General features: G+C 40.7%; 3 protein-coding genes across 3 annotated transcripts in view; 2 read left to right on the plus strand and 1 right to left on the minus strand.

Annotated features, from left to right (window-relative positions):
- The first annotated feature begins 1534 nt into the window (after positions 1–1534).
- LOC119740603 (hyalin-like) lies at positions 1535–43052 on the plus strand. The gene is made up of 27 exons (XM_038215961.1): positions 1535–1604; positions 10181–10423; positions 11936–12163; positions 12380–12619; positions 13887–14129; positions 15550–15792; positions 16769–17005; positions 17497–17736; positions 18864–19112; positions 19763–20011; positions 20959–21216; positions 22689–22940; positions 24993–25241; positions 26126–26380; positions 27781–28038; positions 29727–29951; positions 31739–31993; positions 32993–33115; positions 34748–34873; positions 35856–35891; positions 36784–36902; positions 37623–37690; positions 38731–38900; positions 39147–39330; positions 40636–40824; positions 42098–42147; positions 42871–43052. Exons 1-26 carry the CDS (start codon positions 1535–1537, stop codon positions 42135–42137), a joined length of 5049 nt encoding a protein of 1682 aa, XP_038071889.1. The 3' UTR covers positions 42138–42147; positions 42871–43052.
- Positions 43053–49040: 5988 nt separating this feature from the next.
- LOC119741053 lies at positions 49041–53109 on the minus strand. Its single transcript, XM_038216668.1, has one exon. The coding sequence runs from the start codon at positions 51699–51701 to the stop codon at positions 50727–50729; it is 975 nt and encodes a 324-aa protein (XP_038072596.1). The 5' UTR covers positions 51702–53109; the 3' UTR covers positions 49041–50726.
- A 16786-nt stretch (positions 53110–69895) lies between these two features.
- Positions 69896–72089, plus strand: part of LOC119741054 (phosphomethylethanolamine N-methyltransferase-like) — a 13715-nt gene continuing 11521 nt past the window's right edge. The window contains exon 1 of the mRNA XM_038216669.1: positions 69896–70056. Coding sequence (XP_038072597.1) covers positions 70018–70056 — 39 coding nt within the window. The 5' untranslated portion in view covers positions 69896–70017. The remainder of the gene's footprint in view (positions 70057–72089) is intronic.

Below are 72089 nucleotides of genomic sequence, written 5' to 3' on the forward strand. Positions count from 1 at the left end.
CCCGAAGAAAATGTTCTTTTTTTTTTGGATACGCCCTTGCATGGAATAATATCTTGAGTGAAATAAGATGGGTGGTTCTTAAAAGAAAAAAAAACCGTATAGAGAAGAATGTTCTCAACATTTGGGATGGTATATTTATGTCCATCTTAAGACGGAGCTAGTTTTTTTTCCGAAACCTCAAAAACACGTCTTACCACTGTTTTGTTTTGTTTTTCAGAACCACACTTCTTCACCAAAAAAATGTTGATATGTGAACCCGCAATTTAACATTTTAAATGTTGTACCATTCCACAATGCTAAATTTCAAATCAGATTTTGTCTATTCTCTAGTTTTGTTGATTTTATTACTAATAAGTCGGGATCAAATCTAGCACCACCCAAAAAAAACCAGTAGAAACCAGTGAAGACCGTTACTGCCCTAACTGATAAAAATACGATCCGATTGCACATCAGTTTTTCCAATGGTAAAGATTACTCATTATTGACCCTCCTACCCGTTGCGTACATATTAGAAATATCAATCAACTTTGTTAATGAGTAAAGAAAAATACCGGTAGGGGTGACTGGCCCGTCGTGGCAGATTCCGTTGAATTCTCCGCCTCATATAAAAACAGAAGATTACCGTTTGTTGAAAAAGTGTAGAATCATAATGAACCGAAAGCGCAGTAGCAGAATTTTCTAAATGAACTTCATTAGTTTTGTACACAAGCCGCAACAGCAACACCGGTGCTCTTTTAATATTCCAGTCTGTCATAAATATGTTATCATTATATATTGCTTTTTTTAATTAGAATTAGAAAACCACAAGAGTCTGTCAAATATTATGCCATAATCATGGCACAGGGCATGTGCGAAATATTCATTTCTCAATTTTGGTCTAGGAAAATTGCTAATGTCTTTTATTTTTTAGTCCGTAAAAATTCTGTAGAAAATCAACAACAAAAAGCAAGCAGGAGTTTAAACTCTCATCTTCTTACAAGTAGTTGATATAATTATCATCTATACAACATTTCAAATAAATTTCTCTTTGAATTATCCAGATATCGGGTTTTCTGCACAACCTGTTTTGCATACACCGTTCCGGTGCAGTTTTTATTCTAGTGCCTTCGTACGTGTAAATGATTAACTTCGTGTTATAATGTTATGGGTGAGTGTGCTGCAGCGCTGCGTACAAGGTTCGATCGTTTGGGTACACAGATGGTCAAGCTTGAAAATTAACTTCGAAAGTTAAACAATAAAATGTAATGTGTGGTTACCTCAGCAACACCCACATCAGAGTATTTCATGCTTTTGCGTAGGCCTTATCTAGCTATTTTTGTTTAGGGTGTGGTGTACATACCAACCGACCCGTTTTTTCCAAGTCCCGTTCTGTCTGCATATTATTTTCATCGAATCCGTTCAAAAGCGTGCATTTTTGCCGCGAACACATTTGCAAATTTGGCACTGTGGAAGAAAGACGGTGAGAGACGCGCTGCTGGGAATATTCAGGTTCGATAGTGAGCTGAGGACTGCAGGCGTAAAAACGAGAACCATGATGGGGCTCAAACGAGGACTGTGCGCCATGATGCTATTGGCGCTATGTATAATGTCTGTTCAAGGGACAGGTAAGATATAATTCAACTGTAAACCGTGTCTACCCCCTAAGTAACACTATTAGGAAAAATCTGCTCCTGCAGAAGACTAGTTCATCCATTTTCACCTCTTCCCCTTTCTTCCCCGCCTGGCTTCTCGCTTGATTTCGCACACCAAATCTCTGGTTTGTTTTGGGGAAAAAAGCCTAAGAAAACCCATTAGCAGGGGCGTAATCCCGGGGGATGGGGGTATATATATCCCCCCCCCCCCCAATGTTGACCGGGGGGGGGAGGGCTATTGAATCATCCCCCACTTTTTCGCGATGAGAAAAAAAATGCGGATTTTGAGGTATAACAACCAAAGTGTATTCAATAGCACTGAAAAGTGGAGAAACAAAGTATATACCAGCTTTTAAAATGCGCCGTTTTGATGTATTAAAGTGCGAGTATACTCATTGATATACATCTATATTCTGAACTAGTGCCTCCTAGTGTAATGTGCCCCCCCCCCCCCACCCGTTTTTCGAATTTCCACGGCCGGGCACTTTTTGGGATTTGGTCATCCCCCATCCCCACCCCACACGCCGGCACAGATTTACGCCTCTGCTAATAAGAAAGCTCAACGGTGTCAATCCGTGAAACTCTATTTCTGAAAAAAAAAAGTTTCCCAAAAATATTAAAGGTACAGTATTATCATTTGTCATTTATGATTTTTTGTTTTCGTTTGAAGCAACAAAAGTGCTCAAAATCTAAAGAAGGTGCATGCTTAACAACTAACCTAATGAAGTTTTAGCTTACTGAATGCTGTACATTCCGAGAAAATCTGACAAAAAGTTGCCGAGTCATGTTTTGAATTGCGTCCCAAATCAGCGTCCAGCTCAGGCGATTGCGGCTATATACGATGTGTCACGCATTAAACCGACGAATTATAGCAATCGCGCGCGTGTGCGTCGTGTCAACGCTTTTTCACGTACCCATTCACGGCTACGCCGATTAAAAACGAACTACTGACAGAAATTTCCAAAGATGCGTCTAGAGACGCATCTTTGGAAATTACCTCCTTTTTATTGTTTCCTTCAAAATGACAGCATGCTAGAAAGAATAATTTCACAGGGAGTTTATTGTCATTACTATCTTAAAACCAAGTAAGCTGTTTAACAATGATTTCGTCAGTTACTTTTTGGATAGCTGCAAATTGTATACTCTACCTTTAAAATTAGTAAATCAGCGCGGCTATCTCCACTCTTTTAGAGTTAAAACATGTGTTTGTTTTCACGAACTCAGTTTGTATGTTTTATAACTGAATTTTCTCTGTCCCTATCTATACCTTGTGCGTTATGGAGAGTTGGAGACGTAATTTTTCCCGCGTTTTTTTTCATTCGGTGGCTTTTTAAAAGTACATTTAAATGTTTGAAGTGATCGAAATATTTTTTTCGAGGTAGGCCTAAAGTTCGAAACTTAGCACGAGAGCATTTGCAAATTTGACGGCGTTTGTCGCGGACCAAAAGGAGATTCATGGCGAATTTAGAAATAACGTCTGTCACGGTCGTAATTATATGTGCGTATCCAGTGACACGATCGATTGCCGGTGAACTTGCTTGTCGTTTGTTTTTTTCAAGGTGTCTTACACAAAGGCAGCAAAGTATACATAGTGAATAAAAAGAAAGGAAACCCAAATCACATTCTCTCTTTTTTTTTTTTTAAACAAGTTAGTTCTGCACGTAGCGCGTTTAAGATCTAGGATGTGAAAGTCTAATTAATAAGCTTTCTTTTAGTTAACCCTAAAAGGGCCGGGGCAGAATCCCGCCCCTCTCGACTTTTTTCCGCGATAGCCTTTAAACAATTTTTTTTGCGACCCGAGCTGTTATGACTTATTAGCCTCGAGCCTTGCGCATCTTTTGACACCAAAAACATAAAAATCAGACCACGGGTTGTCGCGCCGTGAAAACTGAATTTTCCCATTATACGTCGTGTACACAGACCAGAATTACATTCGTACATTAATTAATTAGCCATAATTCCAAAACCCTTTGACCTATATTCATGAAATTTCTTGGGTAGGCCTATGTTCATGATGAGTTGCTCTATACATGTACCGAGTTTCAAAATTTTTCGTCACTCGATGGCCGAGATCTTACGGGGGGGGGGGGGGGTGGGGGGGGGGGGCGGAATCCCCCCCCCCCCCGGCTGAGAGATGGTCAAAATAACCCGGCCCTTTTAGGGTTAAAGAATCATTCAAATCACTCACGTACTTTTGCAGAAATTGCAGTTATGGAATTATAAACACAAACACAATATTAATTTAAATTTTAACCTTGTCCACGGATCACAATAAAGGTACAATGTAAGTGATATTTCAGCAAGACAAAAACTATTTACACATCAAAATACACATCATAGCACTCTCACAACCATCTGGCACTTGATATCACAACATAATATTTAAACCATGCTTCTTCCAGTGTTGAAATAATAACATGCTTTACAATGTCAAGAGTTTAAAGTCTTACCCTGCCTTCTACTTGGCTACCCCAGAGACGTGTGGGATTATTCTGATAAAATGTTCAGGATACGACATGGATTCATTTTGACTGAAATATCAAGTACCTTCAGTAACATGTGACCCGTTGACAAGGTTAAAAAAAACCCCGGTATTTAGGCCTATGCTTGTGATTGGAAAAGGGCATGATCTATGAGCGATTTAAATGATTCTTGCACTAGAAAAGCTTGTTAATTGGGCTTTTATCCTAGATACAGAAAACGCTACATGCAAATCTTAAAAAAAAAAAAATAATAATAATAATAGGGGGCACCATTTTGGTTTCCTTCTTCTTTTACTCACCCTGCACGCGTGCGATATCTTCTGCTGTACTCGTTTATAGCACTTGGCACGGTATGTGTGTATTAGGCGAAGTAAAAAAAAAAACATGTTTAGCGTCCCCGCCCGCTTCCTTTTTAGAGGCCGCCCCCTTTTTTTTTTTTTTTTTTTTTTTTAAAGACAAAAATTGATAAATTTTAATGATCTCTAAAGAAAGAAATCGTATTTGTAGACTTTTATACCGTGTATAAAGCTGTGGAAATAGTCAATGAGTCCAAGTGAATTTTTTATTTAGGATATCTAAAAATTGAAAACTGAATATAATTTGTCTTTTACCTCGTCAAACCAAAGTTTGATTAGTGTCGGACAAGCCATGATGTGAACGGTCCCACGCTGTGCCGTACAGCGTTGCGCTTGATCTCATGGCCTGATGAACAGGGGTAATAATTGTGAAGCGCTTTGAGACCTTTGGTATAAAGCGCTATATAAGCGCTATATTATTATACTATTATCCACCTTTGCCATGCATAATTTATGTACAATTTAAAATAGCTTTGAAACCGGCTCTCACTCAGTGCCAAAGCCATTGTATGAATTCGGTACCTTTTAAAATTTTATTTTAAATCCTCTCCGACAAAACACAGCACCGATCAGGCCCTCCATCAGTTGCAGTGCCAAATTAAAATCTCCCCATTAAAGGCTAATTTTTGTCATGCAGTGCTGGATATGCACCTTGTGTCGATGTCCCATCATTGACTGAATCTTCCATTTTTTTGTTGCCATTTTCGTGAGTCACGGTTTCGGTTTTTATATTTCGGCCAGTGCGAATTTCTATTCGTGAGCAAAACCGGATATCAACTAGTATATAGGGAACACAGAAATGGTTGGGTCAAAAAAACAATAAGTCAATAAGTCTGCGGTTTCTGGTATGGAGCTTGCCCAAAAGTGGTGCGGCGACGCGGCTTTTTTTTTTTTTACCCGATTTTTTTTGCTTCAAATGTCGGCTGATGACTGCAAATGGTGGCCGACTAAACTTTAGCGCAAATATATGGGAGTCCAGAGAGGCCACATAAAGCTTATTCTCGATCGTCACCCCAGCCATCTAAAAACACGTTAAAATCGTGCAGCAGCAGGATTCCAGTCAAATCAGTAAGTTGGCGGTTTTGAGACATCATCTTTCATTGGAAAAAAAAACTTTTTCATTTTGCCGACGCGCATGGCCACGGCGACGCGCGCGCATACCAGAAACCGGAGACTTTTTTTTTGGCCTTATAATGCGTGCGGGAATCGTGGCCGGGAACTATGTATATTTCACTATAGTCGAGATGTAATTATACACATCTCAACATAATGTGCATTTACAGTGACATTTTTGATCTTCGGTTCAAGGTTTTGATGTGACACATCAACGAGGTACAAGGGCGGACATAGCTTTCAGGAAACGGGTGGGGTTGACCCGGATGATGGGGGGGGGGGGGGGGGGTTGAGTAAAGGCGCCGCACACCGTGACCCTGCTGGTGGCATTTTAAAATTTACATTTCCTTTTTCGGTATTCTAAGGTAACTTGAGAATAAATTTAGAAACTTAGCATTCCAATGTATCGGGTTGGAGTCCTAACTGGCAAGGGTGGGGGGGGGGGGGGGGGGGGGGGGGGTTGCAACACCCTCTCTCCGATATTCGCCACTGTTCCGAGGGTGGTTTACTGAACAGAACGTCATCGATTTTCCCAGTTTGTGGAAGGGTTTTCTTATTATATAGATAGGTGAAGACATGTTAAGGTCAGTGAATCGAATTCAATCAATTTTGTTCAATTTGGGATCGCCAGTTATTATAATTCAGATGATTATAATTCTTAAGTGGAATTATGTTCTTCTAAAGTGTGTAGTTGAAAAGCGTTTTCTTATTTTGACAACCAAGCCTTTAAGTTGCTACCCACCCCGGTGCAGTTTTGGAGTTCCGCGCGAAAGAAAACAATCAATTTTTTTTTTTTAAATCACTGACATCCAAAAATTAGACATCGAACAAAAAAAAAGCCTCCACGTTTATATTCTTTGAATGTTGAATTTGCAAATTTCTTGAGTAAAGCAGAGGGCGGGAAATGGCATCACGAAGTAAGCTGCATTTTCCTATTACCCACTCCGTGAGTGATAATAAGTGGAAATTTAAGTGTCGACGCACATAAGCCCAGGCTAGTCCAATTAAGTCAGTTTACATACATGTACGAAATCCGGATAGCGTTTGTTAAGGAAGAAACTTCTTTGGATAAACTTCATTAAATGTCAACAATTTGTATAATTGGACTCAAAAAGCCTAGCCTTGTTGAAGAAAAATAAAACGGTTTTTCCAAAAGTGACTTAATTTGGCTGAATTCGGACCTTCGGAGAGAAAAAAATGAGACTAGCTTTTATACCCCCCCCCCCATTAAATATACGCTGGGATATGTCTATGCTTAAGTTTGTTTCAAGTAATAATAACGTGGGATCTGTCTAGTGGCTCATGATGTAATTCAATGAACATGTTAAAAAAAAAATCATCGGAAATGTAATTTGGACGATATTGTATGCAACTTAGCAAGAGTCAAGTTAGGCCTACTCAAGTTGCATTAGGCTCGTGTGAAATTCTGACAATATCCTCGTCAATTTCTTAAACTGCATAAATGTGAACCAACTTACAAACTTTTACTGCTCGTAATATGAAATTAGTGTAAAAGTTTATGGAATTCGCTAACGTAATGTTTCCGACGGTAGTCGTCTGCTGTTTTGCGCATGAAGCGTTACAGACGAATCGAGAAAGTGTGCCCTCCATTGTTCTAGCGGCGCTACGAAGGCAGCGCAGGGAGCCGGAGCTAGCTGAGAGCGCTATTAATTTTTGCTTCCATAATTCCACTCAGTGATGTTCCAATGTGACAGAAGGTGATTGTGTGTTTTGTCTTGAAGTTGTTTTGCAACTAGTTTTAGGTCAATACGTATATTGGAGGCGCGCTATATTTTGGTGTAACTGCTGTGCTGCACTCCAGTAGTGTTATGTCACTTCTAGCCCCATAAATGTGGCCTATTTACTGGACTGCCTCCGTAAACATAGGCCACACATCCACATGTACAAAAATCGTGTCGACGGAGCCAAATTTTGATTTTCACATTTAGGCTTAGTTTGTAGTTTTTTTTTGCTTTAGAAGCATACTCACCCTCTTTATAGGCTAATCAGAAAGTGCTGCCTTTTTCAGATGTATATTTTTCGTGAAATTTCCAGATTCATTTTTACACGTTTGCGTATCAAAATTTCAACATGAAATTTCACAAAAATTAGACATCTGAAAAAGGCAGCACTTTCTGATTAGCCTGTAAAGAGGGTGAGTATGCTTCTAAAGCAAAAAACCCCTACAAACTAAGCCTAAATGTGAAAATCAAAATTTGGCTCCGTCGACACGATTTTTGTACATGTGGATGTGTGGCCTATGTTTACGGAGGCAGTCCAGTAAATAGGCCACATTTATGGGGCTATGTCACTTCATGACTTGTGTTCCTTCCGTCCTCCGCGTGAGCGTCAACTCAGACATAGTTCTGGGACTGACACGGCGGGGCTCTGGAGTTCCCTGAAACGTGCAAAACTAAATCAGGCCCACTTTACCATGTTTACTCACAGTTTAGCCAGCAAATTTCTCCAAAAATTCCACTGCCTGGGGCAAACAAAATGTTCTCAGTATTTCACCAACCAAGTTTGCAGACTCAATTCAATTATTAATAAAGGAGACTTTTCTTCATTAAGGGAAGTCAAGTGATTCCAAAATGGGGCTGAAGACTAGACTGGTACATCATACATGTCCAACTATGGTCCAACTATTTGGATAGACTGACCTCTTCATAAATGTGTACTAAATTGAGACTATTTCCGCGCTTCATGCCACATGTTTCTTAAATTCTTATTAATTGATGCAGTTTTGGGACTCTCATACACAGTATTGAGAGTCCCAAATTTTCGGACTAGTTCTGGGAGTAGTTAAATTTCCGATCGTGTTTAATGTTTGAACGATGCGATTTCTTCTACATGCCCAGCGTACATTCGATGGTCCCCGTATCCCGTGTGCGATTCCGTTACCGAGCGCGCGCGATGCATCGATTATGATAATGAGTACACTGGATCACGTTTGTAAACACATGTGCATTTCAAACGATAATAGGGAGTCGGGAACTAGCGCAGCTTTTATGGCGGGTACCAGTTCAAGCTGGTTCCCGATTCCCTTTTACAGTTCGAAATGCACATGTATGTGTTTACAAACGTGATCATTATCATAATCGATGCATCACGCGCGCTCGGTAACGGAATCGCACACGGGATACGGGGACCATCGAATGTACGCTGGGCATGTAGAAGAAATCGCGTCGTTCAAACATTAAACACGATCGGAAATTTAACGTGTTCAAGATCGCGAGGGGAGCTCTCCGAAATGAACGGAAAATTTCACTTTTTTCCGGATCGTAAGTAAACTTCAGTACAACCATCTTAATTATCGATGTCTACTTGTACCTCAGGTGGCATATCTAGTAATTTGGAGGCCGTTTTGAAGGTGAAATCTGATGTTTTTTGTTGGAAAATGTTGGTTTTTGGGACTGTGTTGTCTAGGTCGCGGTATTAGCTTGGACCTTACTATCGCCAGACCATGTCCAAATGTTAAAAAAGGCGATAAGTTGGGTCCAAGTTACTCGGACTATTCTGGGAGTATGTTCCTTCCTCCATGTATGACCATTCTACTTCCATGATCATACATAGCCTAGTACTAGTACTACTGGCCGAGTAACTTGGACCTAGCCCCATAAATGTGGCCAATTTACTGGGCTACCCCCGTAAATATAAAGGCCACACATGATGTACAGGTACAAAAACATGTAGAACTTTGTCAATTTTGATTTCCGCATTTAGTTTGTAGTTTATTTTTGCTTTAGAAGCATTCTCACCCTCTTTATAGGCTAATCAGAAAGTGCTGCCTTTTTCAGATGTCTATTTTTCGTGAAATTTCATGTTGAATTTTGATACGCAAACGTGTGCAAACAAATCTGGAAATTTCACGAAAAATATACATTTTCTAGCTTTCTACTAGTGCAGATGTCTTACCACTCGACCACCGAGCTTCAAGATCGGTTGGCTGGTTCCAATAGCAGTGGGTTCCGCATTTAACTATTCATAAGATGGTGTTGGGGTGATGTTAATCAAATTAGGTTTTGCCCTTCAGGCAAAAACCATGTTTCACTGTTTTATCATGGAGCAGTAACAGGCAAAAAGCATCTTTTACTGTTTTATCAAGTCTGCTGCTAGGCCTGCTTTAGTCTGTGGACTGTTAGGCGAAGTAAAAAAAAAAACATGTTTCTCGTCCCCGCCCGCTTCCTTTTTGGAGGCCGCCTGGATTTTTTTATTTTTTTTATTTTTGAAAATGTAGTAAAAAATGTCACAGAAAAAGTCTACAAATTCATCGGAAAATAAATACCAATACCAATACAACCCTAAATGACACTGTAAATATGTTCAGTTCTCTTGTCCAACTTGTCTTTCATTTTTAAAAGTGTCTTTGAACAGTGGAACACCAACGTTTGGAGGAAATTTTAAAATGGTGGTCATCTTGAAAAAAATTAAAATAAAAAGCCCCGCTTCCTCCCCTTTAAAAAAAACCCGGACGAGAAACATGTTTTTTTTTATTCGGCCTTAGGTTTGCAAATTGGCTTGTCGGATCACCGAACTGCATATTATTTTGTTGTTGATCAGGTTCAAATTTTCTCGGCATTCTCTTTTCACACTTCAGCACCAACTTTTGTCAATGACCCCTGTGCTGATGAGATCATTACACAACCGGACGAGGGGATGAACGATGCTACGGTGTACTGGGCTATCCCACTTGCTAAAGTAGGTGACACACCGGCAGCAGTGACATGTGACAGAATGCCTGGAGAGAAATATGCCGGAGGAAACAACGATGTCACTTGCACAGCAAAAGATGTAGATACTCCAGCTGATATGACAACATGTACATTTCAAGTTCGTGTGTGTAAGTATCATGTGGTTCGAAGAAAAGGGTAACCACAAAGCAAGAATCCCTTTTCATTCTGCAGCTATCCTTTGAAAGTTTTTCATTATTTTGATTGAGTAACAACATATGCTAGGTTCACACATTCCCAAATTATTGCCACGAATGCCCCGATCTATCCCGAAAACAAATTCTTGATGGCATCGTGAGAAACTAGCCCCGATTTTGGTATTTGTAAGAATAACTTAAGAATGAAACAAAAAATAATCAAGAACTAGAAGTGGAAGCTGAGCCAAACGAACGTGATATAGGGCAGAATAAAACTGAATTGTAGTGATTTTGTCGAGAATAATGTACGAATAACTCAAGCTTAATACTCTTATAATATTGGTACATTTCTTGAAACTTTCGTAAAGATTCAGCATGATTCTGGACTGTTAACACCAAGAATAACTTGTAAGAATGCTGTAAGAATATCCAGAATAAGTTGTGAATTCAACAAGAATAAAACAAGAATTGACATTGGTTCCCGATTCACTCGGACAATTTTGAACATGTCCAAAATTGTCGGGGCCTTTCCCGATCTTTAATGAGTTCCACAGACCTAAACAGAATCATCCCGAGGCAGCCAAGAACCGTTCCCCGATTTACTCAAAAATGGTTATTCACGGCAATTCGGCTGAAAGATATGGAATGTGTAAACCTAGCATCATCTGGAATGTGTAAACCAATTCCGAGAGCTCCCTCGCGATTGTGAACACGTTAAATTTCCGTTGCGTGTTTGAATTGCGATGTGGTCTTCATGCCCAGCGTTCACTCAATGGTCCCCGTATCCCGCGTGCGATTCTGTTACCGAGCGTGCGCGATGCAACCGAGCTAGCGCGATGCATCGATTATGATAATGAGTGGACTGGATCACGTTTGTAAACACAAGTGCAATTGGAACGATAATAGGGAGTCGAGAACTAGGGCAGATTTTATGGACGGAAACCAGTTAAAGCTAGTTCCCGACTCCCTATTATCGTTCGAAATGCACTCATGTTTACAAACGTGCTCCAGACTATCATTATCATAATCGATGCATCGCGCACGCTCGGTAACGGAATCGCACGCGGGATACGGGGACCATCGAATGAACGCTGGGCATGAAGACCACATCGCAATTCAAACGTGCATTGGATTTTTAACGTATTCACGATCGCGAGGGGAGCTCTCGGAATTGAACGGGAAATTTCACTTTTCATCCGGATCGTAAGTAAACTTCAGTACAACTATCTTAATTATCGATGTCTACTTGTACCTCAGGTGGCGTATCTAGTCATTTGGAGGCCGTTTTGAGGGTGAAATTTAATGTTTTTGTTGGGCAATGTTGGGTTTTTGGGTCAATGACAGAACTGTGTTGCTCGGCATATAATGATTAGCTTGGACCCCACTATCGCCAGACCGTGTCTGAATGTTAAAAAGGCGATAAGTTGGGTCCAAGTTAATCGTACTAGATCTAACTGGTGTCTGTAATCTTCCACACACAAACAGTCCCAACATTCGAGAGGGCCTGCCCTGCGGATTTCCCGTCCGCAACTGGTGATGGGGTGACATTTGACGAGCCTTTAACAAACGTCGACACAGATGGCACCACAAAGCCTACAGTTACTTGTGATAACCCAGTTACGTTCCCTGCTGGTCCAACAACCGTTACATGTGAAGCTACAGGTACTGAGTCACGGAAGGTTTCATGTTCCTTTGAAGTGACAATTGGAACACGTAAGTTAAAATATTATGTCTTTCATGAAATCCCTTTCGTGCAACTTTTCTCATTTGAAATGAAAATTGAAAAAGTAATGCTGGTTATATGTTACTTCTAGTGCTGATGAAGAGAAAAATAAAGCCATGTTGATCTTAAAAATCCACAACCATGGATCTGCCAGTGTTTCATATAATCAGATGTTTGATTTAGTGCATTCGTTTCTTTTTCTTCAGTGCCAACCTTTACTGATCAGGGTTCATGTGCTGATTCAAAAATCGACACTGCACCAGACGCCGGTGAAAACACCGCAACTGTGACCTGGACTGAGCCCACTGCCTCAGCAGGAGCATCTATTACTTGTGACCACTCTACTCCTGCTGTTTTTAAAGGTGGGGATACCACTGTGACATGTGAAGCTGCGGACAACACTGAATCAAGACTCTTTATCAGCTGTAGCTTTGATGTCAAAGTGTGTAAGTGTCTCATTCTAATACTGAATCTTGATAATCAACAGACACTTTCTCTTTCCAGTTGTGTGCTTTCTTTTTCTTTGTTTTTCTTTTAGCCTTTACATTAAGTGACTTTTTGTCTTGTTGCAGTGCAGTGACGTAAATCTGTGCCGGGGGGGGGGGGGGGGGATGACCAAAAATGCCCAGCTGTGGAAATTCGAAAAGGGGGGGGGGGGGAAGGACTGGAGTCACTGGACACCACATTACACTAGAGGGCGCTCTTCAAGATATAGATGTGTATCAATATGTATACTCGCGCTTACATCGAAACGGCGCATTTTTAAAGCTTCTGTACTTATGTTTCTCCACTTCTCAATGCTATTAAATACATTTCAGTTGTTGGGAAGTTCGAAAAATACCTCGAAATCCGCACTTTTTTTTTTCTCATCACGAAAAAGTGGGGGGGGGGGGATTCAATAGCCCATCCCCCCCTGGTTAAAAAGTAGGGTTGGGGATTTGTAAGCCCCCCCCCCTCCGATTTACCCCCGGTTGCAGTGGCATAACTACCAAGGAGAGGGGTTCTTCCCCCCCCCCCCCCACCCCCAGGGTGTACCTCCACCCATATAAAATTTTGAATTGAACACAAATTATACTACACTGTTGAAATGACTCCTTTTATGTCCCTTGAAAAATTGATACACCTCCAGATTCCCCCTTCAGAACACAGAGATGCTTTGCGTATCTCTGTGTTACGAAGGGATAATTTAAAAAAAAATCTTCTGATTGATGTTTCAAGCATTGCAAGTGTCATAATATAATCTAGTGATGATTTCAGAAATTTTGCCAGTATACTTTCAAATTTTATTTTGCAACAACTGTTTTATATAGTCAATATGTTTTATTTCATGTGAACACTTTCATGACTCTGTGTAAAAATTGCGCGCTCTAAGTTGACTGTACAAAATGAAGTCCACTTCGCTGTGCTATGTACAAAAATGTTACTAATTTAAAACTCATAATTTTCAGGCTGTGATGCTCTAATAGAAACTGTGCACTTTTTACCAATTTGGACTACTTCTGGTTGTTAACCTTTTTCTTTTCAAAAGTTCCATCAGGGGGTGGATTCTGTATATAGCCCAAAGCAATGCTTTTCTACAGAAATCTTGTACCTTTTTTTTTATCTGTTTCTTTATTATTAAATCATTATGGCTGCCACAACCACTATGATTACTTATAAACAAACAAATGAGAGCAGATTGATTAATTCCATCTTGGGATGTCATCTCCACAGATCCAACATTTGAGACTGGTTGCCCAGATAATATGGTGGTTGCAAATGGTGCTTCCCCCACTTTCACAACGCCTGCAGTAAACGCTGATTCAACTGGAGCTGCAGTAACAGCTTCCTGTAGTCCTCCTTCTGGGGGTCCCGGTTTCACTGATGACCTAGCAAACGATGTAACTTGTACTGCTCAGGATGGTACTTTGACTTCACAAAAAGCCACTTGTACCTTCAAAGTAACACTTGGAACTAGTGAGTTGAGTTGATGAGTTCAATATATGGAAAGTAACATGATTACAATCCATAATTTGGTACCCTGAAGTACCTGACCACTGATGTCAGGAACCGGTTCCAGATTATGGTATCGGGTACCCGTAACCAGCTTAACAACTTACTTACGTTCTAAGACAACGAAAAAGAAAGGTTTTAAGCGATTAAGCCCTTCATATCAGACAACTTCCGGGATTTGAATTTTTTTTGGGGGGGGGTATCCGCAACTCCTGTGTTTTGCTTCAAAGGGGTTCCCTATTCCTGTTAAATCCTGAAAATGCACACCACTATTCCAAAGTGTAGTGGTCTAGATTTCTTGGTTCTTGGTTCTTGGTTGGTTTTTCTCCTAAATACTCCACGTGGGAGTTTATACAGGAGACCAGAAACACTGGGGCAAACTCCTTCTCTTAACGATAAGTGTCACTGGGTTCTTTTACGTGCATTGGATTACACACGGGACCTACGGCTTTACATCCCATCCGAAGGACGAAGCAATAATGGTTTAAGTGCCTTGCTTAAGGGTACAAGTGTCCACCCTGTGGGCTCGAACCCACGCCACTGTTGCCTCTTAAACTCCAGAGCATGAGTCCAGTGCTCTTAACCGCTAGGCCATGACACTCCATAGATTTAGTGTGGGCATGTAGCTAAATTTTTTGGGGGGAGAGGGATGCATGAGGCTGACAATTTTTCAGTGCCCCAGAAATTAATCGCAGTGGGTATAATTTAAGCATAAACGATACTGGCTAAAGATATGTGTGATTACCCGACACATATTTGAAAATACTGAGTCATTTACGTGTAAACCCAACAAGTGATGAGGTGGAATTTTTATGCTGTTAACTTCAACCTCGATCGATCAGTCTCACTTGTTAGCCCTAGTGGGTGGTAACTTACTTTGAGTGATGTACTAGGTGATTATATTTTTTTCGATGAGTATGATGTGTTAATGTCAGTTGTGAATATCAGAAATATTTTTTTATATTTGGATCGAAAAGATTTTTTTTTTTTGGACTGAAAAAGATTTATGAATGGGAATAAATATGTGTTCGGTCGGTATTAAACACTCTGTTTAAGACCGGTTTGAGTCTGGATGGGCGATTCACCCATCCGGACTCACACCGGTCTTAAACAGAGTGTTATAATACCTCCCAAACACACACAATTTATTCCCTTAATTAAGGGTCTGTATAACCTAGTCACCGCATTCAAAATCAAACAGTCACATGTAGTTTTGAAACTGAACAGCAACCTGTTCAACAGCTCATTATAACATCCAAGAATTTTGACATGCAAATGATCCAGTGCCTGAGGGCAGATAGTTGGAGCGTACTGCTTGACATCATGGGGACGAGGTTGTTATCCTGATGTACTAATCATTGTGTTCTTGTGTTGTTTCCTGCAGCGCCAGTATTTACTGCCGAAGGGTCATGTGCTGCTCCTGGTACAATTGACGTTTTACCAGACACTGGTAAAATGACAGCAACAGGTATTACGTGGGTAACACCAACTGCAGGTGTGGATGTGAATTGTATCCCTGATCCCGACACCGCAACGTTCGTGGGTGGTGAGACTGACGTAACTTGCACAATAGCGGATGCTTCAACACCAACACTCATCAATACGTGTACATTCAAAGTCCGCGTCTGTAAGTATTGTGGGTTTTCAAACCTCTACATGACATTTAGGCTGACCCGCGCTATCTTACAAAATAATGATTTTGTTGAAATTCTTTCACAGTCTGTAACTTGAAAAGGTGCATGATTGATGCCGATTTATCTGCGCAAACATTTGAGAAAACCTTGATGAATTTGTCAGTGATGAACTCAAACACTAATTTCTAATTTTTTCCCTCACGTAAAATTGTTTTCGTGATTTTATCAAATTTCTCTGTTTGGCTAAGAAAGTTTCAAGTTTACTGACCCAAGCCGAATAATGGTGACCAGGTCCCTATTAAAACTGGTTTTAAACAACACGTTTGTAAATGCTCTGTCAAACGAGTGTCACCTTATTAGGAACTTCTAGGGAGACAAATAACGCAATTTTCAGGGGCTGATGTAGCTTTCGGGAAAAATTTGAGGTTGATATGAAGGGGGAGGGGGGTTTGAATAAAGGTAGGCCTTGCTAGGTGGTCCGGGGACATCCCCCCCCCTCGGAAAATCTGTCAATCTACGATGCTTTCTCTTGGATTCAAAGACAGTTTAAGAATAAAGTTGGGAGCTTGAGCCTACCCTTTATTATTTTTTGTCCCATGTTACGGTAGTAACACAGGGGAAGGGGGGGGGGAGGTATTTGCAACCCCTATCACCTCCCCCCCCCTCTCGATCTAGATTCACCACTGATTTTCAAGTTATGTAACTTTTCACTTCAAAACATACATTTTTGGCAAAGCGTGTTTGGTTTTCCTCAAGTAAATGCCCTCATTCCCAGAATATCGTTCCTCTTGAAAGGCATTTTTGCACTCGTAACGGAGTGTATGGCTTTGATATGAAATTTGATATTAAATTAGTAGTGATCAGGAATTCAAAGATGGAATATATTGGTGTCGGTGAGCAAACTTCTTACTGTTTGCAACTACAAGACAGTAATTAAGAAGGAAGTCTTTCTCATTATTATTTTTGCAGTTCCACAATTTGCAGAGAACTCTTGTGGAGAGGATGTTATACGATCACCGGACCCCAATGATTATAAAGCAACATATGCTTGGATTAATTCTGCTATCAAGATGGATGGTGCCGCTGCTACAGTGGCTTGCCAGCAAGCATCTGGATCTAAGTTCGGCGGAGGAGAAAATGATGTGACATGCACAGCCACGCAAGCTGCTAATGAAGTATCTACCTGTAAATTCAAGGTTACAGTATGTGAGTGAAACTTGAGCCATTTAAAAAAAATGTATTTACTAAATACATACTAAATCAATAACTTTAAAACCCATACATCGATATCTTGTTAACAGCGACTGAAAAATATTTAATGGATAAATGACTTTACACATTTTTTTACATGAATTGGTGTCCAAAATAATTCAGGCATATCTTTTTGTGCGCCATGGGTGCACAGCCTAAAATATATATATTTTTTCAGCATGACTGTATTTGGAATTAAGTGGCTCACACTATTATATGTAGTCCCCGGCCGTTTCTCAAACCCTGGTTTTGGGGACAACATTTGGCAACACCTCCCCCATGTAAAATTTCTCACTATGCTACTGCATGAAATTGCATATCTACATACCAATGGATGATGCAGACTACCAAACGTGCAACCTCGGGGACTATTTCGCATCGTTTTTTTTTTTTTCCCCCTCGGGTTTTATTAAATCCAAATGTAAATTATGCCGTGTTCTTTCCAGGGCCAAAGTTAGATGGAGCAGTAGCGGATATGACACAAGCGCCCGATGCAGGATCAAATAAAGTGGCAAGTGTGACCTGGACCCCACCCAGTGTAACTGACCCCGGTGGAGCTACTGTTACAGTCACATGTACACCTGAGCTTGGTACATCATTTGTCGGAGGTTCCACTCCTGTTGAGTGTTACGGTGAAGATCCAACTTCAAAACTCAGAGCCGTCAATCAGTTCAGTGTCAACATTTGTAAGTTGCATATTTCTCATCCTCTTGCCAGTATATTTGATTTATTTTTCATTAAGATTGCAAGTAGTAGTGTTGAAAGTTGTGAGAAGGTTCCCCTATGCAGATCATACTCCGAATGTGCTCCCTGTACTTAGACAATACCAGGCTGTGTCACATGTTGTCCACTGGAATGATCGTTTAAGATTGCTTGTTTACAAGCCTTGTTGCAGTTTTAGTCGACGTCTCTATCAAAATTTGTCTTACCGTCTATCAAATCATACTTTCAAGTCGTACAACCCGGGCACACGTTAACGGAGTCAAAACAACAGCCATTTTGTTGACTTCAAGGGTCTAGCTGAGTGGAATAATTGTGTTTCTTTTTAATGAAATTTCTGAAAGCGTTACTTCATTCTTTGTGTCATCCTGCTATGTACATGTATGTCATCATGCTGTGAAGGATGTTTTTGTGGTTATTTTTTTTATATTTAGCCTCCTTGTTCACTTGGTACATGGTTGCTAGTCAATGAGGGAAGTAAACATTTAAAAAAGCAAGGCTACAAAGCGTTGCATTTTAGTAAGTTGCAGGGGAAGTTTGCAACTGTTACCGAAAGCAAATACCAATTCAATATCAACATTCATTAGTGTATAGTGTGTACAGAATGGGAGAAAGAACACAACCTTGTGGGGCCCCAGTACTTATATAACGGATAGTTGAGAAAGTGGAATTAAACCTAACTTGCTGTCCTCTATTTGTTAGGAAATTATTGATCCAGAGTGTAATATTGGAGTTGACATTGAGATCCAACAGTTTCTGAACCATCAAGCACGGCTGAATTGTGTTGAAGGCACTCGCAAAGTCTACAAAAAGAACTTCAGCAAAAGCCCCTGCCTTCTCCAGGTGTTCACAGATACCATGAACCAATTTAAGAATTGCGTCCTCTGTATTCCTTTGTGGTCCATAAGCAAACTGATAATCATCCAGGGAACCTTCAGAAATAAAGTTGTCAGACAAAGAGGAACACAAGAGCTCAATCACATGCTTATCAAAATGGAAACAATGGAAGGGCTGGGCATGTGGGGCATTTTTGTATGGAAGAGGATGTGGATATGTTGGACTTTTGTTTTCATCTTCTTTTATTTTTTCCCAGGGCCAAACATGCCTGACAGTCAGTTAGTGCTGGATATCAAACGAGCGCCTGATCTGGGGAAAAACGTAGCAACAAATGTTGTGTGGGATACACCAACTGCAACGGATTCTGACGGAGATCCACTTACAGCCACTTGCACCAAAGCGTCAGGATCGGACTTTAGCGGCGGTGCACATGATGTTGAGTGTGTGGCTACTGATCCCCTTGGAGCAACCTTCAAAGCCACAAGTCAATTCAAGGTTGAAGTTTGTAAGTTGAAATTTTTTCTTGTTCTGTACTCAGCACTTTTTTAAGAATCTAATCGACAACCTCACTGAAATTCCGTTTGATATGAACTCAATTATATGAAGCCACACATTGTGTGTCACTAACTGTATAATTGAAATTTCCCATTGAAAATAGTCCACCTCTCTTTCTTTAGCAAAATCAGACGTTTGAGATTGTGGAAGCAGAGTCAGCGTTTGCTACAGTGAGTGAGCTAAAAGTTTGTAAAAAATGCGATGTTACAAGGCATTACGTTTTAGTAGTTTGCAAAGGAAATGTTAACTGTTGCTTTTAAATTACACAAAGCAAATAGCGGCTTTGGTTGTCAAGAAATAGCCTGGTCATTTTTTTTAGTGTATTTTGCAGATGATTTTAATGCCATGTCACTATTAACCCAACACTTGACTGCTGTAAAATTAGAACGGTTTCCTGTAAACTTATTATTCAGTTTAAATTAAATAAACCAGACGGACCTTTCCCTGCTTTTCTAAACTGTGTGAAACTTTTATCTGGGTATTCCCCATTGTATCATACCTTGTCTTACCAACTTAAATCTGGGGCATTTGTTTGTGGAAGAGGTTGTAGATGTCTTCAGTGATAGACGTTTATTTTCATCTTTTCTTTTTTTTACCCAGGGCCAAACATGCCTGACAGTGAGTTAGTGCAGGATATCAATCGAGCGCCTGATCAGGGGAAAAACGTAGCGACAAATGTTGAGTGGGTTGCACCGGCTGTAACCGGTTCTAACGGAGATCCAGTTCCAGTCACTTGCACCCCAGCGTCAGGATTGGAGTTTATCGGCGGTGCACATGATGTCTCGTGTGTGGCTACTGATCCCCTTGGAGCACCCTACAAAGCCACAAATCAATTCAAGGTTAAAGTTTGTAAGTTGAAATTTTTGGTTGTTCTGTTTGCGGCACCTTCTAAGAATCTAATTGATAATCTCACTGTATGATGGAGCCACACATAATTGTATAATTGAAGTTTCCAATTGAAAATAGTCTACCTCTTGTTTAAAAGCAACATGCATTGATTTTCATGTGGAGATAAAGTTGTCAGACCAAGAGGAAAACAATAGCTCAGGTACATGTCTATCAAAATAGAAACAGTGCTGTGTCCACTGTCCACTTGTGCAAACAGTGAATTTTGTCCATCTTTATTCTTTACAATGGAGAATCAAACCAGCGAGTGAATATTGTTTGTTTTTAGCTAGTAGTAAAGGAGTATTTACATATTTCGCAGCTGTTCACTTCTTCACAAGCCAACAGAAATTCATCGGGTGCCCGGCAGAAGGGCATATGAGCATTCTGACGCAAAAATTATTTGCAAGAAAACTGCATTGAAAGGTTCCATTGTTCTCCCGGGCGCATTATGAATCCAAAGTTCCTCCGCGCGTATTATAGATCGTACGAATTTGAAATTTGTCACACGTACCAATCATAAGTTTTGCTTGGAAACCTGTATTAATTTCTGACGAAAACGTTGTTAATTTCATTAAAATCGAGGTGGTTTTCAGCATAGGCCCTTTTGCTGGGAAGATTTTTGTGATTGCATGTTCCCGCATAAGGGCATACATGCATATGCCCTTCTGCTGGGCACAGGACGAATTATGTACAGTTGCTGCCCCGACCTTTTTATCCGCGCTTTTCATCAAATTGTGCACTTGTCTTTTTTGGGGGGCTGAAAAATTGAATCAGTGTGCAAGGAATGGGTTTTCAGATTGTAAGAGTGACCGTGTTTGTATTTTACAGTGTTCCCTGTCAATGAACACACATATGCATACTTTAGTCTCTCATCAGTGGTCCAATTTTATTTCTTATTACCCTCAAAGTTCCAACATTTGCGACGGTTTGTGTTGACTTCCCACCTGTGGCTCCGGAAACTGGGACAACAACTGTAGTTGAATATGTCAAACCCATTGGAGCACCTGATTCAACGACCACTAATGCAGTTGTCACCTGTGTCCCCGAAACGGGTACCGCCTTTTTAAATGACAAGGAAACTGTTGTCACATGCTTCGCAGTCGATTCCGATACTGAAAAGTTTCCAACCAAGGCTACTTGCAGCTTGAAAGTGACGGTCGGTACAGGTGAGTTTTTTTTTTTTCACTATCAACCATGGAGGCATTTTTGTAGAGGTCATTGACATAACTACTGTCCAATTTGAAAGATTGTTCAAAGGGTCACGTTTTCTGGAGGGAGGCATTCTATCAGTGGGTCTTCAGAAAACAAGTGCCTTTCGAAAATCTTAGTAGGGGCATGGGGGGGGGGGGGCATAGGGGAGGGGGGGGCATAGGGGAGGGGGGGGGGGGGCAGTGGGGACGTTCCCCCTATGCCCCATATTACGTATTTGCCAGTGATAGAGATGTAGCGCACGTGTGCCCTAGGTTCGGACAGGTAGTGTATAATTCAATGCACAGTGAGTAAACTGATTGCCCACTCACGAGTGTTTTGAGAAGAGAAAACCACTCAAAATGCAAGATTGCCTCTTCCCAAACATGTAGACTCTCTCTCTTTCTCCGTTAGTAAACCCCCAATTATCCAGTTTGACTGGAAAATAATGAAACCTGTCACTTCGGTGTCATGTCACATGTCCATGTCACGTGACATCACCCCGATTTTTTTTTAAGCCCGCATAAAAACATTTTTATCTCAGCAAACTGATTTATGGGTAGCAAAATCTGGTTGGAATGTAGCAATTTGTAGTCGGCAGATTCATACAAATAGAGTACCGAAGTGTGATATCATTTAGAACCGGGAAGTGTAGTGCAAACGAATGGAGTACACGCACGTGTTGGTTCACAGGCTGAATCGCGCGCTAATGTCTTTTACACACATAATTGTGTGCGTTATGTATTCACTTCGGTACTTCATTTGGAGCAGCAATAGTAGCACAATTTCGTTGTGCAGCTACAAGCAGAGATTTCGTTCCAATTTTTTTCGTAGAGACTGAGTAGTATAGGCACAGGAATGAGCACACAATTGTTTTAATAGGACGCAAAATGTTGGATTTTTTTACTTACCTGGTCATGTCATTACATTCACGGTTGACTGAGCAGTGAGCAACTTTATGAAAGGGTCCATTGAGAGACTTGCGCCATTTGTCATGGTGAAATCTCTTGTTTGCCCCACCTGCCTTGATTGGCAACCATATAGCCTTTCACTCTGTGACAATTGACACATTTTGAAAAGAGGCGCAATTCTCTAAATAGACCCTTTCATAAAATTGGTCACTGCTCAGTCAACCGTGAATGTAATGACATGACCAGGGTGTCATTTTAAAGAGGAGATTCAACCCTAACAGAGGATATCTCCCTTTGATTCACATGTGCCCAACTTCTGTCCCAATTGGCAATAATATCTCGGTTTCCGGGTTTTTTTTTTTATCCACCCTGTATTTTGTTTGCATTTTTTTTATACACACTGTATATACGTACATACAGCCACAGAGTTAGACATTAATTTCATCTTGTTTCCTGCGTTAGCTAGCCTTTGTCCCATGGAAGATCACTAGTTTAACCCTCCAGCCATGTATTTTTTTTTTTTTACATTTTGCCTACAGCTCCTACATTCGTTGCCAATAAGGGGTGTCTAGCAGAGAAAATGACTGGACCCACCGCCGGCAAAAACGTTGCAGAGGGAGTTACTTGGACCACCCCGGAAGCCACGCAAAGTGATGGGGAAGCGGCAACAGTAACCTGCGAACCGCCAAGCGGCTCTGACTTCAATGGCGGATCGACGCCGGTCACGTGTACGGCGGTGGACACTCGTATGCCAAACTTGAAAACAGAATGCAGCTTCAACGTCTATGTCTGTGAGTCACGATCATTTCAAGATTCAGAACTAAAAGAACATCAGAGAATTTATGCCAGATGATCCTACAACCCCTTTTGAGATATGGCAGCTTCAATAGAAGGGTCGCTCTTTGATTTGGGTAAATACAAAAGGCTCAAACAGTCCATGTAAAAGAGTTCACCCAAACCCAACACCCTTTCAAGGATTCAAAATGATACTTGCATGCCCAAAATGGCCTTAAATCAAAACGTTTAAGACAATTTCACAAAAAAAATGAAGGAAAAAGTTAACAACTTCCAAAATGCAATTGTAATAATTATGTGTGTCACTTTTATAGCACTTTCTACCAAAGCTCGTTCTCAAAGCACTTCAAAGTTATTACCCCTGTTCATCAGGCCATGAGACCACTTTTTTGCAGCCGAGATCAGAGCAATCTAGTGCCTACTCTCACAGGTACTCATTTATACTCCTGGGTTGAGAGAGGCAGTGGTAGTATTAGTGATGTGTTGCCCAACGACACAAGCGCCATGTTACCCGTCAGGGTCCAAACCCACGCACCAAGGCACATGAGCCGAACACCGTAACCACTGGACCACAGCCCCCAGTGCGTTTCAATAATCCGTTTTTGGTGCACGATATTGATCTCTTTGTGTAAGAGTTGTTACTGATACATGCCATTGCTCAAGCAAATTCTGTGGAGGGTCAACACGCAACACGACCCTGTACAAAGGTTGAAAAACACAAGCATCTTCCAAAACAAAGTGAGAGCAAAAAAGTTGCCAAAGACGATTTGGAAAATACAGTCAGTGGTATAAACTCCACGTTCCGTTCAGTATGCTCTGACCGTCTTCAGGAGAGTGCCTAAGCTCTTCTAAGAGTTTAGGCACTCTCCTGAAGACGGTCAGAGCATACTGACCGGAACGTCGAGTTTATACCTCTGGTTCTTTTCAAAACCATTCTCTTACCGGTAGTTGAGAAATTATTCGCACATGGTGTTTCCGCAAACCTTCCTTCTTTAGTATCTCCACTATGCAAAGCCTCAAATCTTACTTACAGTCAGTGAGTTGGCGTTTCATCTATTGGAATTCCAAATTTACACCGTGTGTGTTTTATCATTGCTGGGTCTGGAATTAACGTTGAAAAATGTACTGCATTGGTTTTAAGTAAAGACGAATCTGGGTACATGACCCCTGCAATGGCGAAAGCATTGTGCAAGCCATTAGACAAGCCATCGGGCAAAGCTTGGATACCCAATGGCGGATTATCTGAACAGTAGCTAACTCAATTCTTTCGCCATTGAAGGGGGCCTCTGCGATATAAGTGATAGCGTGCACAGATTGGTTCATAAGTGATCTTTTACATGAATAATTAGATGAGCCAGTTTAAAGGGAATATACAACATTTGCAAACATCGAAAAATAAAACTACCAAGTTTTTACGAAATACCTTACTAGGATGTTGGTTAATGACAGTCTCAAGCATCCTGTAAAATTATTGCACCTGGTGTGAAGTCATTTTCAAGAAAATCGTATTTTTGTATAAATTTCCAACGGTGATCGGCCGACCAGCGTTGGGAAAAACCTAACTATTTTTCAACTACTGCTCCAAGTTGACCATTTTTTCAGTCCAAATTTTGTTTGCTATTGGTTACATGTTCATGAACGGGTGCAGGCCAGCTAGACTGGTTCCATTGCCTTACAATTTTCCATCATCTATAAATTGATCCATTTCATCTTATGTGGAGTCAGGGAACCAGACTACTTGAACATTTTTGTTTTTCTTGGTTTTTCCAACCTTTTCGAACACAAAACTTCAAAAATGTCAGTGTAACAATATTTGATCTATTATACTAACCCCTCAAATAGTTCATTTTCTGAAAATTACAGCAAATGCCAATGATGTACATTCCCTTTAAGACAACATTTACGTGGAGACAAACATACCGAAGTATTATAGTCCCATTGTGAAAAGCAAACTTTTCACTCATGGAGCATGTAGCAAAAAACAAAGATAGACAATATTTGAATTTTTGCATATATTTTTAATTTTTTTTCCAACTGCTATATAATAGTTCCAACATTTGATGGTACCTGTGATGACCAATTTGCAACCCCAACAAGTGGAAATACTAATGTCAATTACAACGTACCAGTTGGAGCTCTCGATTCGACAAATACCAGAGCAGCAGTGACATGCAACCCTGCCAGTGGTTCCAGCTTCCCCGATAACGTAGCAACCGAAGTAAAATGCGAGGCCACCGATTCTGATACCAGTTACGAAGAAAAGGCTACGTGCTCCTTTAATGTGCTAGTCTCTGCAGGTACGATTTTCTTTTTGAGAGAAAAATATTCTGACAACTTAGTCAAGAACATCATACAGCTTTTGCATTAAACAGTACATACTATCATGGACAAAACAGTTCCCAAGAAATGGGATGAAATCAGGAAATGGGATGGGGGAGTGGGGGATAAGGAGTGTGTCAAGAAGATGTGAAAGACAAAATTATTAACAACAAATTGGCATTCCAACAGCTGTTCAAGGCATGGAGGATCGTTTGCTTTTTGTGAACTTTGCGTTTCCTATACACCACACAAAATTCAAGGAAGATAGTTCAAAACGTAACCTGTTGAAGTTTCAGCTCTGTAAATTGTACACTTTTTGAGAAAATCACAAAAGAAACATGCACAATCTTTTGATCACAAAACACGATTTCATCAGTAGCACTCTTCATCCCCAAAATCAGTTAATTGACGTGGGAAATCACCTTCATTTCTTGATTTCTTCTTATTGAGAGCAAGCCATACAGAACAATGTCACCCGATGTTCAGTCTGAACTTTATTCAACTACGTATATGATGTGTGATGATAACATAGTAGGTTACTTTCAGGATGAATGGAGACAATTCTATAGGGCTCGCTCAATTACGGCCATCTCTGTAGGAGAACAGCAACTGCATATTTTCCGCAATCAAGCCTGCATATGCGCAGTGTTGCAAATGTTCTAAACGCGCATGCTTGTTGCTCGAAATATGTTCAGAATATGACGCAGCCGATGCGCGTTGTGCAAGTTGACGCACAAAATGCCGATGCACTTGGCTGGTCTGTAGGAAATGACGTCATTTGAGCGAGGCCTATATGCCTTTATGTATGTGCCTCACAATAAACCGCAAAATGTCCTTTTCCACTTTACAAAATGCTTTTTAGCTCCAACATTTGATAACGACCCAGCGTGTCCAGCAGACGAGGCAGTTAGCCCTGGTGCTACTGGTTTTAATAAAGCCGTTGCCACCTGGACAGATCCTCCAGCGAGACAAGGCGACGGGACTGCAACCGCATTAGTCACATGTGACCCACCTAGGGGCTCAACATTTGGCGCTGGCGATACCACCGTTACATGTACAGCAGAAGACCCCCGCTCGTCAAGTCTCACAACTACATGCGACTTCAAAGTCCGAGTCTGTGAGTAATTCTAGTTTGTTTTTCATTTCCTAGAGTCAAAAAGAAAAGATTGAATTCCCACCCACAGATTTTTGTCAAACTTAAAGTTTCCCATCACATCGCTAAAAGCCATGCTAGGTGAAGGGCTATCAAATATAAAAGGATACAGACAGGTACAATGGTCTTAATAGGTCCTCTATACCCCAGAAGCACACCGGAATACACTGCTTGTGTACAATTGACTGCTTTCAGATTTGGTCGAGTATAGCACGTACCTCGAATGCACCATTCAGCACGGTTGTATTTAAACGGTCTGCTCACCCAAAACAATGGTCAAAACAAATCAATAGACAAAAAAAAAACATAAAATACTTTTTGTCCAACAAATGTCATCAAAATTGGCTTCCTAAATTGACCATTCAATATTTTGAAGATATGTACAGGTATGCAGTTTCTCCATAAAGATGGAGGACATAGAACCAAACCCCCCCCCAAAAAAACTAACGATACATACACAGACGTACATTCTGATCCAACTACCCACCGTTATTATACATAATAATAGGCACAAGTATTACATAACAAGGAAGGACAGTTTGTAAACTGCGGTGGGTATGAAGGGAGACAGAAAGTGGAGGCTGTTCGAAGTTGCTTGCATGGTAAAGTGGAAAATGGAAAGAATATGTGATGCGATCAAGCTAAATGAGTCCTTTATCGACCGCGGTCAAATTTTTTTAATTACAGATTTGAAAAGAGCACAATCTCAGCATTACTGCTGTGAAAACCGCATGCTGGTACCATCTTTAGTTCAAAAATTATGGAAGTCGGAACACCAAGAGATGTGATGAAGTGATGTGATGAAGTGGCCCTATTTTGGCCTGTATATCCAAATGAAAATTCCCGACAAACGACTCATGTAGCTTGATCGCACCACAATTAGTTTCAGGGGGTACATGGTTCACATGCTGTCCAAGGACTTCCGTTTTTTAACATTTTTTGTTTAAATATCTTGATGCAGTCGCAAATGTCAATTTGCCAGATTTTAAAATCCTGTCCAAATTGGTAGCGTTGAAGTTGTTTTATTAAAGGAAACATGCGCACACTTTTCTGTGTGTTGTTAACATTTTAAAGGTCACCAATGGTCAAAATGTTCGTCCTCACCTCCTGGCCTACTGTGTACAAACCAATGGGGGTCTTGACCAATATTGACCCAAGTAATAAGCAGGCTGACAATGCATGTTGCCATAGGAGGGTTGTGTTAATATAATGTATTACTGGAGTGCTTAAGGTGTGGCATTTTCACGTCGAAGCTTTGCTTATTAACAACGGTGGGTAGTTCAATCGGTCGATGCTGACATGTTCCTGATGCGGTTTTTGGCAGTCAATATTTCTTTTTATCTGCTTGTGGTTTCTTCTATCAGATCCGACATTTGCGAGTGGTTGTGAAGACATAGAGGTCGATAAAGGAGCCACTGGAACGGAAACAACAGTCGATTATGTCCCACCGGTCGGAGGCACTGATTCCTTAGGAACTAATCTAGTAGGCATTTCTTGCGATCCAAACACCGGTGACGCCTTTCCGAATGACCAGGCAACTGAAGTAACATGCAATGCAACAGATGTGGCACCCGACACATTTCCAGATGCTACGTGTACTTTTAAAGTTAAAGTCGGTACAGGTGAGTCACTAATAAAACAAGATCGGCAGAACATGTAACTCACTCAGCTTTTTAGACAAGCCGACTGCTTACAGTGCATTGTCAGTTGGTCTTCTAAGCTTATGAAGCCTTGTACAGGGACATTTCCTGGGTATTAACAATATAAAATTGATGTGTAATTTTTATTGAAGTTACATCAGCGCTTTATTTCAGTCTTGAAATGATAGATTGTTAACAATTCGTTTGTTTGGTTTTTTGGGCATTGGAGTGACTTGTATATTTACGTCAGCTACTTTGGATTCATGCCTGTTTGCACCATCCCAAATGGCGTCTTATCCAGTTTGTCGGAGGACGTGATAACTCACACTGGCTGTTTTTATACACTGGCACGGGTGACAGGGTTAAGACGTCAAGATTGCCTCGACTCGCCTCCTAGTGATGTTCAAACACGCTAATCTCTCGTGCCTTTTGTACACACACACAAAGTCTGGGAAGTCTGTGGAGGCGGACCGTGTGTATATATTGAATTGGCCGTTATGCACGGCCTATTGTTCTACAATTTACGCTACAGTGCACACCCCAGAGTATTGAAACATATGAGGTTTCCTCAAAAAATATCGTACAAATACCGTTGAAGTGACTCTTGCGAATCAGTTGTTGTGGCGTTTGGCTGTATATCAGAAGTTGGCTGGAAAATTTTGCCTTTTCGCAAAAATAATCCTGGCGCAAAGTGGAATAATTATTTTCCCGTAAAAATTTCAATTTTCGCAAAAGGCACAATTTTTTCAGCCAATTTCTGATGTACAGCCAAACGTCACAAATGCTGATTTGCAAGACTCATTTCAGCAGTATTTGTACGATATTTTTTTGCCGAAACTTTATATGAATTAATACTCTGTGGTGTGCACTGTAGCGTAAACTGTAGAACAATATAGGCTGTGCACAGCGGCCAATTCAGTATCAACACACGGTCCGCCTCCACAGACTTTGTGTGCATGAACAAAAGGCACGAGGGATTAGCGTGTTTAGACGTCACCCAGGGAGGCGAGTCGAGGCAATCTTGACGTTTTTAACTGTCAGCCGTGCCTTTGTATAAAAAAAAAAACCAGTGCATCTTATCACGTCCTCCGATGCGAACTGGTTACAACAAAACTTCCATTGTTGACGTCATGAAATTCGCTGCACTGTGGTTTTCACATGTGAGCCGGTGTGATATGAAAGTCAGAATCCTATGACGATCGGACTCCTTTACCCTATTATTGGTTAAACCCCCTCACCTCTTAAGACGTCACCCGGAGGCGAGGCGAGGCAATCTTGACCTCTCAACCTGTCAGCTGTGCCTGTGTATAAAAATAGCCAGTGTGTGTTATTACGTCTTCAGACGTGAACTGGGTAAAACAATGGAGACCGTCACAACGAAACTTCAAATGTTGACATCATTAAATTTGCTTCACTAAATGCTTTCGAATGAAGTACGAACCGATGTCGTATGAACATTTGAATCATATGAAAATCGGACTCTATGATTGGTCCAACCTTCTCACCGGTCACTGTCTTAATTATCATCATTCAGGCAGAGTCCTCAATTCCCGTACTCTGGCCTTAAATCTTCTCACCGGTCACTGTCTTAATTATCATCATTCAGGCAGAGTCCTCAATTCCCGTACTCTGGCCTTAAATCTCTTCTTTTATTGTGTTTCATGCTTCAGCCCCAACTTTCAACAAAGGGTGCCCCAGCAACATAGTTGTAGCCCCAGATGCGTCGGGAGAAGCTGTGGTGACCTGGGAAAAGGTTACTGGTGGCAGCCCAGCAACGGTCCAATGTGACCATAAGAGTGGAGATACTTTCAACGAAACAGAAACACTGGTGATTTGCACGGCTACGGACGCTGGGAGCGAACGCACCAGCCAGTGCACCTTTAAAGTTATCCTTGGTACGTATGACATATCATTGTGTCCTTTGCTACCTGAAACAATATGATTTAATGTGATCAGTTATCTGTAAGGTGATGGGATAAACAGAGTTAAGATTATTTCAATCTTAAAATACTCATTTAAAGAAGGTATTATTTTCATTGTCATGCTTTCCAAATATCCAAAAAAAGTCTCTCATCAGTGCTGTTTTTTTTTTTTGAAGGAAATTGTTTGTTTTTGAATGTAATTGCTATTTTCTGAAAACTCCGGTTTTAATCGCATGACGTCGACAAAGGCCTCATGTGCAGTTTCTTTCATTGAATTCCTTGATCTGAAACAGTCGAAGGATGAGTTTTTAGCCATCCTTGTTGTGTAAATGTACACATTTTGTGCAATGTTTATACCTGTAACTAAACTGACTTAATAGCCCAACCCTTCAAAACCTTCCTATCGGGATGGTCTTTAGCTTGTTTTGACTTATCCTAGTAAAAATCAAAGTATGAAACAATGACTGGTATGGTATGATATTTGCATTCACATTGTCACATTGTGGCCCATAGGTCAAATTGCATGACAGTTTACCAAGATTAAAAACATCAAAATCATAGTAAACATAAATTAAACAAATATATACAGAGAAAAACCCATATAAGGCCAAAAAATAATAGTTCTGCTTCCGGTTTCCCTACCTACCCTATTCTGACAGCCCCTACCTTAATTTTTTTTTTAATGGAAAAATGAGAGAAAAACGCCCCAAACCATTCATTTCTACCTTTTACCCTTGACTACACGCAGATGCCTCCATATGATCGTACACAAAAAAAATTGGCAAAAAAAATAGTCCCTACATACCCTATTTTCGAATGCCATGTAATCAGAAGCAGAATTATTTTTTGTTGGCCTAAGTTGGTTAAGATACAAGAAAATTAAATTAGTACATAGCACATACATTTGTACATATAGATTTGCCTGCCTCAGTATTTCAAAAAGTATATTAAAAAAAAAGCTGCTCACTTACAATACTTGCAAGTTGATAAAAAGTTGAAATGGTCTGTTTTGTTATTAATCAACCTTTTAAAGTGTGAGTTATGATGCGCATTTTGTAGGTTGCGGGCGTGAGGCTCCCATCATGCAGAAGGGAGGAGATCATTTGTACATTTCAGAAAAGCCATCCTTTGGCGCACCTCAAACATTGACTCCTATCAACTAGAGACCCAATCCCGCAAATCTAAAGAGGTCAAATGGCATGGGGGAAAATAACAAAACCAAAAAAAAATGGTAATCTGGTATAACATCGCACTTTAAGTGATACGCACACACTCTGCTCATTTGACTGATATGCTATTTCAAATTGCACGTATGCTTCAAGTTAAGATTGCTTGAAACATGTGCGTGAGAGCAGTGCAATTTCAGTCATGGCCAACACCTGTTGATGGCTCATCGTAACTTACGCTTATTTGCATAACTCATCGCTCATCGTAACTTATGCTTAATTGCATTACTCATCGTAACTTAGGATGCATCATAGCGCTGGGACGCGTCGCATTCCTACTATGCATCGCAGCTGCGACGCGTCATGCAATTCATTTTACAACACGCTGTGTGTCCCATCCACGGAGCTCTGAAAAGACGCCCTCCTTTGTTGGCGCACCAAGCTAATAGAGATTGGTGACCGTTAGCAGTGCTTTCCAGAAGCCCTCCCTGTTGTCTCCCCTGACTTTCTCTTTGTAACCGTTGAGAAGCTTCTTGTTCGCAGAGCTCACTTTGCCCCTTATTTTCACCAGAAAGTTGTGTTTGTTCTTTATAGATTCCGTTGCACCCGTAATCCTGTGCCCACCAACTCCAGCAAACGCTGATGCGGTGACTGGAACTAATAAGGCTCCTGTTGAATGGACCGACCCAACCGTGGGTTACGATGATGGCGACCAGACCAGACCTGTCAACGTCACTTGCATACCCAAATCAGGATCCTCGTTTGTGTACGGGAAGACGGCCGTTTACTGCTCGGCCATTGATTTTGTTGGCAATGTTGGAGAGTGCTCATTTGATGTCACCGTCACAGGTTTGTCCTTGTATACATGTATCAAACACACAAAAAAAAGATCGCACATATGTGACAACTCCAGCACAAAACCAGTCGCTTGAACCAGCTTTTGAAAACTGGGATTTTGGGTTCACTTGGGAAGGAAATTGAATAATCTTTCCAGTGGTGTATAGAATATGGGAATCGGACCACATCTGATCAGGAGCAGATCCAGGAATTTTTGCAGGTTTTTTTTTTTCACCAGCAAATCGGAGCTGAAATATAGAAAGGTTTTTTCTACTGACACTTGGCCTTCCTAAAATCAATAGAAGTGGGGGGGGGGGGGGGGGGGGAGTGGGAGGGGGTGCGTGGGGGGGGGGGGGGGGGGGGGAGGAGGGGGTGCATGGGGGTGGGGGAGGCGGGTATCGTACTATACTTTCAATGGTGGCGCTGTTCGAATCTGACGATCATGACCACTGTATTACAGAACAGTGTACATTTGTAAACCCCCCGTACCCCAGATGGCTCTGTCCGAATGTTGTGAACTGGCGGACATTATGACAAGTAAAGTTGTCATAATTTTTTGTGGGTGTCATAGCAGGGGGTGAGGGTTCACATTATTTTTAATATTTATCTATGAACAAAAAATTGAAGCCAGAGCTGTTTTTTTTTTTTGAAACCCCCCCCCCTGGATTTGTGCGTACTCATGGAGTTTAGTTCCCAATTCCCATCAATATTCTATGTTTTTCTATTTGCACCGTGTGCGAATAATTTCTCAGCTAAGAGAATGGTTCTGAAAAGAACCAGAGGTATAAACTCGACGTTCCGGTCAGTATGCTCTGACCGTTTAGGAGAGTCACGTCGAGTTTATACCTCTGGTTCTTTTCAGAACCATTCTCTTAGTTGAGAAACTATTTGCACATGGTGTTTCCGCAAACCTTTCATTAATTAGTATCTCCACCATGCAAAGCCTCAAATCTTACTGAAAGTGTAGTAACTCTTTCATGCAATGATTCTCTTTGCATTTGGGAATTGCAGGTAAAGCTTGTGACCCAGTGTGCGCGGGTGAATCTGACTGTATGTTAGATGATGTTGGCGCCGCCAGCTGCGTCTGTCGAGACGGTTACAGCTCAGCCACCAATGACGGCGCAGATTGTGCAAGTTAGTACCGCTCATTTATATTGTGCCCCTACAATTCTCCACAGCAGCACAGATTTACACACACAATTTAGGAGTCATCTCAGTGAATATGTGAGATAATTGAGGAAAAGTTTACCCGCAGTCTGCCCATTGTAATGGGTATTTGTTGCAGGATTCTGAAAAAGAAATTTCGTGAAAAACTTCCCGCAATGAAGTTGTCAGTTTGTAAATAATGGTGATAACTTCCTGAATGGAATATCTTCTGAAACTTGTTCAGAACCCTGCTAGTAATACATTACAATTGGCCAATTGCAGACAAACTTGTCCACAACTTATCCTGGGGATGACTCCTAGTTAAAGAAAAAAAGATAATCAGTACTACAAATGCCAAACAATTTAGTTGATGCTTGCTTCATTTCACTCCATGTAGATGTGAAATGGAAGTTGACGTTAACAATTTCAGTTACGTCAACCTAACTAATTCACTTAGTCAAAAAACTGTGCATTGGATATTGTACGAAACACGAAACAAAAGTGAACCTCCAAAAAAAGTTTTCTTCGCAGTAATTCGAAATGTCCATTTTAACATGAAGACATGTAACTGTTACACAAAGCTTCATATATTTAAAAAAAAAAAAAAAGCTGAGTTCTCAGGGCATCAGGACTTCAGCTCTATGCGTAGCATGAAAAAAATCCTTCTAAACCTTCGATTCTTACATTGTAAAATGTAAAAGAAAAGGTTGCTGAAAACAAAAGTTGGGGAATGTTATTCTATAGTGTAACTTGCCGAACAAAATTAGACGCCATTTTTTTGTGGTGGTGCCACGCCTGCGTGCATGCCGCACGGGTTCTTAGAGACGAGGTGAAAACGCATTTTGGTAACACTATAGATCGAAGGAGCCCGGACGGTATGTGCGTACTACCTGAAGGTGCCTGGCGTGGGCCTGGTACAACCGCAGAAAATGGCTGTTGCCGGATTAGTCCATGCCCAACCGTTGATAGGTACTAACCACAAGTGTTGATGATTTTATAGGTACTAACCCCAAGTGTTGATGATTTTATAGGTACTAACCCCAAGTGTTGATGATTTTATAGGTACTAACCCCAAGTGTTGATGATTTTATAGGGACTAACCCCAAGTGTTGATGATTTTATAGGTACTAACCCCAAGTGTTGATGATTTTATAGGTACTAACCCCAAGTGTTGATGATTTTATGGGTACTAACCCAAGTGTTGATGATTTTATGGGTACTAACCCCAAGTGTTGATGATTTTATAGGTACTAACCCCAAGTGTTGATGATTTTATAGGTACTAACCCCAAGTGTTGATGATTTTATAGGTACTAACCCCAAGTGTTGATGATTTTATCGGAGTAGAATTGACAACATTTTGCCCAAATGTATAGGCTATTTTGACTTAAAGTTGGGCAATTAATATATCATCATTTCCTTTCTTTTCAACGTGAATATCTGTATAAAACGTATGAGAGGCTGAGGTTTTTTTTAGCATTCTTTATATTTATTTTGTACTCCGGGGCCCTTAGAGAAATCAGTTCACTGAAAACTGATTGGGCTATTATTAACTTAGTGAAATACTGTAAACGAAATCAATGAAAAACGTTATTATTATTTTTTTTTCATCCTTGAAAAGATGTGGATGAGTGTGCAGCTGCAACCTCTCCATGCCACGAAAACGCTGACTGCACAGACTTGACCCCAAGTTTTACCTGTGCTTGCAAAGAAGATTTCTATGGCGATGGGATTTTCAGTTGCAGTCGTAAGTTAACTGACCTAAACAATGAAAGTCCTATGAGACATTGGTGTCCAAAAATGTAGTGTTTTGCACTTACCTATTGATGTTGTTTTAATAAGGGATAAATGTGTGTTTGGGAGGTGTTAAACACTATGTTTAAGACTGGTTGGAGTCTGGATGGCTGATAACTACCCGAGCCATAAATACCCTTTTCGGTAAAAAAAAAATACACAAGTTTTTGGTCCAAAAGTCAAAACAAGTCAAAAATTAATAGTTTCCAACGATCTTGTTCAGCAATTTTACTCCATGTTTTTCAAAACTCCCTCTAGCTACATAGTAGAGTGTTCAGCTCGCGAGTAAGACGTATACAACTCCTTTTACAGAGATTGGGGCGCGCGTCATGCATCGCGCGATGACACGCAGATGCAGCTGTGGCGAGTGTGGCCCATCAGGCCGGCGTTTATCTCCGGTTTCAGTAGCATGAAACTACTGAGAATATTGCTACTCCAACTGGACAGAATGCTAGACCATCACAGTTCAAAAGGGTACCGCCCTGCTAATGTCGGTACCCTTTTGTACTCTTGGGTGGAGAGAGGCAAGTGAAGACGAAGTGGCTTGCCCAAGGACACAGCATATGACCAGCAGCAGGATTCGAACCCCTGACCCTCTGATCATGAGTCACGAACCCTAACCACTTGGCCACACTCCCCCAATAGTTCAATCAAACAAAGCCTATTTTAATTATGATTCTTGTCTGCATCCCTGTCTGGTAAAAACTTTGCACTTGCCCAATCAGATTTTGGTCACAATTCATATGCAAGAGCAAAACTTTTAGTTAAGGACATTGGAAATCCTGCATTCACCTCGTCCAACTTCAAGTTCCTCAAGACTTAACTCCGAGGCTAATGCATCATGTTAGAAAAAAAATGGACTGATTTTAAAAATTCAGAAATAAGTTATTTGCTGCTCGCTTATTTATTGGATGGATTGTTATTTTTTTTTCCAGCGTACCAAGATGAGTATCCGGACATTGCCGTTCCAGGTAGGTGATTCATCAACAATTTTTGAACCTGAGAAAATGATTGGATCTAACAGAATGCAGTGTTATAAACATTCCACTGGTGTGTTTATTTTTGTGCAAACTGGACTGAACCAAGATGCTGATGATAGCACAAGTCGGGCGTCATTGGCAATGCGTTCCAATGTCACTCTCAGTGGTCTCCCCCAATGCTCCCTTTGTAACCCAAACCCCGAAAATTATATTTCATATTTCAAAAAAAATATGTAGCACCAAACATAATAATAACCTGAAAGCCAATTTCATAAGCTACTTTTAGATGGAAAAAACACTGAAATTGCTCAATCATTTCAAACAATATCACCATTTAAACACAATGACCCTAAAACCTCTTTCGTCCAAAGATGTGATTCTAAGATTCGTCGTCACAATTGTCTTCAAACATCACCAGAGACAAAGCCTCAGTTTAAAAGTTAAACATGTTCAACAAAGTCCTTTTGAAGGCCCGTCTTTTAGAAAAAAGTGGATTTTATAAATCATATTGTTTGCCTAACCAGGGTTGTTAATAAAGATATTGTGTACTACAGTTGTTGACAGTTTTGAAACAAGTATTCTGTGTCAATTCCTTTGTTATTCCAAACAGTCGGAATACACAATAAACTGCGTTTTTTTGGACGAAACAGGTTCAGGGGTCATTTGCGTTTAAATGGTGATATTCTTTGAAAGGATTGAGCAATTTTAGTAATTTTTCATTCCAGTCAATATTATGTTTGGTGCTACAATTTTTTTTTTTAAATATATGAAATATATTTTTGGGGGTTGGGTTCCACTTTTTTTTACTCACCCTGTAGCACATAAAAGCTATAGTCTATCATTAAGTGATGGCTTTTGTGGCTATTCTGTTTTTGTCAAACAGTGGATAAGGTATTCCAGGTGGAGTTATCCATTGCAGACGCTTCAGGTGCAGACTGTGACCCCGTCACGGACAAAGAATCAGATGCGTGTGTCGCACTTGTCAATACTTTCAAGTTGTTTGTAAGTTATAATGCACTGAACATTGTGCAATTGCTGTCTGCTGTGATGTAGTCCAATGCATTGTGTACGTCCGAGGGGTGGGGGGAGAGCAAATGACATGTTAGGCAAAGCCAAGGGTGCCATTTGCCCCTGGGGGGTACAAAACCCATGGACTGTATCAGAACAGACAACACTTGTTTTTATGGCATGATACTATTTTTTACAACTGTTTTAATTAAGGGAATAAATGTGTGTTTTTGGAGGCATTAATAACTCTGTTTCAGACTGGTGGGAGTCTGGATGGGTGATAATTACCTAAGGCAAAGCCGAGGGTAATTATCACCCATCCAGACTCCCACCGGTTTTAAACAGAGTGTTTAATACCGACCAAGCACATATTTAAATAAAAAAATAAAAATCTTTTCGGTGCCAAAACCATTTTGTTCAACACTTTTACTTCATGTTTTATGAAACACCCCTCTGACTATAATATGGAATGCCCCTCTACAGCTCCTTACCTTATAACGAGATTGGCGTGCGCGTCGCAGGTACTACGTGATGTCGCGCAAAACGCAGCTGGGCTGGTGTAGTGTGAATTTCGGACTTTTGAATAGCGAAAATGTGTTTAACCTTGGTATACATACTTGTCAATCAAGCAAAAGAATCAACATCAGCCCCCGTGTTTCTAAGAAATACTTTATCAATATCATTATCAATTGATGTGTGTATTCATTTAAATAGGTTACGCCATCTTACAGCGGTCTGTCAAACAGCTTTAAAGAAGTTGTCGTGGATCAGTCCCAAATCAGGTCAGAATTCCTTACTCTCACCTATCATTTGTCATAATGCATACTTAAAGGGAAAATACAACATTTGCAAACATCAAAAAATAAAACTACCAAATCATTTTGAAATACCTTGCTGGACTGTTAGTGAATGACAGTGTAAAGCATCCTGTAAAATCATGGCACCTGGTATACTGTCATTTTCAAGAAAAGTGGTATTTTTGTATCAATTTCCAACGCTGATCGGCCGACCAGCGTTGGAAAAAACTGGGTTTTTTTCAATTACTGGCCCCAGTTGACCATCGCACTTGTTTGCAATCAATTACACACCTATGAACGGGTACAAGCCAGCTAGACTGGTTCCCTGACCTTACAATTCCCCAATGTATGTAAACTGCTCTGTTTCTTCTTAAATGGAGTCAGGGAACCAGACTACAGGAAAACGATTGTTTTTCTTGGTTTTTATAGCATTTTTGAACCCAAAACCTCAAAAAAGTCAGTGTAACTATATTTGCTATATATTTCAACCCTCCAATTCCATCCATTTCTGAAAATTACAGCAAAAGCAAATGATGTATATTCCCTTTAAGAGCAGTACTTGAATTTCGAAAAACATGTTTCCAAGGTATGCCAGACATCATACATGCATCTAAGAAGAATAGCCAAAGATCAGGTCTGTTCTTGGCATCTGCAACCCTTGGAGTAGACTGGTTCCCGGTCCCTACATTATTTAAGCTGATAAAGGGGCGGGAACCAGTCTAGCCTAATAGAGCGTAATTATTTCATGTTCACAAATAAATAATGTATCCATAAACTAAGCGTGTGTATTGCTATCTAAACATTTGTATTGCTATAAAAATAAGTGTAAAGAAAATAAATAATACAATTTCGTACAAGGTGAAACTGAAAATTAGACAGCACATCTTTAGAAGCTACCCAAATGAACGGTCTTTTAGTTACTATTGTTCAGCTGTTATTTCAAACTTGAAGTGATGTGCGTATACTGTTATTGGGCAATACTTAGTTAAAAATGCGTTAATCTTAAAGCGTTTGTGTCCTCACAGGAAAGGCAGTGTGATCGTTCCACACACGGTCAGCTATGATTACGGAACAGCAACGACTGAAATCCGTGCATTACAGCCGCAGCAATTTTTCGCAGACACGGTGAAAAAACAGGTTGAAGCAGGCAGGATAGGCAGCTTAGAGATGGTACCAGACTTCGAAAGTGTAAAAGGTAGGGTGTATTTTTTTGGGGGGGGGGGGGTTAGGGGGTGTTTGATGATAAAAAGGAGTGGACTGAGAAATAGTCGGGCTTCAATGTAATATATAATTTCATTGAAGAAAACTCATTAAACACTGTAAATTATTTGTTTTCTGAATGTTGCACACTGTGTAGACAACGAATGTCCTAGGTACATTGACGGAAACTCTTCACCCTGTGAGCTACTCCGTTTATTTGTCTGTGTTGTTTTGCTTGCAGATACCACCAATTTCTGCACTGAAGAGATTAAGAACGCAATGCAGTGCAACAACAAACTGTCGGTCTACGAGGACAAAACAGACGACGGTTGCCAGTTGAAGTGCAGCTCACGATGCAGCACTGACGCCGTTTATTGCAATGGGGGAACATGTACGCACGATAACGCCGCAGGGGAAATTTGCAGGTGGGTTTTGTTGTTCATCTCAGATCAAGAGGTATTTGGGGCATTTTTTCGTACTGGAAAAATATGATTAAAGACTCAGTACATATGTGACCGGGGTTTCAAATGAAGCTTAGACAAACACCAGTTGGTCTCGCTGGCCGGGATCCTTGTCTGTTTATTCTCTGTAAAATGACAAAGACATGAATATACGTGTTGAGTTGTCGCCGGCAGACTGTCATGTCAAATGCTTAAAAGCTAAACAACAATAATTACAGAATTTCTCAAATCAAGTTCATTGGACAAACTCACGATAAATTCAAACAAATATCAGCCATCCTGGCTAATGTCACAAAGTTATTGACAGAAAAAAAAGCAATCGATACAAGAAAATGAAGAACAAAATGAGATATCGGAATATGCCCAAAAGTCTGGGCGGTGTCCGACATATTGGACATTACACTTAAGGCCCCCCAAAAAATAAGTCGGTCTCTGGTCAGCGCGCGCGTCGATTTTAATCATTCGCGTCTTTTTTTTTTTTTCCCAAAATTTTCCGCGGTAGCTCCAACAGCACCCCTATTTCCGCACCTGCTCATTTTTTTTTTACCAAAGAACACCAAGGAATGGGAAATTGCACCAAGGCAAATGATCGAAAGCACCTAGGCAAATTAAGGAGGACACCAATGTACACGAGGACACCAAAAAAGCAAAATAGTACCCCACCTTGTCTGTACAATCCAAGCTTGAAGAAAAAAAAAAAAAAAAAAAAAAAAAAAAGCCGTGTGGCCGCGTCAATTCCGGAACTTTGGTCTAATCAGAGACCTAATATATTTTTTTTTGGCCTAACTGTACAATTAATGTATCAAAAGCAGTGATTCCGATATATCAGTGTTTACAAGAAAAAGCGACAACATTTTGGAATCTTATGCAGCAAGTACTAATTTTACAGTATTACACAATTCAAATAAACTAAAGATATTGTTGTTTCGTCTCACTTCCTGAGAAACAACATCGTGAGTCAAAATCATACAAAAAGCCCAAAGTGAACCAAAATTATAGGGACAGGTCAAATGAATAATTATAGAGGAATGTCTCTCTAGTTAGAATATAATTAAACAACTAAGGAATATTGGCAATAAACAAAATCTCTTAAAGAAATGTTTTTGGAAATTTCATGGCTACGGCGACGCGCGCGCATACCAGAAACCGGAGACTTTTTTTTTTTGGCCGAAGAAAGCGAAGTTGAGACTGAGTTTTGTATTCTTTGGATTGATTGTTCAAAGGAAATTTTGTGGAGAATTTTTTTTTTTTTAATTTTGGTCTTTCCAGTAGCTGCCCGGATGGTAAGGAGGGTGCCCTATGCGAGGAGGATTCAATCAACATCCCTCTGATTGTGGGCCTGTCTGTGGGTCTAGGAGGCGGAGGCCTGTTGATCATCATCGGCCTCATCGTCTACTTCATGTGCTGCAGAAACAAGGAAGGCAAAGCGACTGTGACAGCCGCAGGGGACGAAGAAGGGTGAGTCCTAATAATGTGACAATGACGATATGTCAGTGATGACAATTACAAGGCTAATTCTGAGGGTGAGACACTATTGGTCTCCCTCAGCCAGAGTAGGGCGAGTCATCGCATGAACAGATCGTAATGTGCCACCGCTATTAACAATGACGTTGATTGCAATGACCTTAGGGCCAGATCTAAGGGGACACTCTTTGCCCCCCCCCCCACCCCCGACAAAAAAGGGAGTCAGGAAAATGAACAAATCATAATGGGAGACTGACGATAGCAATGACGATGATTCAATGATATTAGTGACATCTGAGGGGACACTTTTTGCCCCCCTCCCCTCCCCTACAAAGAGGGAGAGTTAGGAAAATGAACAAATCATAATGGGAGACTGACGATAGCAATGACGATGATTCAATGACATTGGTGATGGATAATTGAATCTATAGGGACACTTTATGTAGTACTCCTTGGAGTTTATGTTATGTTGTCTCATCAGAATTATCAAAATTTGGAGAGATACTGTTTCTAGAATTCTGTAAAAGGGTCGTAGGTAATTTCCTGTTTTTTGAAGGTTCGACAGGTATTACATACATGTATATGACATTTGGGAGAATAGTAGACACATATTGACTGGCAATGAGGTCACTAGTGCAGATCTATGCACCCCGACCACAGAAGGGTACCTATTTCCTGAATAGGGACCCTCTTGTGGTCAGTCACAGCTAGACCCTCGGGATGTCTATTGACTGGCAATGAGGTCACTAGTGCAGGTCTATGCAACCCGACCACAGAAGGGTACCTATTTCCTGAATAGGGACCCTCTTGTGGTCAGTCACAGCTAGACCCTCGGGATGTCTATTGACTGGCAATGAGGTCACTAGTGCAGATCTATGCAACCCGACCACAGAAGGGTACCTATTTCCTGAATAGGGACCCTCTTGTGGTCAGTCACAGCTAGACCCTCGGGATGTCTATTGACTGGCAATGAGGTCACTAGTGCAGGTCTATGCAACCCGACCACAGAAGGGTACCTATTTCCGGAATAGTGACCTGCTTGTTGTCAGTCCCTCGGAATGCATAAATACTCGCCGAGTATTGACAAGCTGGACATTTTACAAACTAGTTCCCGGGGCGGAGTCTGGACAATTGTACGATAGTGACTTGCTTTCTCTCTCTCCTCCAAGTATGGTCAATGATGCTGATGTATACAACTGATTGATAGAAACTGGTCTCATCTATTCAATTTTGAATGTTTTCCACCATTTTTCCTTTAATATCACAGTGGGCATTCAAATAACGCGTTGGCCTTGGACGACAGATAAATCATGTAAGGTAGGTTATAAATCCTTGTTGTATTGTTGCGAAGAGTTATGAAGTAAATATTAACTTTCGTATTCATAAATACCTAAGACAGCTTACCCATTCCTATGGAATGAGAGCCCGGCACATGGGTGGCTTCAAACTGCTGATAAAACACCGGCTGGTTTCATAAACACCTTATTCCTGCACTGCTGAGTTCTGCGCCACATTGAGCAGTATGCACCGCCCGCATGCCAATCTCCATAAAAGGAGATTTTTTAGCACCACGCGCGTGAGGCACATATCATAGACATGGCCACAGGGGTTTTTCACGAAACACGAGGTGGAAATTGTTTGAAATTTGTGGATTTTTGACTTATTTTGACTTTTTTACCAAAAGGTTTTTATGAATGAGAATAAAAATATGCTTGGCCGATGTGAAACAAGCACATTTAAGACCGGCTCGAGGCCTGGCTAAGTACAAAGGTAGTTGTTTGAAACCGGTCAAGACAGGTTTCACGAAACGTGAGGTAAACTGTTGAACAAAATCATTGGAAATTTGTGAATTTTTGACATTTTGACTTTTTGACCGAAAGATATTTATGAAAGGTAATAAATGTGTGCTTAATAAACAAGTACATTTAAAACCAGCTAGGGGCCTGGCTGCGTACACAGTGTTCAACTTATCAGATCGACAGTAGATAAAAGTATTCCCCCCCCCCCACCCTAATATTTATTCATCATGTTTATTTACAGTGTGATGGAGAAAATATGCAAAGCAAGTGGAAGTGATTTCATGAACTCAATGCTGATTTCGTCAGTTCTTCGACACACTTAAAGCTACAGTCCATCATTTGTAATTTGTGCATTTTGTTCGTTTGAAGCAACAAAAGTGCTCCAAAATCTAATGAAGGATACTGAACAACTAACCTGATGAAGATTCAGCTCAGCTTCAGCTGTACATTCCGAGAAAAACAGCATTCTAAGATCTCAATTTCAAATCAAAAGTTACTGAATCATGTTTTGAAATGTTTTGAATTGCAGCTATACGCGACGTCGCGCACTGATCCGACGAATTTCAACAACCGCGGGCGCGTGTGCGTCGTTCCAATACTTGTGCGCGCTGCGCTGAATAACAAAACGAACTACTAATTTAAATTTTCCTACGGTGCTTCTTAAGAATCACCGTTGGAAATGCCTTCTTTCGTTGATTACTTCAAAATGACAGCTTCCCAGAAAGAATAATTTCACAGGGAGTTTAGTCCCCTTACTATCTTTCAACCAAGTTTGTTTTTCAACAATAATTACGCCAGTTACTTTTCGGATGGCTGCAAATGATGGACTCTAGCTTTAATTTTCTGAAATAGATTTAAATCTAAGTTACATTTCCGCACCTATTGTGGAACCCGGCGACCAGAATTAGAAGCTTTTACTGTGGTGGTGTCACGCTCACGCGCATGCTGCACGCATTCTTAAAGACGAGGCGCATGCGCATTTTGGTATTCCTATTGGTTGAAGGAGCCCGGAGTGCGTGCATACTACCTGAGCGCAACTCGCACGAGCCTGGCGCCACCGCAGAAAATGGCTGCCGTCGGATTTGTCTGTAATTTGAATTCTGCCTTTTAAAGTGACTATTAACCGAATTAAATTGTGGGGTGTTCCAAAAACTGAAATTCAAATTCTATTGTCGTTTGCATTAAAAAACACACTCATGTCTTTGAAAAAAAAACACCTCAAAATTGATATTAAAATGGTCTGAAAACCTTTGATTTTTGCCACTGATGACAGTCTCATTAAAATGACGAGGATCTTTAGACAATAGAAAAAGACTTTTATTGTGAAGAAGTTGCATGAAAGTTTTGCTTTATAGTTAATATCAGCCGTTGGTAGCATTGACATTTTTTTTTATTTTTGGGTGTGTCTTAATTTTGTGTTGGTTGTTTTACTCCCGCTAGAATTTACTCATTTGTGCCTTTAAATGCAAACATTCTGTGGTTTTGGTATTGATTAATTCACTCTGAAATAAGTTTTGGTTTCACTGTGGTATTTGAAGTGAAATCTTGTATGATGCATGCATGGTGTATATATTTGATGTGATCTTAAAAAAAAACCTCCACGTGGTGAATGCTATTTGGAGAAAATGACCATGAAGCCAGCTATTTCTGTACTCAAAGCGCCATTTTAAAGAATCGTTAACAACTTATATCTTAGCTAAAAACTTACAATCGGCTAATTTGGTTTTAGTGTCTTAAATGTGAAATATATTTTACAAAGTGACAGGTTTCTGCAGGTTGCATCTTATGGTATATTTTACGGTATATGAGCAAATGCTTACGAATGAACTGTACATTATAATTGCGCTTGAAAAGTGAAAATAATTTTTATATATGACTGATATAGATTTATACTTCAAATTGGTCAATTATAAATAACTGTATTAAATAAATGAATTTGTTGTATGATATTACAATGAATGATACCAAATACAAAGCCAGACTAGAATAGCTTAATAGAGCATGACCAAACTGTTTTTTACACAGTCCAAATTTGACTCTTCAGTAGGCATGTACTATGCCAAAATAAAAACAATCGCTGATCCCCCCCCCCCCCCCCCCCCCCCCCCCCTGAGGTGTAGTAAACAAATAGGTCAAACTGTTCCTGTGTATTGTCCATGCGTCATTCTAGACTTATAGTTTTCAGTTTAACACAGCGGTACACATGTTCCAATACTATAGGATATTTAATCCCTTTAATTAAGGCATCATTTTTGTAAAATGTTTATAGCAAGTATGTTAATCTTTATAGAAAAAAAAATTATTTTTGTTGATGATTTGGATGTTTAATATAAATTTTCGAAATAGCTCGCATGTGTGAACTTTTAATGATATCATAACTAGCTGTAGATAAAGCGTTGGTTAGCATTAGTGTGCATAATACAAAGGAACCTGCCTTATTACACGAAATGGCGTTATTTTTGCATCCACTTTATAAAAAAAAATGTATTCAGTTGATGGCGTTCATAAAGTTTTTAAACTGTATGGATTGTGGTCAGGAGTAGATTGATTTTACCTGTATATGTCTCAATATTCAACTTAAGACTGGATGTTTATTTTTAGACCAGTTCTGTCAGTAGTCTCACAGCTTATTTTGACGCTCAGGTAGTTTAGACATGTTTCATTTTTCGCATTGCAGTGTAGTTGTTTTATTGTTTTCATCGTTTTACTTTCACGAGACTTATAAAGAAAATGAAGTTTCATTGGATGATACGTGTGTTATTTACAGATTGATGATAATAAATTTCAGGGAAGTAAAATAAACTGGGAAGACAACGGGTCATTCTTTATACATCGAGGGCCGGTCCTCACATCACGTGACTGTGCGAACCGAATTGCCGGAAAGTTGACTTCTGAAACTCTTCGTGTTGACAGGTGTCACAGTCAAGTCATCAGAAGTCAATCATCAGTCTGCCTGTCCCAACTTGACGTCACAAGTATAAACAGTAACAAATTCCTTTGTCATTGCGCATTCTGTTCTTGTGATCTTTTAATTTGCTTTGATTGGCTGGACAAATCTGTAAAGCATCGTAGCGGCACGTGGCATACGCCAAAATTAGTTTGCCAGTTATATGGAAAACTCGAAAGCACTTGGAGAGCGCAAACCTCCGCCAAGGCTAAACAATTCCCCGCCATATTGTCAGTACACCCAAAAGAAAAACGTGTACATGTACTCGCATAAATGGTCAAGAATCCTTAAATAGGAAAATCCTGGATGCAGACCCGGATCCGGATCACTTCGAAAATCTAATCGATTTGTACTTGTACCAAGGACCACTCCTAAAATAAATCACGAAAATCCGTCCATAACTTTTTGAGTTATTTATAACTTCTTGAGTTATCTTGTTATTAAACAGACAAACCAACTAACCAACAAACTCACCAAATCCGATGAAAACAATAATATTCCCCGCGCCTATTGTTACATTATGTAGGAATGAGGATCTTAAACCTGTCTGGTGCAGGAAATTGTTGATTTTAGATGTAACACTTAACAAAAGCAGCCATTTTGGATCTAAAACGTTACGATAAAAAAAAATCAAATTTAAAATTGTTTGCAATTGTATCGATCAACTGTTGTTGCGTCTTGGGCGGATTGACTAGGAGATGGCTGCGATGGCTAATCTGACCATTGTCCAATGAGTGGGGAGAACCGCAATGTGTCTTTCTTGCAACTACGGCAGAAAACGGTTCATATTGCCAAAGGCTTTGGTCCATGTATTATGTGGACTTCCGCACTCCAACCACCCTTAAAAGGGGATTTGCCATTGGATTGTGGGTTATAATTGTTCATCAAAAGGGAAAACGTGCTATCGCACTGGCATTTTTGAGATGATTACGGCAGACACAAGTAAATGGGCGCTATTTGGAGGGGTACATTGGGTATATATACAAAAGATTAGCGCACTCCTATTGTATCCACCAATTTTACCTTTAAAAAGGGCCTATACATTCTTGACGGTTTTAGTGGGCTGGGCAGAACTTGTCTTATTTTTTTCTTTTTTACTAGAGTCAGTAGACCTGTCTCTTCATTACATTTGAAGCAAGATGTGCCACGGAGGGACGCCCCCCCCCCTTTTATTGTGTTGGTCATGGCGTTCCCCGAATCTCAGGAATTCTTTGAAGATATGGTGGGATGTGTTGGGTAACAATAGTCTATAGGGTGTGGACAACTGGGAGTACCCGCTCTGTCTCACAACATGCGCGGTATATTCTCTTAATTTCTAGCAAAGGGGCCGGGGTTGTTTTCATCCCTAGTTTCTTAAGTTATAGAAAAGAAACAAAATAGGCCGCTTTCAACGTGTATGCTGTAAACGGCGAGGTGTTCTTAGCACCGTAACTTCATGGCAAATCCAGTTGATGGTTGAAAGTAGTGCCGTCCCGTACACGCACGCTTTGGAGAGATGCAACAGTTACATGTACAGGGTGAGTAAAAAAAAAAAAAACAGGGAAACCCAAATGGTGCCCTCTATTTTTTGTAAAGATGTTCAGCATGTAGTGCTTTTCAGCTCTAAGATTCTAGGATCTACAGTTAATAAGTTTCTTTTAGTGACATAATCATTCAAATCGCCCATGTACTTTTCCAGTTATGGGATTTTTAACACAAAAACTGGGTTTTTTTAAGCTTGTCCACGGATCACAATAAAGGCAAGTGATATTTCAGCAAAACGAAAACTATTTACATAACATGAAAAAAACACATCAAAACACTCTCATAGCCATAGTAACTGGCACTTATCACGTTTATTTAGAAACCTGCTGCTTCCACTGTTAAAATAACATGCTATATAATGTCAAGAGTTTATAGTCTTGCCCTGTCTTCTAGTTGGCTACCCCGGAGACTTATGGGATTATTCTGATATCATTTTCAGGATATACGACTGGTTTCATTTTTACTGAAATATCATGTGATCCGTGGACAAGGTTTAAAAACAGTATTTGTGTTCAAAATTCCATAACTGGAAAAGTACACGAACGATTTGAATGATTCTTTCACTAAAAGAAAGCTTCTTAATTGGGCTTTCATATCGTAGATTTGGAAAACGCTAGGGGGGCCTACATGCAGAACTTCTTTTAAAAAAAATAGGGGGCACCATTTGGGTTTCCTTTCATTTCGCCCTGTAGTAGGAATACACACTATCGATGTGATATTTGGCAATGTGATCGTTATTCCTCCATGATGTCTTTGGTGAGTTTCAACGTTATAATACCTAAAGCTACTTTTAGTTTCCACAAAACAAACAAACATGTTTTCACTTCGTTTAAAGCTATAGTCCATCATTTGCAGCCATCCGAAAGTAATTGGCGTAATTATTGTTGAAAAACAAACTTGGTTGAAAGATAGTAAGGGAACTAAACTCCCTGTGAAATTTTTCTTTCTGGGAAGCTGTCATTTTGAAGTAATCAACGAAAGAAGGCATTTCCAACGGTGATTCTTAAGAAGCACCGTAGGAAAATTTAAATTAGTAGTTCGTTTTGTTATTCAGCGCAGCGCGCACAAGTATTGGAACGACGCACACGCGCGCGCGGTTGTTATAATTCGTCGGATCAGTGCGCGACGTCGCGTATAGCTGGAATTCAAAACAATTCAAAACATGATTCAGTAACTTTTGATTTGAAATTGAGATCTTAGAATGCTGTTTTTCTAGGAATGTACAGCTGAAGCTTAGCTGAAACTTCATCAGGTTAGTTGCTCAGTATCCTTCATTAGATTTTGAACTCTTTTGTTGCTTCAAACGAACAAAATGCACAAATTACAAATGATGGACTGTAGCTTTAAATAATTTTCTGTCCAATATCGCACTGCTGGCCACGGAGTGCCAATTAAGTGTCCTCTATGTATACCTATCTCACTGACTGACTGTCACTTGTCCTGGTCTGGTCTGGGCCCAGCTGCGATTTTTTCCCCCCAAACGATGATCCGTTTCCGATCGGTCCATTACATGGATATCTAATGCCTTGTTCTCCACAACACAACCCAAGATTAGGCTTTACGTCTTGTGAGAAATGTTTCTTCCTCACGTCAGTTTAAAATGTATATTTATATAATGAGAAGAAGTGAAAAACGCTCACAGAGATTCGAACTCAGATCACCTGATTCGAAGCCAGGACTATTTCCAACCAGTCCACGAATCAGCCTCGTCGGTGATTTTAACACCATTATTCCTTGTTACATAACTTATTCGCTAAAGTCCTGGAAATCATGAATATGCATACCGCACAGAGAGTGAGCGAGAGGAGAGAGAGCGTCCTCTTTTGATATTGTCCGATCTCGTTTGGGAAAAAAATATTTCGCGGCCCGGCTACTGGGGCCCTCAGCTTTACTTGGCTTGGATCATGCCATAAATTTGGGGTACATTGTTTTCTCGTGTCCATGTTACATCTGATATACGATTCTGTAAATTCAGGACACATTTTTAATACCTTCTCTCTCCAAGAGTGCTTATGCAAACTTAGTACCTGCCAAACAAACAAAAATTATCTGAAGTCAATTTTAATTTTTTTTTTATACTTACACGTAAATTATACATAACGATCAGGTAAAACTGAGACTCAAAACTCATGTCACCCATTTGGATTCTATGGAATGACCTATTTCTAGTCTTGTTTTAGGATGTAAGTATCTGTATTCAATAGTGGACCTTGAACTTGAGGACAATAAGGCCCACGATTTTCAGAGGCCCACGTTTGGAGAGTAGGGCCTACATGTCAAAAGCAATTCTTCTCAAAAGTTAACAATATGACAATTGATCCACGATGTAAGTTTACACGTCAGAAATTTAAGATATGGCGGACACTATAGGAGAGTGCTACAACATCAACGAGTGGGCAAATTTGGCTAAATACAAAAGTGGTTGTAGTTTTTTTTGTGAACAAACGTTATTGAAACCAAACCAAACAAATTCTTTATATAGACTGCCATCGCATCATTATAAAGAGTATATCTTAATAACTTCTTATTTAAAATATATATACTGTATATATATAAACTATGAACCCGTTGACAAAGTCAAATTCTTTCTATAAGGCAAAGTCAATAAAAACGTTTTTGCTGATACTTTTGTGTCCAAAGCAGCCGTCATCTCCGCAAGATTTTAACCTTTCATATATACAATTTTGGTGGAAACAAATAAAAAGACAAAAGGGGAAAACGGTGGGCGGTAAAAAAAAAAAAAACAGGGCACGCAGACGAGAAATTAGTTGATTATTTTGTTTTGCCTAAAATAATGGAAATTACAAGTAATTTATAACACTATTTTCCCTCTCAATTAACTTCATTACTAGTTTTTGTCATTAATTTTGACTAAAGTGCATAACCTCGACGGCAAAATCTGGTTTAAACAAAACAGATTTGGTCAATTCATATGAAATTTCCAAGTTGATGTGGCAATTAATTCATTGCAGTTAAATTATCATGGATATTTGAAATCGTGTTTTGATAGGTTTTACCTCGGTGGTTATTTAGGTGTTTTTAAGTCCTGCCGCTTCTCAATGAAATGAAACGAAGAAAGTCCATGCTGTACAATGAGAACACTGTATGGACTTGGGCCCATGAAGTGAATATTTCTTCGGTTCTTATTTTGTGCTACTTTCTAATCTTCTTAAGTGTATGAAAACTATAATTGACACCCCTTTTGGTTATTTTTTTACTGAAAAGTGCACTTCTTTATACACATTGAAAATTGTCCATGCTTTTCCAGACAACTGAGGGCGCAGTTGTCATTTCAGTAAGACACTGTTAATATTAGGTGTTTTCTGTTGAAATTGTGCACCCCAAAATTTCCTCATTGAAAACATTTGTGAGAAAAGTTTGCTCACTGGCTTATTGCCATAAACTGACACAACAACGATCGAAAATTCTGGCATCTTTTTGTGCACAAACCAATTGCAGCATTGAGGTTTCTGCCTATGACATCACACTTTTGCTCATGAACAGGGGAATTTGCATTAGCATAAAAACCAAAAAGGCACCAAGTACCCTTGAATACGGCAAATGAAAATTTGAACCTTTGAACCTTTTGTGTTAGTATTGCCGCACAATTCGATTACAATATTTTCCTAAGAATTCAAATGTCTGCTATCGGTATCAGTTGTAATATCCAAGGTATATGGCATTCGTTTGACCATTACTGTCGACTTATCTGTAACTTTTCGTCTCTTCCTGTCTTCGTGAGTCTTATAAGGCGGCCCTACCCTCTCCCAAGTCCGAGGACCGTAGGATGACTGCTTTTGCGAGAATAAGGGGGAGGATTTGGTCCTTGCTGCCCCGTGCTTGGAGCTCGGCGCGCCCGTAGTCCAATCTCCATCCGGTTTTGTCCGGATATTGGGCAAGAACGTCCCGAAACTGGATTTCGGATTTGGGCGCGGTTCCTTCCCGCCTTCCGTGGACCGATAGGCCAGCTTGTCCAGGCGATGCATCCGCAGACAGGCGGTGCAGTATCGCTGGCCCACCACGTCACAGTAATGACGGGCGGTACCTTGACAACTCTGAGTCGGCTTGTCGGTTCCTAGCCTCCCCTTGGCAAGCGAAGGGAGTGACAAGTCGTGGCGACCGGATCTCCTGTCTGCGTTTTTCTTTCCAAACTGATGAAGAAACAGACTGCTCTTATCCCGGTAAAACGCATCGATGATCTTTTTCTCAGGTTTGGGCTCCAGCTTTCGCTGAGCAGGGCCGCCTCTGCTGCCCGGATGCGTCAGGTCTAGAGTCCGCTGAAAGGCGTCCCCGTAGATCCCATTCTTGTCCAGTCGATTGTTCTCCTCTTGATTTCCAAACTTCGGTTCCAGGGACTTGGCGGTGACCTTGAGGGGTTGTTTCAAATCCTGAACAGATTTCTTCTCTTGGTCGGCGGTGTGGTGTCGCCGAGAGCCCTTGGGGACCTTCCACATTTGCTCCTTCTTCCGGACGGGTTTCTTGTTGCGCATGCGCGAGTTGCCGATGATGGTGAACTTGGAGCAAGGGATCTTTGGTAAGTGTTCGATGCTGACCTCCACCCCGTGGTCCATGACCGACATGAAACCCTCTCCAGTTTCCATGACACCTTGTTAATCGGCACTCTATTCAGAGAATGTCAGAGATTTCCTGCGAATGCCGAGTGATGGTCACACACTTCTCCGTCCATCCGATGAGACGTTCCATGGTAGGATTGCACTGAAACTACAAAATCCAACCAGTTGGCCCATCACGTAAAGTGAAACTTATGGTGGTGTTCAAAATTATTCTCCGAAGTACATGTACATGTAAATGACTTGTACATCATTTCCATAAGTTCTTGAATCTGAGGGTGAAAGCACGCAGCTTACCGTTTGAGCACATTTTGTGCAAAATACTGTTGGTTGTCAGTCAAAGGTTGAAGCTCATGGATGCCTCGTTGTGTTCTTGGTGTTTGTATCACATCCACTTAAATACACGCCAGTGAATATTTGCCCCATTTTACTAGAAAATGAGCTCTCGGGCTGGCATATCGGCAAAAACACCCGACCTGCATGATGTATGAGCATGCAGGGTTGGGGAGGTTAAATCCAATCAAGATGTGGTGCACTCTGACAACTCAGCCAAGCATTCAGTCACGTCGACATGTCAATGGAGTCAATCAAATTATGGTTTGTGATCCGGCAGGGTTCATAGTCAGATTGAAGTCGTGATATATGCAGCAGTGCCTATAAAAAAATATGGTTTGATAACAGCTTGCACACAGGTATGACTTCAATTTTCATCGAAATTTGTTTGGCGTTTCCTTGACAACTGGTACAGGTTGGAGTTCCACTGTCAAGCAGTTTAGGCCAACTAAGAGAATGAATGTCTGCTTGAGTTAGTTGCTTTTCACCTGACTAATCGAAGTTGATAAAAATTCGCATCAAATCTTCCTTGCGGTGAAAGTCAGTCAGTTTCGCTTCCGATGTTAGGCAACTTGTCTGGTCGTCATTATCGACAAGATGAGAACCGTAAATGCTTCCGTGGCGTTAGGGTATTTCTTAAGGGGACGGAAATCAACCGGTGGCAAAATCTGAAGTTCCATTAGTGGTACGCATTTCCATTGAGAGAAATCGAATTGAAGATCACATTCGACTGAACGATGTCCCAAACGCGTCGACTATCATGGAAGTCTCTTTCAAAACAGTGCGATGAAGCTTGTGATGAAACTTGTACGACTGCCTTGCCTGAGATATTTGAACTGGTTTGTGATTCTCTATGCGCCAGTTTCTAAGCACACGGCCTCATTACTGGTAATATCCACGGGCACCGAGCAACACTGATTCACCGGCACAGATCGTCCTTTGTACCTGCCCGACGAAGTGTTATGAAGGCTGGTGGGCTCAACCCTCGGACATAATACGTCAGCAGCCCAAAATCTAAACTACCAGTTGACATAAGGCTCAGGTAACAATGAGAAAGACAGCTCTGCTAACAACCGGCTCTCGTGAAGCACTTCAAGTGATCTGGTCCGGCCCTTTGTGCCCATTGTTAAGGGACAAGATTTGGCGGTCTACCGGCTTGTCAAAATGTAAATTAAGACAAACAACCTGGCTGGGTTTGTAGTGATGGGTTGGGAATTGTGAACCCCATCAACTTGTATAAATAACAAATTGTTTGTCATGAGACATTTGGGCTATACACCTGAAGGAGGTGAACACTCGCCCAGAGCAAATGCTCAACATATAAATTGTATGGATTGTTGGAATAAGTGTTTCCTGGAACGGGATAAAGATGATTTTAAATCTTATGTAGTGTGTTGTTGCTGTTGTTGTTGTTGGGGGGTTTTTTTTGGGGGGGGGGGCGAGTTTCATCCTGGACCTGTAACCAGGAAGGTTTTTGAAGAATTACATAATAAGTGACTACATGCATGAAGTCTCTTACAACCTACCTTTATTATGCCTTTATAAGGCGGAGTTAAAGGGCGGTGGTTTTTTTAACTTTGCACACATGAGTAAACTAAATTTGGACATCTGCTGTTACTAAATAAAAGTAACAAAGAACAACCTCATTATGAGATACCTGTACCTGCACATGGGTTCTATAGCAATGTGTAGGCCTATACGTATAAAAGCATAACATGAAACGTTGAAGGTATCATTAACATTCATTTCGTACTTTTTGCCGTTCGATAAGTAATGAAAATCCGTTGTTCTCGCTACTTCTGAAAACTCAACTTGATATCTTACATAATCCCGGGATCTACCGTTATTTCGTTTTACCGTTTTGTAAAACGCCCGGTCAAACGGTATTAGGTCACAAAAAACAATGACCTTTTTGTTGTTTTTCTTAATTGTTGAAAGCGATAAACGGTTAGTTGCTTCATTTTCAGAGTGTTGTTTTACAAGAACAGGACAATGAAAAACGGTCAATAGTCCTGACGACCATTTTTTGATTTAGGTTCGGCAATTAAGCAATGCACCTAGGAATGTTAATGCGTCCTCATGGGATCGAGTCATTGCCTGGGACCCAAATTGCCCTTCTCACATTTCGTTCTCACGACATAGTTTTCGAACTGGCTATTGAAGAGCCGCGCCGAACTCCAATTTACTTCAAATATCTGCAACTTCTTCAAACGTATTACCATCCTGTATCCATTGTAAAAAGTAATGTCCTCCATTGAAGTTTTCCAGCGCCATTTTTGCTTGCAACTCTTAAACCCCACCAACTGAATCGCCTGAGAAGGGGGTCAGGGTCACGCCAGGAATCACACCACGCATTATGCCGAGGTAACACTTTTTCATGTAAAGCATGGTTCCCCTCCATCCCCCTTGCCCAGCACCACAAAATGCACCACGGACTGCACACTATGACACTGAAAAAAAAGGAAAAAAAAACAGTCTGTATTCAATACCGACCGTTTTGCTGTTTTTCAAAGTTATTTGTGTAAAACTTTAAAACAGAAATCATTGATCGTTATGCTGTAATGAATTTTATTAAACTTATAAAACAGAGAAACCGTATTTATCCTAATACCGTTTGACCAGTGGCGTAGCCAGGAATTTTTTAGTGGGGGGGGGGGGGGGGGGGGGGCTGGGACATTTCATGGGGGGCGTCAAGCAGGGGCGTCAATCGCTTCTCAAAAGTGGGGGGAGGGACATACCTTGATCATAACTGATGCAAGCGCGAAGCCCTTACGGCGTGGGGTTCGGGGCCCGCTTAAGGGCCCCGAAAAAAATTGGATTCTAGATGTTCTGTGGTGTGATTTGAAGCAATTTCTTACGACTTTCCTCTATGCTTTAACTAATATTTTCTTGGCAAAAGATAATTATTTGAACATCGTTTTCGAGGTTGGAGACATTGAATCGGCTATCGGTATTCTGAGCTATTGGCGTGGGGTTCGGGGCCGCTTAAGGGCCCCGAAAAAAATTGGATTTTCGATGCTCTGTGGTGTGATCTGAGGCAATTTCTTACCACTTTAACCAATAATTATCTTAGCACAAAAGATAATAATTTAAACATAATTTTCGAGGTTTTCTCAGCTAAAGGCATAAGAACATTTTGTGAACATTGTTTTCGAGGTTGGAGTCATTGAATCAGCTACCAGAATTCTGAGCTATATGCGTGGGGTTCGGGGCCCGCTTAAGGGCCCCGAAACATTTTGGATTCTAAATGCTCTGTGGTGCTATCTGAGGCAATTTCTGACCACTTTAACCAATATTTTCTAAGCAAAAGATACATTGTAGTACATAATAGGGCCCATGGCGTCATGTAGATCAATGATAATTTTTTTAGAAACTCAAAATCTCATTTGGGGGGGGGGGCGACTGGGGGGGGGGCGACAAGGTTTCATGGGGGGCGGTCCCCCCCCGCCCCCCCGGTGGCTACGCCACTGCGTTTGACCGTTTTACCAAACTGTAAAACGACAAAACGGTCAATGGTTTGTTTACTGTTTTTGTTTTTGAGGAAATGCAAAACGGTAAACCGAAATAACGGTATGTCCCGGGATTGATGATGTACTTCTGCAGAACGAATTCTGCAGAAGTAACATTTTTGGAATTATCGTAATGTTTTATTTGTAATGTCGACAATTGTCTTATATCCTCGACAAATCCTCTTCTTTTTTTTTGGACAAAAAAAAATTAAAAAAAAAAAAAAAAAAAACCACGGGACGGCCCTCTGTACTAAGAGTTCCATGTTTCACCCAGGCAGCGCGATCGATGGGTACAGGCCTCAGAGAGTTCCGCGTTTTAAACAGGCAGAATGATGTACGGTATGTACAGTAATGGGTCCGATGCTGTGGGAGGGGGCATCTTTATCGCTACCGAACCAACATTAAAAATGATCACAATGTTTTAATTTTAATGTGGATAAGTGTATTATGTCCTCAACAACTCCTGTGATTTTTTTCTGTGCAAAATTCACACGGGAAGACCTTCAATAATAAGAGTTCCGCGTTTTACCAACTCAGGTTTTTGGGCAAATAGGCCTCATGCACGGTATGTACAGTATACGTGTAATGGGTCCGATGCTGTGGGAGGGGGGCGTGTTTATCGCTACAGAACCAACATTAAAAATGATCACAATGTTTTAATTTTAATGTGGATAAGTGTATTATAATTATCCTCAACAACTCGAAGCCCTTACGGCGTGGGGTCCGGGGCCCGCTTTTTTTTTTAAACCTTCAAGTTCATGGCCCAGAAAATTGTCTTATATAGCAAAGAATTTCAGGGTACACAAATTGTGATTTGTAGGAATTTTTCGAACTATATTTTATACCGGTCTGCACCCATAAGCTGAAGCCGTAGTTGGCATCATATTTTGCCCCCCCCCTCCCCCCCAAAAAAGGCAGAAAACACCCCATTACATAAAGAAAAGGCATGTTTAGGAAGTACTTTGTTATTTTGTGCAGTGTTGGAACTTCCAGTTTGGAAACCATCCACGCGTCATGTTGTAACATTAGGCCTAAAGAATTACCTTACTTCTAATAATGATACAAAAGTTAAGCATTAATCGAATGTACTTGTATTTAGTATAAATAATATCACGGCAAACTTGTTTGCGAGCGGGTTTTGTATCGATCTTTTGTAGATTTATCATGACCCTGTTTGAGCGTGCCGTTCTATTCTTTAAACAAAAGATTCCGTAATAATTCGTAAGTATCGTAGAGTACCCCAAATTTGCGCTTACAAATATTCGCGCAACCAACTTTCTGGGCTCGTATCTTGTTTCCACGCAAAACCGTCGTCAATATGTTATTCCCATATTCTGGTACATAGTTTCAACTTTTTACTATTTTGTTTTTGAAAAATCTATGTTGGGGATTCTACGTACACATCCTTACTCGACATGTTATGACTTTATAAGCGACGACTTATTAGTCTGGCAGCTAGGTGGAGTTTCAATACCAATTTGAGCACAAAAGGTTTTGTGGTATGTCGGGGAGTATAGTTCTGAAATGGCCATTCTTCAATTGCCTTAGGTCGGATCAAGTGGGTCAGTGGACTTCGGTAAAAAGTCAAACATTAAGAGTTTAATTAACATGTCGCGCACAGGTGCGCTTTTTTGGATTAAAGTGTTGAGACTCCCCCATGAGACCAAAAACGCAGCTCAAGAATGGAAGGAGTCGGATAATTTTTTTTTTTTAAATTAGGGTCATCGTCCACAGACCGCTGGGTCCGGGTATCGAAACGGACGTCGTTGCATTTTTTTTGGTTTCCTATACACGCGCTCATTCAATTAGGGTTAATAAGAAATGAGAATAAAAGAAATGGAGAGGTTCCTATTTTTAAATCCTAATATGAAACACACGCAATTAAAAAGAGCTGTTTCGGGGAACTTCGTTACCAAAACAGCAAATTCTGAGCGGACTACTTTTCGTTAGTTGCACTCCCAAAACAAACTGCGCGTAGGCTTGACCGTTAAACTTGAATAGCGCCCTCAATCAACTAAAAGTAATCACGCAACCCAATCGTCATTGCACACTCACACTGTACAATTATTATGTAATCATTTACCATTCTTTCTAATCACAACAGCAAAGAACCCCTTTATCTATCTTAATCCAAATATGAACACACGTATCTAGCAGGAGCTGTTTCGGCGAGCTACGTCGCCGAAACAGCTAATTTTGCTCGAACTACTTTTCGTACTTTTACCCTAAACCAAACCTGCGTAGGCTTGACCGTTAAACTTGCATAGTGCCCTCAATTGTATTGACTGAGAGTATCACCACAAGTAATCGTCACTGAACAATGTACTCGGTAATAGAGTTCTTTTCAATTGCTACAGTATACCAAGGAATTCGAACACACCTTACTTTCTCTTCCAATATCGGGCGTTACACTATTGACAGCGCACTCTGTTCCTAATTTTTTTTTTTTAGCGCGTTCATTGTTACGCCGAATTGCCTATTCAACTTCGCTCTCGATGTAGGAACCAATCCTCTCTTAAACTATTCTTCTTTTGTTTCTTTTCTCGCAATTAACCATTCGTTTCACGTAGCGCGACCGTTCAGTACCGGTACCGGTCTCGCACACATTGTATAAGGCCAAATCCACAACACAGCGGTTGTTTTTTTAGGGTGGGCCAAACATTATTTTGTTCCCCGAAAAGTGGGTAGTAGTGTGCATCGTCTCTAACGACCTAATTTATGCATAAGGCCTAAAACAAAGGGCCTCATGGACATATCAATGGGGTGGCCGGACTGTAGGATTTAGAGACCAAAATAATTTTGGTCTGTAGGGGTCGAAATCACCGCGCGGGTTGCTTGTGTCGTATTAATCCGGACCGTTAGAGGGCGTACGTACCAACTAGTCATCGGTGTAGGGGCCTATAACAATAGGTGTGATCAATGGAAGCCTTTAGACCAAAACGCTAGTAGTTAACCCATATTGACTAAACGATGTAATGGGACAATACTAGCCGAAGGAGAGTTAAGCCTTCTCGCGGGGGTAATCTTCTTAAGGAGAGTGACAGGTCAAAAGAAGTGAGGGTAAACGACCGTGGGAAGAGCTTGCGATGAAACGCTGTCTTTTAAAAGTCAACATGTAGAGGGATTTAGTAAACCTTACATGGTGTGGAGACCAAAAAATACGGGTTAGGTTTAATGATGGAACTCTGTCTTTCAAAAACCGATAACAGGCGTTTAAAGGAAAATAAATACAGCGCATTGGGCCAGTGTTTTAACGCGCTCGTACATGGGCAGCGACGTGAATATATAAATGCTACAACTGAGTGGCTTATTATTGCATGTCAATTTCTGTGGCATTACGCATCGCGCTTATGACTTGTTACTATACAGGAAACAAGATAAAAACAATGAAAATAGGAAGATGCAGATAGCTGAAAGAAAAATTCATTAACCGTATAATTCCAATCTCTTCTTTGAAAATTTGCTGGTCCATTAAAAGAACCGTTTGTGTCAGTGACGTAAGGGGGGAATTAAACATCACACCATCAAATCATCCGTTTCCTTATCTCGTTGAGCTTCATATCCAACAACTTGAACGTCCATAGATCGATCAGTGCGTGGGTTCTTGTATTTCGTCTTCATCTCGCGTGCATGTAGTCCGATGGCAGAAGTTTACCGGTCGGCAAGGGCGATGTTTTCGGTCATCAGTTTCTTGATAACTTGATCGTTAAGACACCTACAATTTTCCATAAACACGAACAGGAATCAGTCCTGCAGTAAATCTCCATACAGCCAAATGCAAGAGATCTTCCATCATACAAACACAAATGGTACATCTTGATGGTAGTCAAGAGCAGTCAGGATTTCATTTGCAGATCTTGAATACTCCTTGGTGTACTATAGACGATGAATGAAAACTTCATCCCCACTAGTGTTTATGGGTATACTGTTGAAGAATCCAAGAGCCAATACAACGAAGAACTTGACCCCTGACCATTGTTACGGCTTAGGCGCTCTTGGATGAATAAACTCCACTTGCCTCTGAACATCCCATTCACTCTGTACCCGTACCGAAGACACTTTAACGACTGCTTGCATCAAAAGCATTGTTACGGCTTCTGGCACTCTTGATTGAATAGAACCCCATAGGCATATGTGCTGATGACGACATACTTTGTTTACAATCATGTGCATGCACTCTCTACGGTGGACCTTGTTTGAGTCCAATCCGTTGTACCTGGGAAGATCAATACCTTTGCGTACTAATCCATGCTCCATAATACAGGGGCGTAGCCAGGATTTTCCGAAGGGGGTTCGGAATTCAATGGCTTGTGATCCCCAAAGGGGATCCCCAGACTGCGGGATCTGGGGTCATGCACCCCAAGGATTTTTTTTTTTTTAGAAAAGGACATCATATCCTGCAATCTGGTGCTGTTTAAATGTCCAAAAAGATCCCCTCCCCAGAACACCACCCCTATACCCCCCCCCCTTCCCCTGCCTACGCCTTTGTTATACTTTCGTTTTTGCTGCGTATAAGACTTTCGAGACAGACATGCAGGATTACATCAAATGTTTGGCTTCGGAAGGGCCTTCAAAATAATGCCTACCAATTGGACACGGGCAAGACACGTTGCAATATTTGTGATTTTAAACTCATGGCTGGGAATGCGCAACATATTAACTTCGATTCAGTGATACCCACGATGAAAACGCTTTAACAACATGTGGATTTTTGTTTTGATAGATTACAAAAGTCGTGTAAAACAAAATGGTAATTTTGGAAGATTTTAATACGGTACTGTATGGGAATTACTGTTCATAAAGAAAGGTCGGCTAATACTGTTTCCATTTGAACTCGAAGAAATAGAAAGAGAGATGGTCTTATTGCAAAATATGCGGGTTTTCAGACTGTAAATATGGACAGGGATTATCAACATAGCCAGTCAAACACATGCACTGCCCGACATTATAGGCATTCGCGATTGTTAAACTTTAAGAAACACACAAGACTAGAAAAAAATACAAATAGGCAAATACGGTCTACTGTAAAGTTCCTTGAAAAGTATTAAATGGAAAATGGGCTTCAAATGCTGTAGTCACACATATAACGGACTGTGTGGAAGCGATCACAAACTGGGCTTTTATATTGACGATCGATAGACTGTACGTGGCGGCGCGAGCTAACGGTCTACATATTGTTAGGAAGTTAATCCGTTATCTTCAGGTAACATAATAATATAAAATAGCCCGGGGGTTGGGGTGTAGGAGTGTATGTTTATTTTAGGGTAACCCCGACAGTTGGACTGGGAATAGAGGGCGTATGGTCTAGTCGGCCAGCGCACTATTAGGAGGTTAATCCATTATCCTGAAGTATCGTAATAATAACAATAAAAACTAACCGCAGTATATTACTGTACGAGTGACTCAAATAGGTGACTGTTTATATTTTATTTTCGTTATATCAAAGACACTTTTAGTTTATATAAAACAAAACAAAACAATAGTCTTTCTGAAACTATTCCTTTTGAATTATCATTGGCTTTCTAATTATCTTCTTCTTCGACGTATTGAAACAGTCCGTCAAATTTGGCGTTGTGTTTAGTCAAAACTCTATTTACCGCATTGTTTACCCCATAGCCTTTACCTATTTTCTCTTCCAAATCCTCTAAAATATCTTGGTGAGCATCGTTATCTTTTAGATGTAGGTAACTTGACAAAAAATCCTTGTATTTGTTGAAAAAGATTTGTTTGACTGCCCAGAGGGTCTTTCTGCTGGCTTTCTCCTTGGCCAGTTGTTCACTAATATCATCATCGCTGATGTATTTGTCATATTTTTCACGCCATAAGCTATCAGTTTCATCTTTCGCTTCATCCAGCCAATCTTGAAAGGCGGCGTTGTCCTCTAAATCAGAACTAGACTCCTCTTCATCCGATGATTCGTCTTCGTCTACTTCCGTTTCGGATTCGGAATCTTCAATTCTACGCTTTTTAAAATCTGGTTCGGACTCTACGTCAGAATTTTCAGATTGAATAACTTCATTATCACGATCATCGTCAGATTCCTCTTCAATGTGTGCATGTTCTACATGTCTCCGTAGGTTATATCTCCGTCCGAAGCTTTTGTCACACTGCCGACAAGCATGGGCTTTGACTGCTGCAATGGCGTTCATGTTGAATCTTTGAAGGTAAGTCTCCAAATGACAAGAAACGGATGAATTCGTTTTTTATATAACTACTCATTCGTGACCCATTCGACTCGAAACGACTCAAACGACTCACAAAACGACTCAAAACGACTCAAACGACTCACAACGACTTCAAACGACTCAAAAAACGACTCAAAACGACTCAAAACGACTCAAACTGCTCACAAAACGACTCACAACGACTCTAAACGACTCACAAAACGACTCAAAAACGTCTCAAAACGACTCAAAACGACTCAAACGACTCACAAAACGACTCAAAACGACTCAAACGACTCACGACTCCAAACGACTCATAAAACGACTCTAAACGACTCACAAAACGACTCAAAACGTCTCAAAACGACTCAAAACGACTCAAACGACTCACAAAACGACTCAAAACGACTCAAACGACTCACGACTCAAAACGACTCAAACTGCTTACAAAACGACTTACAACGACTCACAAAACGACTCAAAACGTCTCAAAACGACTCAAACGACTCAAAACGTCTCAAAACGACTCAAAACGACTCAAACGACTCACAAAACGACTCAAACGACCCCAAACGACTCAAAAAACGACTCAAAACGACTCAAAACGACTCAAACTGCTCACAAAACGACTCACAACGACTCACAAAACGACTCAAAACGACTCAAAACGACTCAAAACAACTCAAAACGACTCAAACTGCTCACAAAACGACTCACAACGACTCTAAACGACTCAAACTGCTCACAAAACGACTCACAAAACGACTCGAAACGTCTCAAAACGACTCAAAACGTCTCAAAACGACTCAAAACGACTCACAAAACGACTCAAAACGATTCAAACGACTCACAACGACTGCTAACGACCTAAAAAAACGACTCAAAACGACTCAAACTGCTCACAAAACGACTCACAACGACTCTAAACGACTCACAAAACGACTCTAAACGATTCACAAAACGACTCACAAAACGACTCAAAACGATCCAAAGACAGCGTTCCATCACGAACTCTTCCCACGATCGTTTACCCTCACTTCTTTTGACATGTCACTCTCCTTAAAAAGATTACCCCGCGAGAAGGCTTAACTCTCCTTCGGCTAGTATTGTCCCATTACATCGTTCAGTCAATATGGGTAGTAGCGTGTTGGTCTAAAGGCTTCCATTGATCACACCTATTGTTATAGGCCCCTACACCGATGACTAGTTGGTCCGTACGCCCTCTAACGGTCCGGATTAATACGACACAAGCAACCCGCGCGGTGATTTCGACCCCTACAGACCAAAATTATTTTGGTCTCTAAATCCTACAGTCCGGCCACCCCATTGATATGTCCATGAGGCCCTTTGTTTTAGGCCTTATGCATAAATTAGGTCGTTAGAGACGATGCACACTACTGTGGGTCCAAAATGTTCCGCCCCAAATTCGATATGAAAAGCAAGGGGGCACTAGGACTCTTCATAATTCATGGCATCATTGCATGGTGGCTGAAATTTAATGCTGTACGTAACATGGCTGCCTTTTTTTTGCGACATCACACTGAAAAAAAAATTGGTAAAAACCTTGGCTCTGTCAGTGAAGATGCCACAGTGAAAAGGGACATACATACGCAACGGCGGATCCGGGCGGGTACCAACGGGGCAATCCCCCCCCCCCCCCCTCAAAAAAAGAAATTACCAATTACCCATTTCTTTTCTTTCTTTTTTATTCAGTGAGTTAAATTCCAGCAAGTTCAATATGCATGTTCTCCACTTTATAAAACTTGAGTTTGTCAAATCGCTATTACACAAAGCTGCGAAAAAACGGGGGAAATTTTGTTTCAAGAAATAAAAAGGTCATCGTATCCACGTTTAGGTATATAGGCCTAAAGTCAGCGATCGTAATGCGGAAGAAATAAACCTATGAATATATGAAAACTATAGTAAGATATATCAAGTTAAACATTCAGCAAAATAGATTTTTAAAAATATAGAAAATTCTTCAGGGATCAGTTGAGAGTACTGTCACTCGGTTCCCTCGTATTTTTGAATCAAAAGGAGCAGTAAATGAATAGCTTGCCTAGTAGAGTGATGTACATCGAAATTCCGAGAAACAAAATTAATGGATTGAAGAGTATAAGGTATTGGAATAGACCGATACTTTGCGGGGGAAAAATACGGCGAATGTACCGCATATACGAATACATAATTTCAGCCAAAGTGCATGTTCATGAAACAGGTTCGTTTTTTTTTTACAAGACATTTAAATCATTTGTTTATGACGGGAGATTCGAAGTTTAGAAGGTTCTTTTTTACATGCATGTATGAAGGCAAAGCGCAGACTGGAGCTGACAATCCTCTAAGTGTTTCCAACTATATATTAAGACTCTGCGTATGAAGACTGTATGTACAACAGCCTAGTGGTACCAGTCATCGTCCACAGACCGCGGGGTCCGGGGTTCGAAACGGACCGCGGTGCATTTTTTGGTTTTCAATACACGCGCTCAATCATTTACTTAAGAGTCTTAATTTCCCGTCGTCAAATACCAACCGACCTTAGCTCAATCAGTTAAGTCACCGGCTGGGACTGTCTGCGAAGTCCAGGTTATGCATCTACTCATAGGTACGGGGCTCTTTTGCTGTCTCGGCAGCAAGGCATAGGGTGTCGCCACGTTTCCTCCCTTAACGGTGCTTGGCCCTCCGGGGTTACATGGATGGACAGGGAAGGAGGTGTGGTGGGCCGGGGAATCCGAGACCCAGGAAGAGTCCTATATGGGAGTTGGTAACCAATCGCGACCCCTGAATGCTTGGTCAACACCACATAACTTTTTGTTTTTCTTTATCCCATTATTATTTTTACCAATGTCGCGGCTTTATAAGGTACAGTGAAAACGATTTTTTTTTTTTTTTTTTTTAAATAAATTCGCCCTTAACATTTTTTTCCAGCCGGGTTACTAAAACAGACCCTTAAATTTTACATGCCTGCGTGTTTTTTTTTTATAGAGTGTGGGACGGTTACTAAAGAGTGTCTTATAAACAAGAAGGTGCATACATGTAGCCTAAAACATGTATCATGAGGCACCCTTGTCAGTGTTTTAATAATTTGACCATAAACAAATATTAAAATTAGACACAAAGTGATACAGATGCTTGTGAATTGAATGATTTATTTCTTCCAGTCCTTTCATCTTTGCCGTAGCCTAATAATGTTTTCACTCGCCAACCGGGCTACTTAGGCTAGCGGGCCACCGCTAAAGTCGAACCCTGAACTTATGTAACAGCTGTAGGCCTACATGTACTAACATTTCAAACACAACTAGAGGTCAAGGCGTTTGTGAGTTACAAACGCAGAGTGGACACCGTTGAGGGCTTTGAACTTGATGTTAAAACAAAATGGGTGAAAGCCGTACACAGGAGTGTGAGCTCGTGTTTCTGTGATATTTGCATGAAATTGGGCCCAAAAAATTCTCTATTTTGCAATCGGAGCGCATATGCATTTTGCAAAATGGCGATGGGCCACAGGACTACTTTTCGGGAATGACATCATTTGATGGAATTTTCTCCCAAACGTTATAGGATTAATGCACAAAAATAAAACAGAAAATATAAGATTATGAAATAAGCTTTGATTTGGTGGGTGTCTCAAACGCACGGTTCTGCACCTTGGAGAGTTGTGGGTAACATAGACTGATTACAGAATCTAATGTATATATATTTTTCATTTGTTACATTACCAAGAATATGGATCTAGAGGTTCTAGGTTTTTCCCCTGGTTGGGAGCCTATAATTAGAGCCGGTTACAAATGAGAATAAAAGAAATGCCTCGGTTGCTATTTTGAATCCAACACGAAATACACGCAACTAGAACTGTTTTGGCGAATGACGTTACCAAAACAGCCAATTATACGCGAACTACTTTTCGTACGTTCAACTCCCAAAACAAACTGCGCGTAGGCTTGACCATTAAACTTGAATAGCGCCCTCAGTCAGCTAAAGGTAATCGCACAACTGATCGTCACTGTACACTGTACAATTATTATGTAATCACAAACAATTCTTTCTAATCACAACAGCAAATAATCCCTTTATCCATCTTTAATATCAATATGAACACACGTAATATCAATATGAACACACGTAATATCAATATGAACACACGTAATTAAAAGGAGCTGTATCGGCAAACTACGTCGCCGAAACAGCTAATTATCTGCGAACTACTTTTCGTACGTTTAACCCCCAACCAAACCTGCGTAGGCTTGACCGTTAAACTTAAATACTGCCCTCAATAAGCCATTTGCGAGTAACCTATACCCTTTGGGATTTACATTTGAAAAACGTCTGGTACAATGACTTGCTCAGAATGCTTGGCACATTTTAACTTTGAATTCTCCAGACCAAAGACACTGTTGCTAATCACAAGATTCGGGGCAAGCTCTTGCATAGTTACGTAAGAGACGCTCAGCACCAATACATCGTTCACAATGGGTGAGAATGGCACAAAGACACCAGACCATGCCGGAGCTGGGGTTGCTAGCATAAGGCTTGCCCCGAATCACGTGATATAGTCACAGTCTCTTTGGTCGGGAGAATGCTAGGTTAAAACGTGCAAAGCATTGTATTAAGTCAGCGTTCCAGATTTTATTCAAATTTAACTCGCAAATGGCTTATTGACTGAGAGTATCGCCACAAATATTCATCATTGAACAATGTACTCGAATTCCTTCCAATCACTACAGTACCAAGGAATTCGATAAACGCACCTTACTTTCTCTTCCAATATCGGGCGTTTACACTATTGACAGCGCACTCTGTTACGTAATGTTTTAGCGCGTTCATTGTGACGCCGAATTGCCTATTCAACTGCACTCTCGATGGAGGAACCGCCCCTCTCTCAAACTATTCTTCCTTTGTTTCACTTCTTGCAATCAACAATTCATTGCAATCGCGCGACCGTTCAGTCCGGTACTGCATGGTCTCGCACTCACGAATGTATCAGGCCAAATCCAGGACACAGTGGGGTTTTTTTAGGGCGGGCCAAAACTTTTTTTTTGTTGCCCCGAAAAAATGTTTTTTTTTTTAATGTTGTACGCTGGTGGCTGCCTTTTTGCGACGTCATCTTCAAAAGATATGGTTTGGGTGATTTTTTTTTTTGGGGGGGGGATGGCCCCTGTTGCCCCCCCCCCCCATCCGCCATTGTGTATGTATGTCCCTATTCATCTGTGGCATCTTGACAAAGCCGATTGGTTGTAACCGATTTTTTTCTCATTGAGTAAAATTCCAATGCATGTAGTCCACTTCATAAATCTTGAGTTTTCAACTCGTTATCAATTATGCGATCGAAGTCATCGATTCGTGTTTTACAAAATTTTTGATTCAGGAAATAAAAGGTCATCATATTTTGGTATAAAAAAAAAGAATTCATCAGCTCTTGCGGAAGTTATTAACATATCACATCCCTGTCCAGTTTATGAACTGTAGGTTGTTCGATATAAGGAGGGGCTTGGAAAAGAGTAATTGCTGGGGCGTTTCTGTTTAGTTTTAATACCGTATCTCGCTTCCAATGCAACAGACCCGAATACCGTCTAAATGCAGGTTGACCGGGTAAAGTGGTGTGTGCCCTATTCGCTCTTTGTATCGCGCTGTTGGAACAAAAGCGGAGAAACCTGAAATGGCGACTTCGCGTTCACAAAAAAATTACGTAACGGGGGGAGAAGTCCGTTGCACCCAAAAGTAAAAGAAAGCATGAAGTAACTTTTCCATGGTGAACCATTGCGCATGCATTATGTGGTTTGATCCTTCCGAAACAACGCTTCGAGTCGCGGCTCGCGCCAGACCAAAACCTCTCTGTGCAGTCTCACAACAAACCAGGTATTGGGTGCGGCTTTCGAAATTTCTTTGGACTGACACTTAAAAGACCTTTTCGTATTCCACAGGCAACCCCCGCGGGTGTGCACGGTTTATGGGGTAAACGACATTAAAGATGACACCCGTGCTGTTTACATGCCTTTTTCATCAAGGCTAACTAGTTGTCGATGTGTTTCTTTTATTTTAACGAGACAATTTTCTTTTATTCCATTTTGGGCGTCTGCAACCCTCTGAAAAAGGAGTTTCCATTTTGCACACAAATGAACCCGACCTGCGTGAGCTGAATTAATATATGACAGCTAATAATTCGAAGAAATAAGTCCGTTTCTAATCGTCAATTTTCGAGGTGAAACGCACCGAGGGGACGCATCTTTAACAATTGAACCTGTGATATTTTCGGCTTGTACTCGCTCCCCAACAACAAAGCATTTCATTGTGAAATCGCTAATTTTCTAGCATTATAAAAGTTCTTCACTTTTGCATATATAAGACATGATAAGGTTGGTACCCAACACCCTATCATGTTCGAGAATGGATTGGAAACCAGTTCAGTTGCTCGACAGGTCTGTTTGTAATGTGCGCAAACGCAACCTGAAATAAAACGCTACTTATTTGGACTCCCCCTCATTCCCATTAAAATAATAATATTAATAAACATACTTTGGGGGAGGGGGGGATTGAGCAGTACTCCAAAGAAAAACAGCGATAAAGAAAGAACTAGAAGATAGGCCTAATTAGAAAAAAAGGAGAAAAACATTGTCCAAAGAATAATGAAATAATAGCATTTACAGGGAGCGTAAATAACACATTCTTATTGCTTTAATTTTGAGCTGCAGTATTAATTTCATCAGATTTATATCCAACTTCCGACTCAACTTTGGCTCTCGTAGCAAAGCGCACATGTAAACAAAGCGTGACGTCATAATAGGTCTTTTGGGCGACATGCAGACACTTCCGAGTTTCAATACCGTATCATTCTTAACATGCAACAGGCCTACACCGCGCAAACACAGGTAAATAGCCGGTATATGCCCCATTCGCTCTTGTATCACGAGAAGTTGAACATGCGAATGCTTCCATTCACATTTCAATAACGTTTACGTTTTGAACAAAAAAGTTACGTAACGGAGGACTCGTACGAACAGTGCGCTGCACCCGTCGTGAAACAAAGACCGTATCTTGATCTATGAAAGCAACTCTTCCACGGTGAAACCAATGAATTGATCTCTGCAAAGAAGCTGGTGAACAATAGTATTCGGAAACAAAGCTCAGGAGTCGCTTGCGCGAGACCGAAACCTCTCCCTCGGTCTTTAAACAACTGTACTAGGAATAGACGACACATCGTGACCAACATAACCTGCTCCACACATGCTCACACTACTCCCGTCCCTCGACTATGTGATAATACGGGCACCCGTACGATGAGCCGGGCCCGCCGCTTTCACAATGCCTTCCGAACAAGATACTTTTGCGATACGTGATAAAAAAAAACACCGACACAAGGTCAAAGTGAAAGGACTTACCTGCATGTTCAAACGTTTCGTTATAGAAGTCAGTTCAGTTCAGTTCAGTTCCGGTTCATTTTATTTCCAGCGTTCACAAATCAGTGTATGGGTGCACAGAATTGCACCAAAGTCCGTTTCGAACCCCGTACCCCGCGGTCTGTGGACAAGTACCCTAACCACTAGGCTATTGTATATACAGTCTTTAAACCACTGAGTCTTAATATTTAGTTGGAAACACTTGGAGGATTGTTAGCTCAATCTGCGCTTTGTATTCATACATGCATGTAAGAAAAAACTTCTAAACTCCCGCAATAAACAAACGATTTAAATGACTTGTAAACGAACCTGTTTCATTAAGGCACTTTTTTTTTATTCGTATACGGTACATTCGCCGTTTACAAAATTTATTCTGCTGAATTTTACTTTGATATGTGGTACTATAGTTATTATTCCTGACATTCTTTTGTTGGCTTATAAAATTATTGATATGTACCCTTCTTTTTCTTTTCATGTAAACATTTTGCTTGATTGTCACTTAGTGTCTGAACATTAGGCCTACTGTGTAGGCATTAGCAAAAAGAAGGATTGTGATGTACATGTACATGCGAACGGTCTCCCCCTAAAGAAGAAATAGCCGTGACAAGGGTGCATTAGTTAATAAATGATTTTAGGATTTTATTGGCGCTCCCATTTGAAAATATGGCATGAGCCCCCCCCCCCCCCCCCCCCCATTGATTTTCGGAGGCCTAAGTGTCTGGAAAAAATAACCGGTCAACATTTCAGCACGCCTCCCTGAAAAAATTCTGGATCCACCGTGCTAGCCCCCCCCCCCCCCAAAAAAAATATTGGTTCTGGAACCGCGCCTGCTACTGTGTTATAGGTCCCATGCCTATATACAAGCTGTGTTTTCTTATGGATTCCTCTACAATTTTTACTTGGACATGTACATGTACACCCTTACATACTGATTTGTGAACACTGGAAATAAATGAACAGAACTGACTTCTATAACGAAACATTTGAACAGGTAAGTCCATGTTGCAGTATCCACTGACTACTCGATGTCCTTTCCTCTTTCCTTTCACTTTAACCTTGTGTCTGCTTTTAATTTATTTTGTTGTAGAATTTTAAGCTAACATTTGTAAGACAGGTTCGATTTTCACCGTCAGTTTTTTTATCACGTATAAAAAGTAAAAGTATCTTGCTAAGGCACTTTGAAAGCGGCGGGCCCGGCTCACCGTACGAGTGCCCGTATTATTATTACATAGTCTAGGGACGGGTAGCTGACTATGAGCAAGACTTGTGTGGAGCATGTTATGTTGGTATGGTCACGATGTGTCGTCTATTCCTAGTATAGTTTGTTTTTAAGACTGCGGGCGAGTGACTCTTGAGCTTTGTTTCCGAATACGATTGTTCACCAGTTTCTTTGCAGAGGATCAAATCATTGGTTTCACCGTGGAGGAGTTGCGAACAGTATGCGCTGCACCCGTCGTGAAACATAGGTACTGTTCGCAGAGTCCTCCGTTACGTAACTTTTTTGTTCAAAAGGTATAGTTATTGTAATGTGAATGGAAGCCTTTGCCCGTTCAACTTCTCTGAGCTTTTGTTCCAATATCGTGATACAAGAGCGAATGAGGCATATACCGGCTTTTATTAACCTGTGCTTGGGCGGTGTATGCCTGTTAACTCAGTGTCTGCATGTCGCCCAAAAGACCTATAAGACATAATGACGTCACGCTTTGTTTACATGTGCGCTTTGCTATGAGAGCCAAAGTTGAATCGGATGTAGGATATGAATCTGATGAAATTAATACTACAGCAACAAAATTAATTAGAATGTGTTATTTACGCTCCCTATCAATGCTGTTATTTTAGGGTGTCTTAAAAACACATATTGCACATATTGCGTCGATGGGAGCAGCTAAAAAAAACGTCATTTACGAGACATCTTTGGACGTGTTTGGACAATGTGTTTCTCCCTTTTTATCCCCCTGGCTGTAAGCCGGAGGGAGATATTGCGATAGGGATGTGTTGCACGGTACCATCTGGATACATGTGAACAACAGGGAACAAAAGATGGTACACGTCTCCAAAGAGCAATTTCTACAGGTGAATATGTCTGCACAAGGTTATCACGAATCAGTTATATGGATTTTACTCAAAAACTAGGAATTTCCAATTGAGGTGTGTTGATGTGTTGCAAATTGAAGTATTTTGTGTAGGCCTCAGGGATATTAAGTCAACATTTCTGCTCAGGAAATTCATTCTGGTTAAAAAAGGAGCATTTTGAAAGTATACTTTTAAACTCGAAAACTTTAGTACACGACAACAAAGAAATGACTCCACACGGAAACAAATTCCAGTATGTATTCCTTCTGTGTGTATTTCTTTAGGTAGGTATGTCTGTATGTATGCTTGCGTTTGTTTATGGTGTAAATCGAGGACACACACGTGCAACATCATCGGTGAATCGAGGACAGGAACCAAATCAAGGACCCCTCCGTTGGAAAACGTGTACAAAACCAATGAGAGCTGGCGGCGGGCGGCGGGCGGCGGGCGGCGAGCGAAGGATCAAACCACAATGCATGCACACGCGCGCATAATAGAAGTGGGGGACTTCCTTTGTTCTCGTGTACTAAATTTTTTTCAAACCCACCTTGGAATTTTTTTCCAACCCACCTTGGAAATTCCTAGTTTTTGAGTAAAATCCATATATCTATTTCGTGAAAAACTTGTGAGGTACCAAAACGGTACCCCGAATGTCGGTGGCCATTCCTTATGGGGTACCTCCCATTGTTCCGGTACCCCATATAGTTCAGTCGGAAAAGGGGGGTATCGTGCACCCTCGGAAATCAATTTCTAATCAACGAGTCTAGGTCAGAAAAAATGCGTAGAAAACGATTTGCTATGTTAAAAAAATTCAAAAAATGTCCCACGTATTGTTTTTATGCAAATTAGTGCCGCCATTACCGAAAAATCTATTTTTATTTATATCTCAGCCAATATTGCTGATAACTGAACGAACTAGGTGTCTCAACCCATGTTTTCAAGGTCAGAGAT

This window comes from Patiria miniata, unplaced genomic scaffold, assembly GCF_015706575.1.
Source record: "Patiria miniata isolate m_02_andy unplaced genomic scaffold, ASM1570657v1 HiC_scaffold_5, whole genome shotgun sequence".
NCBI lineage: Eukaryota > Metazoa > Echinodermata > Asteroidea > Valvatida > Asterinidae > Patiria > Patiria miniata.

Bases quoted from the DNA above. Each gene is read 5' to 3' on its own strand.
- LOC119740603 (XM_038215961.1), top strand. From the start codon at position 1,535: ATGGGGCTCAAACGAGGACTGTGCGCCATGATGCTATTGGCGCTATGT. The intron at 25,242-26,125 runs GTACGATTTTCT...AATGCTTTTTAG, and splicing joins TAATGTGCTAGTCTCTGCAG to CTCCAACATTTGATAACGAC. The intron at 40,825-42,097 runs GTGAGTCCTAAT...TTAATATCACAG, and splicing joins GCCGCAGGGGACGAAGAAGG to TGGGCATTCAAATAACGCGT.
- LOC119741053 (XM_038216668.1), bottom strand. From the start codon at position 51,701: ATGGAAACTGGAGAGGGTTTCATGTCGGTCATGGACCACGGGGTGGAG.